The 72089-nt window shown below is 35.0% G+C and overlaps 5 protein-coding genes and 1 long non-coding RNA gene across 6 annotated transcripts; 1 reads left to right on the forward strand and 5 right to left on the reverse strand.

Moving 5' to 3' along the window:
- Positions 1–5570: 5570 nt before the first annotated feature.
- Positions 5571–7982, reverse strand: LOC144998933 (Homeodomain-like/winged-helix DNA-binding family protein). The gene is made up of 6 exons (XM_078958666.1): positions 7757–7982; positions 6991–7214; positions 6815–6899; positions 6622–6705; positions 6198–6471; positions 5571–5801 (listed from the first exon to the last, which is right to left on the reverse strand). The coding sequence occupies exons 1-6, from the start codon at positions 7904–7906 to the stop codon at positions 5770–5772; spliced, it is 849 nt and encodes a 282-aa protein (XP_078814792.1). The 5' UTR covers positions 7907–7982; the 3' UTR covers positions 5571–5769.
- A 3062-nt stretch (positions 7983–11044) lies between these two features.
- On the reverse strand, positions 11045–12132 carry LOC144998934 (uncharacterized). Its single transcript, XR_013660475.1, has 3 exons — positions 12064–12132; positions 11793–11861; positions 11045–11110 (listed from the first exon to the last, which is right to left on the reverse strand). It is a non-coding gene; the product is annotated as an uncharacterized LOC144998934 (long non-coding RNA).
- A 20287-nt stretch (positions 12133–32419) lies between these two features.
- Positions 32420–33217, reverse strand: LOC145046251 (uncharacterized). The gene has a single exon (XM_078994546.1). It carries the CDS (start codon positions 33215–33217, stop codon positions 32420–32422), a length of 798 nt encoding a protein of 265 aa, XP_078850672.1.
- Positions 33218–33337: 120 nt separating this feature from the next.
- On the reverse strand, positions 33338–37180 carry LOC145046252 (uncharacterized). The gene is made up of 5 exons (XM_078994547.1): positions 36997–37180; positions 36474–36909; positions 35445–36385; positions 34127–35344; positions 33338–33996 (listed from the first exon to the last, which is right to left on the reverse strand). Exons 1-5 carry the CDS (start codon positions 37178–37180, stop codon positions 33338–33340), a joined length of 3438 nt encoding a protein of 1145 aa, XP_078850673.1.
- Positions 37181–57796: 20616 nt separating this feature from the next.
- Positions 57797–62097, forward strand: LOC144998935 (U-box domain-containing protein kinase family protein). Its single transcript, XM_078958667.1, has 9 exons — positions 57797–58124; positions 59106–59227; positions 59361–59476; positions 59697–59794; positions 59859–60097; positions 60177–60278; positions 60357–60788; positions 60869–61624; positions 61755–62097. The coding sequence occupies exons 1-9, from the start codon at positions 57917–57919 to the stop codon at positions 61959–61961; spliced, it is 2280 nt and encodes a 759-aa protein (XP_078814793.1). The 5' UTR covers positions 57797–57916; the 3' UTR covers positions 61962–62097.
- LOC144998936 (Lactoylglutathione lyase / glyoxalase I family protein) lies at positions 62069–63931 on the reverse strand. Its single transcript, XM_078958669.1, has 5 exons — positions 63777–63931; positions 63093–63255; positions 62805–62888; positions 62500–62703; positions 62069–62334 (listed from the first exon to the last, which is right to left on the reverse strand). Exons 1-5 carry the CDS (start codon positions 63837–63839, stop codon positions 62237–62239), a joined length of 612 nt encoding a protein of 203 aa, XP_078814795.1. The 5' UTR covers positions 63840–63931; the 3' UTR covers positions 62069–62236.
- Positions 63932–72089: the final 8158 nt, after the last annotated feature.

Below are 72089 nucleotides of genomic sequence, written 5' to 3' on the forward strand. Positions count from 1 at the left end.
CAAAAGGGACGGTCCGAGTTAATTTTCAAAAAATAGGGATTGAACGTGCAATTTGGCACTTGGACCAGGGATGATTCGTGTAGTTTACTCAAAAAAACAAACAGTTGAGACCAAACGCTTAACAAAAACAAACAGCAGGGACCTTCCGAGTTAACAAAAATAAGTTAGAGACCAAACGCACGAATTACCCCTAACAATAGGGACCATTCATGTAATTTACTCTTTGATATATTGATAGGTCAACGATTTTTTTTTTTTTCTGTTTTAGTCCTTGGACCGTTAAATCTAACAACTTAGTTGTTAGTTTTTAGAAATAAACATTTTATCCTTGGTATAAAATAAATAAAAGGGTAAATCATATGGATCAACTTAGTAACCCACACTAAGGGACCAAATCATTAAAGCTAATATCTTATGCTCTCATAACTGGCTCACTGATCCCGCACAACTTATCCATGAAACTTTCACCAACCCTGCAGCACTCGTGTATGCTAATCATACATAACGTTGGACCCTATAGACTTTTGAATATATGATCCTACCCTAATCCCTTCATCAAACAAGAATAGGAAATAAGGTCAAACCAAACATTCTCAGGTTATAAGATCATAACTATGTACAAGTATAGTACATACACTAAGCAACTACAGTAATGATGTCAATTTCATATAAAGAAAACCCTATGTTATCAGACATCATATAATCAGACAATTCTATCGTGTATTTCCTGAAGATCTCTAGCCTATCACTAGCATGTTGATCTAATATATCATAATATCAAATATCTACATGGTATTTTGGGGTATACTTACTGGCTCCGACTGATCGTACACTCTACATCCTCCTTTAGTATTTTGAAAATCTTTTTAATATATATATATATATATATATATATATATATATATATATATATATATATATATATGTTTTTTCCTTGGTTTGAGACTGGATTCACATGAGTGTTCCTCCAATTCACTCAAACCAAGGCTCTGATACTACCTTGTAATATCCATAAAATTCATGAAAATTTAAAACTTTTTCAATCATTCAAAAACCATTATTTATTACAAAATGTTTTCAAAATAGTTTCATACCAGAGTATCATAGAAACGAAGTCATAAAAATGTGAGGAGGTGCACGATTTACGCCTTCGCGTTCCCGCGATCATCCAAAGTACCTGAAACAAAATCCAAAACTGTAAGTCCGAAGCTTAGTGAGTTCTCCCAAAATACCAACGTCATACAATCATAGCCATATCATAGCAATAACCATATAATAAATTAATATATCATTTTCTCTCTCTAAAAGCTATCATATTCAATTGCTAGGTTTGAGGGCAACCCAAAAGGATGGTGCTACTATCAATTCAAGTTTATATCAATTATAGTTATGGACTTAAACACTTAATCCAATACTCCACCACCCACAACCACTTCCCCATCTCTTCCACTCAAGACACTAGCATCATCTAATCGACGTTGCCACCAACTCATGCGCCATCAAACATGGTAGATTTGGTAACCATGAGGACCAACCTCATCAATTTTTAAATACTTGGACCCAAACTGTAGATTGGTGTCAACCACTCAAGTAAATTATCTTTTAAAATTTTGTTAAGAACTCATATTTAGTAAGGTAATTTGCTATAAAAAGAAGTATTTTATATGTAACAATCGTAAAAAGTTGTTTATACATATGTTTATGTAAGTGTGACACTTATGTGCATGTAATTCAAATAAAAAATGGTCCTAATTTGCGTGCAAGTCAAGAAATTATCTATTATAAAATATAAATTAAGGTAAGGCTAAATTTTTAGTTTTCGTTATTTTTTTCCAACGCGTGAGTATCTTATAATGGGAGCCAATATAGAAGAAGAGAGTCGGTCATTTTGGTGATAAGCTCTCGAACAACACAACAACAACAATAACAACGGACCTTGGAATCCCATTGAAATGGATTAGGGGAGGTAGATGTCGACACTCCATAATCTTGCCTCCAAAAAATGTAGAGCAACTATGTTACTTGGATGACCCACGACATGTGTCGCATGTACTTGCAACAAAGGTACACTAAGAAAGTAAATCATAGTTCACAACAATACATGAAATTGAGAAGGTAAAATATAATGCCTAAGGATCTGAGAACCTGCAAAAAGAGACAATCAAAGGGAGTAAGTCAGTGTGAACAATTAAAACCATAAATCAGGAAACAAACATATGTTCAAGAAATATATGTTAATAATACTAAACAAGAAATAAAACAATACTAGGGGCAAAGCTACTCATACGTGTTGTCTCCACACTCTCTTATCGAAGGTCATGTCCTCAAAAAAACCAAGCTTCTCTATGTCTAGCCTCATATTCTCCTTCCATTTTCTTCTAGGTCGTCCTTTTCTCTTTTTACCCTCAGTCAATATAGACTCTACCATCCCCATCATTGATGATGGAAGCCTCTTTAGGACATGTACATACCACCTTAGGCGTCCTTTTAATTTGTCGATGATCTGTGGTACTCCTAACAATTTTTTTATCTAATAAAGGTTATACCACAAGTCCACCTTAAACATCCTCATTTCTGCAACTTTCATTTTTCTCTCATAGTCTTTCTTGGTCAGCTGATGTACAATTTATATACTACCAGTTTTAAATGTATAAACCTAACTTACTTAATTAACTAATTGCAATTAGGTAATGTACCTAGTCAGTTTATATGATAGTTTAGGTAAGTCGGGTGTCGAAAACAAGGAACAATATTTAGCTAATAAAATAACTACCAATAATTAATCTAAATACAATAACTAAATTGGGGGTTTTATCTGATTTTGCAAGTTCAGATTAACATAACTACTTAATTAACTCAAAACTAAGCAAACAATTAACTAAAGAAGATTGTAATTAAGATTATGAAGGCACTTTCGTTTAGCTTTGAATCCCTCTTTTTCCTATGGTTAGTTTCAAAACATGGATTTATACAATTGATTACCAATATAGACATTATTAAGAATCTTGATGCGATCTCCTAATATTTTCACCAATTCATTAACTACTATGAAGTGAACACATAATTGATTATTTAAGATTATTGGGCTATGTAAGATATATCGAAGATAATTATCTATGATCAAGACAAATTACCAAACACTATTATGATCAAATTATGTTCTCTAACACAGTTAAAGTTGTTACTTTTATTACCTAATCTCGATTTGGCCAATCCTAGCTCCAGTAATTTAATGATAAAAAAATAATTAGGTAAACAAGCTCATGCAATTAAATTGATCATTCATCTACACTTAACTTGAATCTAAGCAACAAAGATTAAAACTTTAGAATGTTAGGTATTGATAATTAAACACAAGTTAAACCAACTTCATAAAATCCATGAAAAGAGAAACTAACACATAGTATGAAGGTTCATTTACACTAAACAAAAGCCTAGTGATTTAGCTCCTCATTGCAGAAAATAAACACATAGAAACACATTAAACTAGACATGATTAATCCAATGCAAATCGAATGATTATAAGTTGTTTTCTTCTAATTATCTTCAAAGCTTGATCTCCAAACGAATTCAGAACTTTCAAGGGTTCTCCAGAGGGTTTTAGTCGCATCTCTTATATTAATTCCTAAGCCAACTCCCGAAATTAGACCTAAGGTTCGACATATATATATATATATATATATATATATATATATATATATATATATATATATATATATATATATATATATTCCAAAAATTAGTTGTCACGTCGCGCGAGTTAGGCTCCACGTCGTGGTCATCTCTTAAAACATGTATGCCCCAAGTCTCGAGAAGCTTCTATGTCAGGAAAGTGGTCACGTCGTGGCCTTTAGATTGCCACGTCGTGGCATGCATTCTTTTGCACGCTTCTTCTTTTTTCTTCTATATTGAATGGTAGTTTTAATCTCCAAGTTGTCAACAATCTTCAGTTTTGGTTCTTTTCTTCGAGATTATCCATTTTTTGCTGCAAAATAGAATTTAATTTAATAAGTGTCAAATATCTTTACAATTAACCAAAATATAACTTAAAATGTATTAAAATAATATCTAAAAGTATGTATAAATATGACAATATCATCCGCTAATATTCAAATCTGTATAACATGACAATTTATTGAACATGACTAAAAAAGGTTCAATATGAAAAGACACAATGCCATAATCTATGATTTAATCTTAAGTGTGTCCAATATAATTATGGTGACAAAATAAACAGGTTGAAAATAGTTTCTATTGCAAATAGTATTTAACATATATTTCTCAATATAATTATGGTGACATCATACAATCCTTCATAAATTGATCACTTATTCTAATTCATAAATTGTTCTTTATCTACTTCGTTGTTGAAAATGCATGCATCATAATAGAAGTTGCAACTGACAAAGATATACCACTGTTAGTTTCAAGAAAAGATATATAAATAGATACAAATATACTATATGTAATTATGTATATATGTTTGTTTGTTTAGTATATTGTATTTTGTTGTGTTATGGTTCATGTTTTGTTTATGAATATATTATGTACGTTTTGTTATATCTTAGTGTAACATAAAAACACGTATGTTTTTATCTTCAATCTTTAATTCCAAGGTGGTATTTTGATCAATATTATTGTAAATGGATCAATGATGCCCGTTTTGTAAGAAGATTTGAACAAATGGATGGTTTTTATGTAGACGGTAACTTATATTTGATGATATATAGGAATATTTGAATAAATGTGTGTAAGCATGACATAAAAACACGTATGTTTTTATCTTCAATCTTCAATTCCAAGGTGGTATTTTGATCAGTATTATTGTAAATGGATCAATGATGCCCGTTTTGTAAGAAGATTTGAACAAATGGATGGTTTTTATGTAGACGGTAACTTATATTTGATGATATATAGGAATATTTGAATAAATGTGTGTAAGCATGACATAAAAACACGTATGTTTTTATCTTCAATCTTCAATTCCAAGGTGGTATTTTGATCAGTATTATTGTAAATGGATCAATGATGCCCGTTTTGTAAGAAGACTTGAACAAATGGATGGTTTTTACGCAGACAGTAACTTATATGGGATGATATATAGGTAATATTTGAAGAAATACGTGTAAGATGTATGCTAATAACAATAGTATTTGATATTAATTTTCTTATTTTGGACTTCTATACGACATTGGATATTGCTTAAACCAAAAAGATTCACGACGTACTTTTGTTATGCTATAATATTACAAATTTCGAAACAACCCTCTAGTAAATTGCTACCAGTTGAAATAGCATCAACCACAACCAACTAGTTATACATAAAGCTATAAACTTGACATCGACATTTGCAATAAACAAATCTATATCTTTAATGGTATACTCAATTTTAATTATTCATTGAACTTTCATCATTGATACAATCTTAATATAACCTGTTACATTAAAAAAAAACATATGCAATGAATTCTATCTTTTTTAGGAGTGTTAAGATACATCATAAGATCATACGAGACCGGTATCAAAGTTCTTTAACAAATTTTTAATTTTTACTTTTCTTTCAAAATATGTTCTGAAAAAAGAAAAAAGAAAGATGAATAATTACTTAAGACATTCACAATTTATACCAAACGGTGTGTTAAAGTTTAAACCACTTCCCCAACACCACTAGACATTATAATAAACGAAATTGGATTTTATATAAAACTACTACCACCTTCATACCAAACTAACTAACAATAACCACCTCCACCAAATAATACAATAGCGCTACGCCACCATCACCACTTCACCACGTGAACCTGTCAAACAAGTCCAAAAACCAATCACTAATAAGCACACAGCACAATATGCTTGAGTTAAGTTATCATATGATATCAGATGAGTAACAATAATCTAAGTATCAGATGACTAACTCTTGGTCATCCGATATGAGATGACTGGAGCATAATATATGCTCCGGTCATCCTATATCTAAAATATCGGATGACCAATAATAGTCATCCGATATTAGATAACCGGAGCATAAAACATGCTCCAGTCATCCTATATCTAATATCGGATGACCAATTTATGGTCATCCTATATCTAATATCGGATGACCAATTATGGTCATCCGATATTAGATAACCGGAGCATAAAACATGCTCCGGTTACCTGACATGAGAATAATGAGAATGTAGAGCGTTGAATATTACATCTCTCGTAAATCTCTTTTGCGAGCTGTAAAAACGCTTCTGCTTCTTCGGCCATTTTGGAGACTCTTTCTGCCTCTTTAACAGCTTCTGCTGCAACAAACGATTTGTTTTCCGCTTCTGCGACTTGATACGCAGCAGCAACCGCTGCTTCTTCTAATGTCCCGCCAAGATAACTGTTGACTTGAGATATTCTCGGCCGAATCTCTTTTGGTTTTGAAATCGGACCCTTTGTTCCGTTCACTGACTCCCTTTTAAGTCGATAGCAGTTCTGGACCTAATCACTCACATAAACTGTTCCTTGTCAACAACCAAAATAGCAATCTACTTTCATTCATTCACTCTTCATTATTTTATAACATCTTACTTTCAATCTTTCCTAATGTTTTGCTACTAAGAATTTTACACAAATATAAAGCAAATTCACCTTTTCAAGTTTTTCTTGTGCAACAAGCCTTCTTAGCCTTGAACTTAATAACCTCCTAAAATTTTGTGGCACCTCGTGCCTTTTCTGCATATCACAGAGAATATGATACAATCAGTTAAAATTTTTGGAAATAGTAAAAGATATGAGCTATGAAGCAGTAGAATATAGTATGAAATATGAAGCCTGAAATTACCTCAATGAAACTAACAATTGCACTGGTGTCTGACCCATTTGGATCCTTTAGGGTTGACAATGCTTCATAGATCATTGTATTGTACCTTAATAATGAAGCAAGAATGTCAATTAGCATCATAAGATTTGAAAGACACGTTACATTTTGATAGAAATTGAATTATCAATGTTGCATACTTTGAAGCAGTCTTTCCATCTAACAGACATTTTGAAGAATCATCCATTTGAACATCTGTAGATGCTGGATCAACTACAGCTGCAGCTGAGGAACCAGGAGTCCATGTAATGGCTAAGGGAGCAGCAGTGGCAGGTGAATCTGTGATAGCTTTTGGTTTTGGTGTTCTTGATTTTTCCCTTGGACCTTGCCCATTTGCACTAACACTCATATTCCGCCATTTATCCTGCAAGAAGAAAATGTCATGTAATTGACAGGGATAATCGTATCATAATGAAGAATACACTAATGTCTAAGCTGTAATTGGCTATGAAACAAACTTTTAAGTAGTAATCTATGAATTAACTTGTATACCCACTTCAAATATTCATCAAAGATTTCCTCACAATTTCAAGAATGCATGTCATGTTTGATACCAGCATCCATCAATCAGGTACCAATAGAAGAATTTCAATTGCGGAGATGAAACAGCGGAAGTCGCAAGTTCAAGTTGTCAAGTAGACTTTTGTTGCAAGTTTAACATAATGTTTATGTTTCATATAGCTATGCAAATTTTCTCAAAACTTCAAGAACGGGTGTCAATTTTGAATCCCGAACTTAGTACGTTCAACACTATGTCCAAAATCGAATGTCAAAAGGGGGGAAATTCGTACACAGTCACAAAACTACACAGAACCAAACCAATTGCTACAAGATATTGCCATTTCATTGGAAACAAAGTCATGTGTCGGAATGGCTGTAAATATATAAAGCGATAGACAGTCTGACCTTGAGATCGATATTGGAGCGAGAATATAGGAAGTGGTTGAACTCGGGATCTTTCTGGATGTTCTTCCATTTACCGGTTCCGTGTTTTGCAACGCCGGCGCGTAGAGCTTCTTCCTCCTCCGCCGTCCACTTCTGCTTTGGATTCCCCATCGCCGGCTGTAATTATTTTTAGCGGTCTAAAACCCTAAACGTTGATATGATAGAGACTTAGAGAGAACCCAAGGGATAAACCGACTTTTGACTCCAGAAATATTTCATTTAAATAACCTTTGTACACTTTTTTTTTTTTTTTTTTATAATTTTTTTTTTTTATATCGATAACCAAATATATCCAACATATTAACTTGTTACTACTGTTTTAAACGTATGTTATATTAGTTTTAAGTCGATTTTATAAACTAATCATGTCAGTTTTACCAATATGCGCATGACTCTTAATTCCTTAAAACTATTGTTGATTAAAATGTATTATTTTTATTTTTGGATTTAAAATGGCACTTTTGTGGTTGGTTAAAAATACATCACATTTTATAATTTAGACATTCTATATGGTTTTTAATGTATTTTTATTTGTTGAAATTTAATTGTATTTTGAAAAAAAAAAAAAAAAGAACAATTATAAGTAGTGACCTTGAAGCTATAGCTCACTTTTGTTGTATCCTCCCGATGATGATACCAAATTTGATATCAATTATATCAGGTACAAAAGAATGTTCAAGAATTAATGGTAAGCACCGGAAGCTAATACGTGTTTTTGGAACTAGAATCTGTTTGGAGCTATCGATTATAGAATCATAATCAATGTCACCGGTTCCTAAAAAATGGAACTGTCAATGATCAGTCTGCTTTTGGCTCTTATTTCTTTAGAATCGTTATCCGCTAGATACTCGTTGTAGCCGTTTCCTAGATATTATTTTCAAATTTTAATTATATTAATATTACATTCTTGTTATCCATTAGTTTCTGCATAACAGCATTTTCTCTACACTTCATTTTCTACATATTTTTACTTTTTTAGGATAAGTTTTAATGATGGAATTGGAGAGAGGAGATAAAATCGTAGTTCATGCTGATGAAAATCTGAATGATGTTGATGGATAAAGTAGAGAAATCATATTTGCTGGTGTTAAACATCAAGATTTTGGTTTGTTACTTGAAACTTGCAGAAATTGAAGATGATAATCATAAAACCTAGTTTGGGTAATTTGTTACATATTTGAAATAGAATATATATATATATATATATATATATATATATATATATATATATATATATATCTTGTTATAATGAAACATATGAACAAATTATCTAATGGTGTACCCGGATTGGGTCCACATCCGGATAAGACTAAACCTAACACCCCGAAATGGTTACACGGTACGGATAACATTACAATACACGATAGACAAAAACCATGACTAAACATATCCCAAAAAACACACTCTATAAAAGCAAAGTACATATATGGGGAATAAACTAATCATTTGATGTACAAAAGTAAAACTCATCTATGACATGGTTCAAATGAGAGACCGAGTAAAAGGACGATCCTGGCCTACCAAAGGAACTCTGTAAAAGAATAATAAAATCATGATGTAAGGGGTACCCACACTTTCCTATAATCATTAACTTTGTACTCTAGACATGTGTAACACCCGCAGATTCGGGCTAGTAAATTTAGAGATAATAAACGTTAAAAATGATTATTTTAATAGAATATTATTTATGACAAATAATCTTAACAAAAGTTATAGTATATGTGACAAGGATTCTTTACATATAAAAAATATTGAAATCCGACCTCGTATGAAGAAGTTATGTTTTTTCGAAGTTTCGCGATTATAATATATGTGACAAGGATTATGTACATATAAAATGTAACGCCCGGTTCCCGATATATATTTTTAATATAAGTTTTTGCATTTCTACACTGGGACCTGACGAGTTGGAGGCCAACTCATCGACTAGATGCGATTTTTGGACGCAGGTGGAAGAGTCCACTCGTCGATTCGGAAGCCCCGACTCGACGAGTAGACATGTCTGGATGAAACCCTAAATTTGAAGGTTTGTACCCTATTTAAACAACTTAAAGGGTCTTCACTATAGCCTCCATCACCCTCAGACTCTCTTTACTAAACCCTAATCAAATATTGAGTGTCTTTGAAGCTTGAGAAGAAAGAGGAAGCTTAGCAGATCAAGAGAAAGAAAGTAGAAACAGAGGTTTTGACACATTCCCAATTCATTTGACGTATAAATTTGATACCTTGAATATTCATTTCTTAGATCTCTATTTAGGGCTATTTTTCTACATGTTCTATGTCTTAGCAAAGCCATATTCAGGATTGTGTGTATCAATGTGTCACACCCCCAAACCAGAACGACAGAATCGTTCGAGGGTGGATGACTTCATGTAGTATCATAACAATTGAATACATAGTAAAGAAAGCAATACAACCATCACATATATAATTTAAAAGTTTACATTGTTGAAAGGTACTTGTTTCAAAAGAAATTACAATATGATGTTTAAAATGAAATTAAACTAACATCGTAGCGTTCCTTCTTCAAAAGTTGCAGTTTACCTGTATTACTGAATCCCTGAGAAATACAAGTGGTTTTGAAAGAGTAGATCAACATTTAAGTTGGTGAGTTCATAAGTATTTAGTGATAATGTATATATGAAAAAGAATGAAAATGGTTTGTTCACGTTAAACGTTCCAAGATAATCTCATATTTTCTACATAGTAGATGGTAGTTTGATTTGTTCCAAAATTGTAATGAAATAATGCTTTTCAGACCTAAAATAGTAGTTTTATGTGTAAATCGTTAAGACATTTGAAAAACCCCGTAAATCAATGTGTTTTTAATACTCCATGTGAGTCTTATAACCATGCTATTTGACCAGGATGCCTATATCAACGTTCTTCAGGCGTTGGAAAGTTATGGTGTTTGTCACCTCAGGCCTGCCGGCCTAACTGTAGCTAACAGCTTAGGTGTGGGATTGTCAATCCCATATAGATCTATACACAATTATCATGCTCCCCTACGAGGGATTATGGTATATAATACAGTGTGACATCCCCAAAATCACGGCCAAAAAAGACCGATTTTGTTTATGCTTTATAAAAATCAGAGTACTTCATTTTATAAAAAGGTTGCGGAATTTGTTCCCAGAAAAACATGGTAAATATGTTATTAAAACATTTTCGAAGAAACGTATTTATTTCATTTTAAAACGTTTGGGATGTCATCGTTAATACAAGAACATAAGCATAAACAGAACTTACAATTATTCACACTAGTGGTCTACATCTCTTTAAATCTCTCAGTGTAATGTCACTTCACATCAACACCTGTGATATAAATAAACTGAGTGGGTCAGGTTGGGAAACCTGGTGAGCACATAGGGATTTCAATCCCACAATGTTATACCATATATATAGTTTAAAATTCACAAAATATACAATTTCACCATACATATGTATAAACAACTCTTATCCCACCCCATCGATCCTCGCAACGAGACTATCCATACTCTCGGACCTAAGATTAGTCGTTTTACGTACTCCATACTCTCGGATCAGAAATGAACGAATTTACCAAATCCATACTCTCGGACTAGGGACGAATGACTCATCCATACTCTCGGATTAAAGATGAATGATTATGCCTAATCCATACTCTCGGACTAGGGACAATAGCTAATCCATACTCTCGGATTAACGAATGATTATGCCTAATCCATATTCTTGGACTAGGGACAATGACTATGTCTAATCCATACTCCCGGATAAGTGACATATACTAACTTCTATTCTCTGAGTTTAACTCACTTGTACTCGTAAGAATATACTACCCAATATTCCTCATATTTAATTTAGGTCTACTCTTTATCCTAAATTATCAAATATAATCAGGTATGTTCTTTAACACGAATTTCAAGCAACATCAATTAACTCGCACATAAACATATAATTAATATTTCAATCAATACTTGTATTAAAATCATGTTCATGAAAGGGACTATGCACTCACCTGAGAAGGTGGTGACTCGGTACTCGGACAGCGCTTCGTTTACTTTAAAATAATTTCCTTCGACGAAACCTAGTATTATCACCAATAGATTTTAGTCTATTATTTGCTGAGACTAATTAATAGTCTAGCTATTATTACTATTATATAAGCGTTAAAAAAAATACTTATATAACCCATAATAATAGCCCAAGTATTTATTATATGTTCTTAATAACGTTAATATAATTAAATAAAAACTATATTAAAAATAGTGTAGGCGTAGCTCACTTACAGCGGGTTTTATAGAAAACCAGGCTTTGCTTGGAGCAGCGTTTCCAAGCCGAAAAGCTCTTCTTATCGGAGCCGTCGAGCACTCCGGGGCTTCCGCCTCGTGCTAGGGAGGTTCCCTAGGCTTTTCGAGGGATTTCGGGGCTAGAGAGAGGTTCTAGAGAGAGAGTAAAGAGAAGAAAGAATGGGAAAGGTGTGAAGAAAATGAGGGTGGGAGAGGTGGTATTTATAGGGTGAAAATGGCTGAACTTGGTGCCACATGTCACCATCTAGTGGCAAGACTTGGGGAGAAAGCAATGGCCAAGATTGTGCCACATCACCCATTTTCGCACAACACACTTCCGACTTCTAAAATCCGTAACTTTCACATACGACCTCCGTTTTTGACGTTCTTTATATCCACGCGTAGGTAAAAATAATTTCTACAACTTTCATTTTGACTCCGTCGGCTAATTCTCGACCGATCTTAAATTTAACAGTACGAGGCGTTTAGACTGTTAAATGACCGCGAAGAATTCGTAACTCCTTCATACGGACTCCGTTTTCGTCTGTCTTTTTAACGTTGAGTTCCTATTAATGAGATCTTCAACTCTCATTTATTTCACGTAAGCCAAAAACCGCTCGAACTAAAATTCGAGTTTCGGGTTGTACACTGCTAAGCCGAATCTTAGAAAAATCATAACTTCCTCATACGAAGTCAGATTTGGGCGTTCTTTTTATCGATGCTCTTAGTTTAACATATTCTACAACTTTTGTTTAGATTGCTAAGGCTAAAAAGTCTTCTATCGTAAATTCACTATTTACGTCTTCCGGTGCCGTGCCGGTTTTGCCGTAAAACTTCGGCGGGCCATAACTTCTTCGTTATAACTCGGATTTTGGCGTTCTTTATATGTACGGAAACCTTGTGACATATTCTAAAACTTGGTTAAGACTATTCATTCTAAATAATCTTTTGTTGAAAAGTCATTTTTGACCCCTATTGCCTCTAAATTGACTAGCCCGGATCTGCGGGCGTTACATACAGGACTTAAAATGCATACTCGAAAGTACGTGAAATGTCTCACAAAATTTAGTATAAAATGAATTACGTATGAAAAAGTCCATTTGTTCTTGTATATGAAAATATCTTCTTTGATGTAGTGTACCTAGTACGTAAATGTTCATGATTTCTTCGTAAACTATACCTATTATAGTTTTTCGAAGTGTGTTTTGTTCATATAGTAAACCCTAGTGTAATGCTCACTCCTTATGTAAAGTATAACACGTAAAGTGATTTATCTGTTCACATATACCTAATGTAAAATGGAGCATTTGATTTGTATATATATATATATATATATATATATATATATATAAACACGTTTTATTTCCACAAGACAAGGTGTTATTGAAAATATATATTTCATACGAGAATACTCATGTAGTAGTTTATGAATCACATATGATTACTTAGATAAAAAGTTTATATAGTGAATCGTTAAGTTATACACAATAATAACCGCGTGTTTTACTTGCATTTCCCCCCTTAATATTGTATAAAAGCATTTGTAAAACATTTAGAAGCGTAGTTTATAGGGGTATGAACTCACTTGAAAGATCGAAGAAAGCGAGATGAAAATCGAGCAGAACTTTAACTCGAGAAAGCGGATTTTCTCGGGAATCTTGGGAATCTCAGGAGCAAAAATGACATTCGGGGCTTGAGTATGGACACCGGGGCTTCAGGATATCACGTTCACGGAAAACAAGGCAAAAACGCAAAAAATGATGAGAGAAAATGAGTAATTTCCCCGGAACCCTCGCATCCCTTTTATAGGGGTTAGGAACCGCTTCGGTACGCTGGGCGTATGCATGCGTCATGCGTGACTGCATCCTCGACTGCCTCGGAGCTCGGATGGGACGGGGCATAGCCCACGCTTTACCAAAATCAATTACACAAGCTCTTAGCATATCTTCCAAGGTTTGTATGGTCCTCTCACTTTGACCATCGGTTTATGGATGGTAGGCAGTACTCATGTCGAGCCTCGTTCCTAGAGATTTTTGTAACGATTGCCAAAATTGCGAGGTGAACCTACTATCTCTGTCGGAGATAATGGATATTGGTACACCATGTAATCGCACAATCTCTCGGACGTTGGTTCGAGCTAGCTTCTCCATCTTGTCGGTGTCTCTTATTGACAGGAAGTGTGCGGATTTTGTTAACCTATCAACGATTACCCAAATGGTGTCTAGTCCACCTGCTGTCTTGGGTAATTTGGTTATGAAGTCCATCGTTATCCGTTCCTACTTCCACTCGGGTATTTCAGGTTGTTGCAGTAATCCCGATGGCTTCTGGTACTCTACCTTGACCTAAGCGCAGGTCAGACACTTGCTCACATAGGTAGCGATCTCTGTTTTCATGTTCGGCCACCAATATAATTTCTTGAGGTCTAGATACATCTTGTCTGAACCTGGATGCACGGAGTATCGAGTCTTATGAGCCTCGTCCATGACTACGTCTCTGAAACCACCAAACTTCGGTGTCCAGATCCGATCCATGAAGTAATGGGCTCTGTCACCCTTGACTTCAAGATTTTTGTCTATTCCTCTTAGGGCTTCACCTGCCATGTTCTCTATTTTCAAGGATTTCCTCTGAGCTTCCTTGATTTGTGTGGACAGATGTGAATGGATTGTCATGGTTAAAGATTTCACTCGGCGACATGAGTATTCTTTATGACTAAGGGCATCAGCTACTACATTCGCTTTTCCTGGATGATAGCGAATCTCGCATTCGTAGTCATTCAGTAGTTCAACCCATCGTCTCTGCCTCATGTTGAGTTCTTTTTGGTTAAGGATGTGATGAAGGCTCTTGTGATCGGTGAAGATCGTGCATTTCGTGCCATAAAGATAGTGTCTCCAGATTTTTAGCGCGAAAACAACTGCTCCTAGTTCAAGATCGTAGGTAGTGTAGTTGACTTTGTGCGTCTTGAGTTGTCTTGAAGCGTAAGCGATGACCTTACCTCGTTGCATTAGTACGCATCCAAGACCTTGGTTAGATTCATCACAGTAGACTACGAAGTCTTCTGTTCCTTTTGGCAAGGACAATATAGGTGCGCTGCATAGTGCTTGCTTAAATGTTTGAAATGCAGCGTCTTGTTTTCCTTCCCAAATGAAAGTTACACCCTTCTGTGTCAAGGTGGTGAGTGGTTTAGCAATCTTCAAGAAGTTTTGTATAAATCTACGGTAATAGCCAGTAAGGCCCAAGAATTGTCGAATTTCCGTTGGGGTTCTTGGAGCTGACCAGTTCTCGATTGCTTTGATTTTGGAAGGTTCCACTTGTATTCCGTCTTTGCTAACCACGTGACCTAGGATATCTACCTTCCGAATCCAAAATTCGCACTTGGAGAATTTCGCATATAGCTTCTCTTTTCTTAGCGTTTCCAAAACTTGTCAGAGGTGTTGACTATGATCCTCTTTATTCTTTGAATAAATGAGTATATCGTCTATGAACACGATCACAAATTTGTCCAAGAATGAATGACACACTCTGTTCATTAAGTCCATGAACACCGCCGATGCGTTTGTTAATCCAAAGGGCATCACTACAAATTCGTAGTGATCGTAACGAGTTCAAAAAGTTGTTTTGGGAACATCTCCTTCCAAGACTCGTAGCTGGTGATACCCGGATCTTAAGTCGATCTTTGAGAAATAACTCGCTCCTTGGAGTTGGTCGAACAAGTCGTCAATGCGGGGTAGTGAGTATCGTTTCTTGATAGTAAGCTTGTTAAGTTCCCGGTAATCATTGCACAGGCGGAAAGATCCATCCTTCTTCTTTATGAACAAGATCGGTGCTCCCCAAGGTGATAAGCTTGGCCTAATGAACCCTTTGTTGAGTTGTTCGTTTAATTGGTTGGATAATTCTTGCATCTCAACGGCCGCCAGACGATACGGCGACTTAGCTTCTGGGGTAGCTCCAGGAATTAAATCAATTCTGAACTCGACTTGTCGTTCTAGTGGGACTCCTGGGAGATCTTCAGGGAAGATATCGGGAAAATCGTAGACATCTTGAATGTCTTTGATTCTCTTCGTTTCTTTTTCCTTATCTACTACGTGGGCTAAGAAGGCATAGTACTCCTTATGTAGGTATTTCTGGGCTTTGATGCAAGAGATGATTGGTAAGTTGGTACCGGGTTTGTCCCCATAAATGACAAGAGTTTCGCCGCTTGGCAGGTTAAGGCGAACAACCCTTTTCGTGACAAAGAATATCGGCATGGTGTAGGCTTAACCAATCCATACCGATGATGACATCAAAGGTATTTATAGTAATCGACATTAGATCGATTTGAAATGAATGTTCGTTTAGAGTTAGTGTGCAACCTATGTACATATCATTCATGCTTTCTGTTCTACTGTTTTCCATTTCTACTGTGAATATCTTATTGAGTGTTTTAGGGTTCTGTTTTAGTATATGCTTGAATTTATGACTCACAAAACTCCTTTCCGCACCACAATCAAAGAGTATGCATGCAAAAGCGTTATTGAGGAGAAACGTACCCGTAACCACCGTGGGATCAAATATTGCTTCGTTCTGCCCTATTTCCAGCACTCTTCCTATGCCGCCAACATTCCTTGCCTTAGGGCTGTCTCTTTTGTAGTGTCCAGCCTCACCGCATCCATAACATGCTTGGCCTACACCGGCTCCTTGGACTTGGGTGATCGGTTGTGCTGGTGCTCTACAGAAACGGGCAGTGTGCCCCTTCTTGTTGCAGTTGTTGCAATGCATCTCCCAACAATTTCCGTTGTGATGGAAATTGCATTTGCTGCATTTCGGCAGGTTTCCAGCATATGGCTTTGCTGGTGTAGTGGTAGTTGGTGCAACAGTGGGGGCAGTAGCGGCATGGACTGCCACGATCTGTTGTTTCTTGGAAGGTTCCTATGAAGGTTGACCCTTCCTTATGTTCCAGAACCTCTTCTTGTTGTTGTTGGTATTGTCGTTGTTGTTGTTACTTCCTATGGGTTGCTCCGGTGCGGTAGTTGCGAAGTTTTGGCAGACCCCATGGTCTACGAGAGCTTGTGCCAACTATTTGGCGCTATCGAAGGTGATTGGCTTGGAAGCCAGAACACTCCATCGAATCTGGGGTGACAATCCCCAGATGTACCTTTCGATCTTCTTGCTCTCTATAGCAACTATTCCTAGGCAAGGATTGCCAAATCACTGAACCTGTTGGTATAGGTTGTGATATCTGAGCCTATCATGGTAAGGCCCTAAAGTTCCTGTTCGAGTTTTTGCAATTCGCCCTGTGGATAGTACTCTTGCAGTAAGATTTGTTTTAGGTTCTCCCAGCCCATAGAGTTAGCCACTACTAGCTTTAGTGACTTGACATGGCCATTCCACCATGTCAGAGCTCTTTCAGAGAAAGTACAGGCAGAGAACTTCACTTTGTTCCCTTCCGGACAAGAACATATTTCAAAAACCGCTTCAGTTTTATCTATCCACTAGGATAGAGCCATTATTCCTCCGGCCCCATTAAAAGTAATGGGTTTGCTATTCATGAAATCTTTGTATGTACAATCCCCTGGGCGACCTTGACGTTGGCCATTTGTAGAACTATTTACTCCCCCACCAGAACCATTGTTGCTTATTTGTATCATTGTCGCTATTACTGCAGCCGTTACAGCAACTATTAATGCGCCATTTTCCGTTGTGGGAGGGGGTGATGGTGGAGGTGGTACGTTGTTGACACGGCGTGTAGATCTACGGGGCGGCATTGTGCTGATAAAGAAATAGTATGAAGAAACATAAGTTTTTAGTGTGTTAATAAATTTGTCATTTTTATCAATTTATAAATTCGATTGAACTACCCATGGTTTAGATTTTGACTCATAATAAAAGTTTGCACAATGTTAGATAACTTATGAATCTGAGTGGTAGTCAGAGAATTTATACACAACGGAATTTCTTCATATATATTAAACACATGCCGAGTTACATTTGGAGTTAGGAAAATTTTCGACCCTTCTAAGGATCTCCGATACAGAAGTTAAAGAAAAGTAAGACTTTTAGCCGAGTTCCTATTCTATAACAAAATTTTGGGATTTAGCAAGCACTACTTGCGACGTAGGTTGCGCTTGGAGCTTGACTCCGCATCTGATTGCTTTGCTTCCATAAGACGCCTATCGAAGGCTGCTTGCTGTTCCCTCATCTCTGCGAGGGCTGCAATCATTTGTGCCTGGAATGCGTCGGCGCGGAGATGGGTGTCATCCTGCAACCTATCCAGTCGACGGATGTCGGAAGTGTGAACTTGTACTTCCACATTGACTTTGCGAAGTCGATTTGCTTGGACCCCGGATTGATAGGACTGGTTGGCCAGTTTTCCCACCATGATCGGGAGTGCTCGGTCGGCTGAACCTCCGTCCCTGATGTCGTAGAAGTTCCGACACATACCGTAGGGAGGACGTATTCCTTGTTGTTGGCTCCAATGGTGGAGGTGACTTCCCTAAACGGGAGTCGGTCCCTGAAATTTCCTCCTAATAGCGGGAGGTTGAGCGGCTAGAGGGTCGACTACTTCTAGTTCTGAGTTCGTACCAGAGTTATCCCCTTCATCCAACTTGATAGTTTCTTCATCGTCTTTGAGATCCTCCTCTACCCATCCTCCATTGCCCTGGTTCAGGTAGTAGGGGTCCCCTGGTGGGTGGAAGCCAGCCATTTGACTATACGAGAATAGGGTTATAAGAATTGAACAAAATTTGAAAACATGTAACACTAAACATGTCGATTAAACTATTGCATACACCAAATACTCATATAGTATTTAAATTTGTATGTTTGATACTAGTGTTTATTTTGGTAAGTTTTGACTTGTTGCTCACTACGACCATTCCTCGACATACGTTAGTCAAATCTCGAATAAATATAGTTGATCAGGCTATATTCGTCCCAAATTCAATTACATATATCGAGAACTAATCGTAGTGTCCAACTCGTCTTAATACTTCTTGTATAGTTCTAACCATGAAAATATATCGTTGTATGCATGTATTTTGTACTTTTACGACAAAAAATAATCTATTTAAATAAAACGAGGTTTTAGGTGTAAAAACGTCTTGTCAGAGACCATGAGTCCCTATGGATTTATAGTTTGTATATCCTATGTGGTTCGATATATACTTAGTTCACTATAAAAAATGCTCTGATACCAATCTGTCACACCCCCAAACCAGAACGGCGGAATCGTTCGAGGGTGGATGACTTCATGTAGTATCGTAACAATTGAATACATAGTAAAGAAAGCAATACAACCATCACATATATAATTTAAAAGTTTACATTGTTGAAAGGTACTTGTTTCAAAAGAAATTACAATATGATGTTTAAAATGAAATTAAACTAACGTCGTAGCATCCCTTCTTCAAAAGTTGCAGTTTACCTGTATTACTGAATCCCTGAGAAATACAAGTGGTTTTGAAAGAGTAGATCAGCATTTAAGTTGGTGAGTTCATAAGTATTTAGTGACAATGTATATATGAAAAAGAATGAAAATGGTTTGTTCACGTTAAATGTTCCAAGATAATCTCATATTTTCTACATAGTAGATGGTAGTTTGATTTGTTCCAAAATTGTAATGCAATAATGCTTTTCATACCTAAAATAGTAGTTTTATGTGTAAATCGTTAAGACATTTGAAAAACCCCGTAAATCAATGTGTTTTTAATACTCCATGTGAGTCTTATAACCATGCTATTTGACCAGGATGTCTATATCAACGTTCTTCAGGCGTTGGAAAGTTATGATGTTTGTCACCTCAGGCCTGCCGGCCTAACTATAGCTAACAACTTAGGTGTGGGATTGTCAATCCCATATAGATCTATACACAATTATCATGCTCCCCTACGAGGGATTATGGTATATAATACAGGACTTAAAATGCATACTCGAAAGTACGTGAAATGTCTCACAAAATTTAGTATAAAATGATTTACGTATGAAAATGTCCATTTGTTCTTGTATATGAAAATATCTTCTTTGATGTAGTGTACCTAGTACGTAAATGTTCATGATTTCCTCGTAAACTATACCTATTATAGTTTTTCGAAGTGTGTTTTGTTCATATAGTAAAGCCTAGTGTAATACTCACTCCTTATGTAAAGTATAACATGTAAAGTGATTTATCTGTTCACATATACCTAATGTAAAATGGAGCATTTGATTTGTGTATATATATATATATATATATATATATATATATATATATATAAAATTTCCACAAGACAAGGTGTTATTGAAAATATATATTTCATACGAGAATACTCATGTAGTAGTTTATGAATCACATATGATTACTTAGATAAAAAGTTTATATAATGAATCGTTAAGTTACACACGATAATAACCGCGTGTTTACTTGAATTTCCCCGCTTAATATTGTATAAAAGCATTTATAAAACATTTAGAAGCGTAGTTTATAGGGGTATAAACTCACTTGAAAGATCGAAGAAAGCGAGATGAAAACCGAGCAGAACTTTAACTCGAGAAAGCGGATTTTCTCGGGAATCTCGGGAGCACAAACGACCTTCGGGGCTTGAGTATGGACACCTGGGCTTCGGGATATCACGTGCACGGGAAATGAGGAAAAAACGCAAGAAAGATAAAAGAAAATGAGTAATTTCCCCGGAACCCTCGCATCCTTTTTATAGGGGCTGGGAACCGCCTCAGTACGCTGGGCATACGCGGTTACGCTGGGCGTACGCATGCATCATGCGTGACCACATCCTCGACTGCCTCGGAGCTCGGATGGGATGGGGCATAGACTCGCATAGGGGGCGACGTGGACCAATGTTTTAAAACCCGGGTTGACCCGGGCGGTTAAACCAGTTGGACCGTGACCCGGGATAGAAGACGGGTCAATTGAGACCGGGTTTTTGTAAAAATACCGACCGGATCGAACCGGACGGGTTTAACCTAAACCGTGGTTGAACCGGGTATTTTGAACCGGTAAAAACCGGATTGGCCTATTTATTTGGGCTTGGATAATTAAGTCAGTATCACTCCATTCCGCAAAACAAACTCAGTTGTTCTCTTCTCTAGGAAACGAAAGCAACGACTGAAGAAAGAAAGCAGCAGCGACCTCAGCAACGAGCCAGCTACTTCCGTTCTTCTCCAGCAACTTCCGTTCTTCTCCAGGTGAGTTTTTTTCCTGCAAAACAGCGACTTCCTTTCTTCTTCTTTTTTCCTACTACAATGACTGATGTTCCTGTTGGCTGTTCCTTCTCCACCGAAGCCCCAATTCCCCCTCTATTACTAATTCACTTACAACTTGCGTCCAATCATCCAATTTTGATTAGTTGTTGTTATGAAATAAGTTTTCTTTTGAATCAGGTGATAGATTTGTTTTATTTTCTTTCCTAATTTTCTTTTTATCTATAGTTGACTTTTAAATCAGGTTATTTTCTTCTATGGCTTCTGATTAGCTTTTCTTATGAAACATGTTTTCTTTTGCAACATGTGATAGATTTTGTTAGTTTACAATTCATTTATTGTTAATTATCATTGTTTCAAGGTTTTGATTGTGACAGATTTGGTTAGTTTACAGTTAAATTATTGTTAATTGATCATTGCTTCAAGGTTTTGATTGTGTAGATTATGTAATTAGGATCCAATTGACATATGTTTATTGATTATAACATTATTTTTCAATGCAGTTAGATATGGAATCAAAGGAAGAAGAACCATTGCAAGCACAATCTCAAGCTCAATCCCATAAATCGGGTTGACCCGGCGGTTCAACCGGTTGAACCAGTTGACCCATGAACCAGTCATCACACCGGGTCAACTAAAAACCCGTGTTTTAAAACATTGACATGGACGATCCGAGGCCTGGTCCCCGTGTACGCTGGGCGTACGCTGTTACGCCGGGCGTAACTTAGATTGGGGTGGTGACTCCCCCTTCGGATAATACCAAATTTTGTTTTAAATTTATATTTTTATTATTTAGTAAACTTTCAAAAATTCATATCTTCTTCATATGAACTCCGTTTTCTATATTCTTTATATCCACGCGTAGGTGAGATTACGCTCTACAACTTTCGTTTAGACTCTGTTTGCAAATTTTGAAATTATTTTTATTATTTATTTTTAAAATGTCGGGGTAAGAAAAGTTCGTTAGAAATCCATAACTTCTTTGTCCGATGTCTGTTTTTGCTAGACTTTTTACCGTTGATATACCCCTATTGAGCCCTTCGATTCTCATTTAGGTCATTCCGACCAAAAGTCGTTCGATTTCTGTTTCGAGTTTTTGGCTGTCTACCGTTATACTGAACTTGGAAAATCATAACTTCCTCATATGAAGTCAGATTTGGACGATCTTTTTATGTACGCTCACGGTTTAATGATATTTAACATAGTAGGTAACCAAAATAGAGGCTTTTGTATATTTTATTTTCAAAGTTAATTTCATTATTTTCAAAAGTGGTTACAATACTTGACTTTTTAAGTCATTACATAGAACCGAAATATCGGGTTGTCACACAATGGGGTTGTACTTCAGATCTTGAACCTTTAAGGGTTCCCATGGTATAAAGGTGCCAACTTTATGGCCATAGGATATGGGCGTGTTACTAGGGTTTCGGGGAAGAAACCTAGGGATCAGACATTAGGTCGAAGGGCCAACAGGGCCAGGGCCACTGCGAGAAGTGAGGAAAGACCCATGAGGGAATTTGTACATTGGGATCATCGGCTGCTACAAGTGTGGCAAGACTGGGAACTTTAGCAAGGATTATACTACCCTACCCCACATTCCAAACATCAGACCTGATTTGCTTCCATTGCAATTAGAAGGCCATAAAAAGGTCGAGTGCATGAGATTGACAGCAGCAACATCGCCAATGGCGGTGCCAGATCCAGTGACCCTGCGGCTTACGGATGGACGATAGGGCAACATAGATACTCCGGTGGTGAAAAGTCGAGCCTTCCAGTTGACAGTTGAGGAGGCGTGTGGAGCACCCGATGTGGTGACAGGATTGTTCCATGTGAACGGTATCCCAGTCCAGGTGTTATTCGATTCGGGAGCTACCTGATCATATGTCTCTCTTGCACTTACCAAGAGGTTCCCTGAGTCTTCGGGCATGTTAGATTGCCCTTTAGAGGTCGAGATTGCTGACGACCGATCAGTACGGGCATCAGAGGTTTTCAGAGATTGTGTTTTGAGACTATATGAGGAGCCCTACCTAGTAGACTTGGTTCCTATTCTGTTGCGTGGAAACAAGGTTATCATAGGTATGGACTAGTTGAGCCCTAATATGGTAGTGTTCGACTGTGCGCAACACTTGGTATGGGTCAGGACCCCAAGTAGGGGAGAGTTGGTGATTCAGGGCGAGAGACCACATCATGGACCAGTTTTATGCTCAGCAGCAAGGGCTAGGCGCTACCTTCAGCAGGGTTGCACAGGGTATGCCACTTTCATGATGGATACCTGAGGATTGATGACCCATTTGACCAGCTACAAGGGGCATCTTGGTTTTCCAAGATAGATTTACACTCAAGCTACCATCAGATGAGGGTCAGAGATGAAGATGTACAGAAGACTACGTTCGGACTCGCTATAGCCAGTACGAGTTCGTGGTGATGCCCTTCAGGATCACCAATGCTCCTGTCGAGTTCGTGGACCTCATGAACCGCGTATGTAGATTGATGCTTGATCGGTCTGTGATAGTTTTCATTTATGACATCTTGGTTTATTCCAAGACGCGGGAGTAACACGAAGAGCACTTGCGAGAGGTGTTAGATACCTTGAGAAGGGAGAGCTTGTACGCCAAGTTCTCCACGTGCGAGTTCTGGTTGCGCGAGGTGCAATTTATGGGTCACCTTGTCAACCAGAATGAGATTTTGGTCGACCCGGTCAAAGTGGAGGCTGTGATGAGATGGGAGGTTCCGAAGTCTTCATCCGAGATTCGGAGTTTCCTGGGATTGACAGGCTATTATCGGAGATTCATTCAAGACTTCTCCAAAATGGTCGTACCCTTGACCCGATTGATGAAGAAAGCCGTGGTTTTTTGTTGGGGGCCTGAGCAGCAAGCAACATTGAGATGGATGCTATACGAGGCGCCGATTCTAGCCTTGCCAGAGGGTGTGGAGGATTTTGTAGTATACTGCGATGCGTCTATTTCAGGTTTGGGTTTGGTATTGATGCAGAGGGGACATGTTATCGCCTATGCCTCGAGGCAGTTGAAGCCTCATGAGGAGAACTACTCGACGCACGATATGGAGTTGGGGGTGGTTGTCTTTGCCCTCAAGATTTGGCGACACTACCTCTATGGGGGCCGATGTACCATATACACGGACCAAAAGAGTTTAAGGTACCTCATGGATCAGCCGAATCTAAACATGAGGCAGCGTCGGTGACTAGATGTGGTGAAGGATTATGATTGTGAGATACTACCACCAATCAAATATATTTACTTGAGGATGACAGTGGTAACTCCACTTTTGGAGCAGATCCGAGAGGCACAAGTTGAGGGTATGAAGGGGGAGCGCCAGAAGTGCGAGTGGATCATAGGCCAGGCGGCCTCGTTTGACTATGACAATCGTAGGCTGCTGACCCTGCACGGGAGGATCTGGGTTTTGTACTAAGGAGGAGTACGACATATTTTGATGGATGAGGCCCACAAATCCAGGTTTTCTATGCATCCCAAGGCGACAAACATGTACAAAGATATTCGTCCTGATTACTGGTGGCCCTGCATGAAGCGGGATGTAGCCCAGTATGTCGAGAGATGCCTGACCTGCAGGTAGGTCAAGGCCAAGCACCAGAGGCCTCACAACAAGACACAACCGTTGGATATCCCTATATGGAAATGGGAAGATATTACTATGGATTTCATCATGAAGCTTCCCACGACCGCACAAGGAGTGGCTTCGATTTTGGTTCATCGTGGATCGGTTGACCAAGAGTGCCCATTTCATACCGATCCAGGAGAGCATCTCGGCCGAGAATCTGGCCGACATCTACATTCGAGAGGTAATAACATGACACGGAGTGCCAGTTTCAGTGATTTCCGACCTAGACGTGCAGTTCACTTCCAGATTATGGAAGAAGTTTCACGACGAGTTAGGTACTCGTCCGCACTTCAATACCTCTTTTCACCCGCATATGGATGGTCAGAGCGAGCGGACCATCCAAACTTTGAAGGATATGCTGTCAGCATGCGTTTTAGACTTTGGTGGTAGCTGGGATACCTACATTCCCTTGGCAGAGTTTTCCTACAATAATAGCTACCACGCGAGTATTGACAGTCCTCCCATCGAGATGCTATACGAGAGGAAGTACGATACCCCGATATGCTGGGGTGAGGTTGGGCAGAGGGTCATGGGGAGTACCGAAGTGGTACTCAAGACGACGGAGAAGATCCAACACGTCTGGAGCAGGCTTCATACTGCTCAGAGTCGGCAGGAAAGTTACGCAGACAAGCGCCGTTCGGACCTGGAGTTCCAGTTCAGGGATATGGTTCTCCTGAAGGTGTCACCTTGGAAAGGTGTCACCCGGTTCACGAAGCGGGGCAAGTTGGGCACTGATCTTGTTCGTGAAGAAGAATGATGGATCATTCCGAATGTGCATAGACTACCACGAGCTAAACAAACTCACTATTAAGAATCGCTACCCACTACCCAGAATAGATGACCTCTTCGACCAACTCCAATGATCGAGCTACTTCTCAAAGATAAACCTGAGATCAGGGTACTATCAATTACGAGTTCAGGAGAGTGATGTTCCTAAGGCAATATTTTACTATGTTGACATTTAATCTTATTTTTTGTTTATATAATTAAAATTTTGAATATATTTACCGAGGTTTTCAAGGATTATAACATAGTATAATATATATACATAATGTTAGAGTTTAATAATCTTTTAATAATAAAAAACGTCTCTCAACAACTATCAAGATGCTCCGAGTGACATTCAACTAGTATTTCGTACGAATTTGATTGTGTTTATTAAGGGATTGTTTATTTAACTTTAAAAGTGCCATTTTATTTTATTCAAAAAATAGATATTTCCCTTACCATTTTTTTAAGAAGTCAAATTAAAAAGCAATTTTATCCTATTCAAACATTTTTTTTTAAAAAAAAAAAATTTAACTTAAAAAAACAATAAATCAATAAACAATTTTAAAAAATCAATCACAAACACCTTCCAGTATTTTCTAAACATTTAAAAGGGAATAGTAATTTATCAATAAACTACTTAATTTTGACCATTGACTACTTTTCAAAGGAATAGTAATTTATCAATAAGCATCGATAATAACCCGAATATGTCAAAAAGTAACTTTATAATTTCGAAATTATCATATTTTTCAAGTGGTTGATGATGTCTGTTTCCCCCGCATATAAGCATTACACACTTTATCAGTTGGAAAAAATCATCAAATTAAATAATTCAAGAATATATACCAATGCCTCTTGTTACCCAAGATTCAAGTTTAGTCGTACCACTTTTTATTTGGTTGCCGATGCACTATTGGTTAAGCTTTCTTCATGCGTTATTGCATTAGAAAATTCTTCATTTTTTTATTGTCGGAGAAGTGATATGATGGAATATATATTTGAGGTTGGTGTGTTTAATCGCTTTATTGTGTTTAGGACAATCTAATATGATGTTAAGATGCAATCATAGGTTTTTAGATGGGTTATATATATATATATATATATATATATATATATATATATATATATATATATATATATATATATATATATATATATATATATATATATATATACACACACACACACACACACACACACACACACACACACACACACACACACACGAACCGTTTGCCCGTGCAAAACGGCGGTGACGAATAGTTTCTTTCAAGCAATTAGTTCCATTCGGAGACATGTTATATTTTTAAGAACACTTGCACCATTATCGATCGGTTTCACAAAAATAAAAAGTGCAATGCCAAAACCAAAAAATATTGTGGTGGTGGATTCAATGGAGGAAAATGAGATGAAGATTTGAATTAATCTTCAGTCAATTATATTTTATGCAAAAAATTAGGGAAATCCAATTTGAATGAGCTTTTAAATTTCAAACGATTTGTCGAAAAGAAGTGTTTCAGATTCCGAATGCATCAGATACCAGAGAAGAGATATTTTAGGAGTACAAGTTGGGTCAAAATTGATAAAAATACTAATTCAAACCCTAAAAATAAGGAAATACTAATTTAAATGTGTTTTTAATACCTGTATCCCTAACATTATCATTTGTAAGATATATATTATAATATTATTATATTAAAAGTTGGTTGTACTTTAAGTTTAAAGACTTGAACATCTTAAAAAAATTATTATTATATTGATTTCATTTATAGAAATAGTAAGATTTCTTTTATAAGGTAGTATATATATATATATATATATATATATATATATATATATATATATATATATATATATATATATATATTAGTTGTGAGATCCATATATTATATGAATTTATTTAAAAAAAATAAACAAATATTAAAATTTAACAATTTAGAAATTTTAAATTTATAAGAAAAAAATAAAATATTTAATTATTAAAATTGAAATGTTTATTTATCTTTTAAATTTAAACTAATAATTTAAATAAATAAACAATTAAAATAATTGATTTCAATTTAAAAATCTAGAAATTATAATAAAAGTTGCATTAATGAATTGAATATATATTTATTATTATATGAAATTTAATAAAATAACACATTGGTATAATTTAACCTAAAAATTACCACAAAATGATATGTAGCATAATACATAAAAGGATGACAAGTGGTAAAATTATTTTCATTTATTATATATATATATAATTAGTTTTTTAATGAAACAACCATTTCATTTCATTTTAAAATCAAAATATGTAACATTTTTTCTTTATTAATTAAGGTTGAATGAAATCTTGTGGTAAAGAGCTAGGTATGCCACGGTGGCCGTGTCAAACACCACTTTGGGTTAGTGGCTTGAGTCGAGCTAAGCATCTCTCTCTCTCTCTCTCTCTCTCCTTTTAATATTGTAAATGTTTTTTTTTCAATTTTTTTCTACATTATAAATAATACCATTTATTATCCAATTTTATCACAACAAAACTTACCTTTTCAATCTCTCTACACAAACTTAGATGAAATATTAGACAAATGATTACATTATAAATAATACTCTTCATCATCAAATTTTACAAAAAATTCTTACACTATAAATAATACTCTTCGACATCAAATTTTACTACATCCACAACAAAACTTACATCTTCAAACTTAAGTTTTTGATGGTTTTAATTTCATGTTAAGTATTTTTAATTTCAATTAATGAAACTTTAAGTTTTTATTTATATTAATTGTTTAAGTATATTAAAAAATAAATTAGTATGACATGTCCATAATTCCTTGTATGTGACACAAAATAATGAAAACATAGTAAAATTGAAGTGACATGATATGGATAAAAGAGAGTGATAACCATGACAGGACTAACTCTGGATAATATCAACAAGTACAATGAAATATAGGTGCAAACATATTTAACACATGTCATTACTTAAGGTAACCACTTTTTAATCATAATGTCACATATTTTGGGCTAAGATGAAATTCATATAAAATGTGAAAAAATATTGTTATATAAACAAACATATTTAAATAAAAAAGATTTATAAGATTTATCAAACTTATTATAAACAAGTTTTTAGTTTATCTAATAAATATAATATGGTGAGTGGTGGTCTTTGAAAAGCTTCTTCGAAATGCTTTTAATGTGAATAGTCGACGATAATTAAGTTGGTCAAATAGGAATAAACCAATCATCAAGAAACATGAGAATATTCCATATTTTAAAAATATCATACCGCTTTATGAAAGTATTGTCTATAAATCAACCTTGAAATGTATCCATAAACCAAACATTTTTTTTTTCTTTGTGTGTGACCTTGATATATCAACACTATCAAGAAACAATTATTCTTGATTATATGTGTATTCAATGACACATATGAGGAGATTTGGAGAAAGTTTATGTGATATCTCATCCCATATTGGCTATGCGTAAGAGTTTGCAAGTCTTTTATAAGTTTTAAGTTTTGAAATAATATTAATACCCTATATTTATGGTTTTAAGTTGATTCATCAGTTTTTTTTTAATGCATGTCTTCCATTTGACTCACATACTATCTAAACCTTTTCATTTGTCCCAAAAAACACAGTTGAATCCTTAACCAATGGGTCGCAAGCACCTTAGTAAAAACTCAAAACAATAGGCCTTTTACATGTTGATTTGGACGTTTTGTGCAACAAATACTATCAAGGGGCATTCATTTGAGATTTGATGTGTGTGATATTCATGATAGATTTGAGTTTTAGTGTAACCCAAGTCAAAAAGTCAAAATTAGGTGGAAGGTAAGGCTCATTAATAATTGTATGTTGATTTCAAATTTAGTACACATGATGTGACATATGATGTTTCAAATTAGATCCATAGATAAGCTAACAGAAGAGAGTGAAGTTAGGTTCATAGATAAGCTGACAGAAGAGAGTGAGCATACATAGTTCTTGCATGAAAGATATCATGTTATTATGTATGCTCTCTCTCTATCTGTCAGCTTTTTTTTTCTTACACACTCGTTAATTGGAAAATATATTATTTTCCTTCTATGAGATTTTCTATATTGTTTATTTTCAAAGATTTCATGGAAATTAAAAGGTGTTTTAGAAGAAAACTTAAGTTATGATTAGTTATTTGTCTATTAATGCAAGTTGTTACCAATTATGCTGGATGTGTTAAATAAATTATCTTTAATTATATACAAATCTGTATGCATTTTATATTATAGACTAACTTGCAAAATTGGTCATCGTGGTTTCGTAAAAACTATGGAGAGGACTTGTATGAAACGTCCAAACAAAGTCAAGAATTTTCAGTGGTTTTGGTCCATTATATACTTGAAATGTCAATTTTTCATTTTTAAGTTTTTGATTTTATTTTCTTTTTTAATATTAGTATTTAAATATTTAGGAAAAAATAAAAAATAAAATCCCACCCCATCATACCCCTCTCCACTGGTAACCCCCTCTTTTTTCTCTTCTTCTTCTCTTTATATATCTTTGTCAGTAGGGGTATTCTTTTGGATGGATCGGTTCGATCCAATCCAATTAAGTAAATCCAAATCGATTTCGGTTTTTTAAAATATAGATCCGAATAGTTCAAACTAGATTCAAATCCGATCTTATCCAATCCAATTACAACTCGATTGGATTAGTTTTTATAATTTGGTTTTCAAAAACCAAAACATTTTAAAATGACATATAATTATAATATTATTCAATTTTACAAAAGAAGCAAAAAAATTATTTAGTTGCGATTTAAAATTTATGAACAAATATTAAGAATGTATATTATAGTTTAATATTTAATAGTTAAAAAACTTTTAAGAAAAAAAATACATATTAATGTTTTTTATTGGATGAAAATTAATAAATAGTTAGATTTATATTAAAAATAAATAAATAATAAATTGTTATTCAGTTTTTTTGTACTGTTCGGTTCATATTTTATAAATCAAAACTAATCCGAAATCCAAAATAGCAATTCATTTTTGTTGAAAACCAATACAAAAATCCGAATATTCGAACTAAATAGCCAAATTCAAATCGTCCAAACAATTCAGTTTTATCCGACTCAACCTGTCTGTCACTAACACACATACACCCTAGTTAACTTATTATATAACAGATGGGTTCAAGAATGAAACCAACCATTTTCAGCGAGGACGTATGAAAAGCCCTGAAAACGTGGCACCATACAGCCAAAAAGAACATCAAGCATGACCATTCAACATCAAACTCACCGTTCTAAAGCAGACTTGGAACTCCACTCCATGGAAGTACATCTCCAATGCATCTTTTGCATAGGTACCTTGATACATAACGAACAAAACAAAAGCATTGCCATCCTCATCATCGGCCCCAAATCTCGAATACATATCAAACAGATGTCGTTGTCACACTTGATGTTCACTGATAACTGGTGACAAAGCCCCAAATCTGTTGGGGTACAAACCCGATGCGGGTGTCCCTTCCTCAATTTGATTTGAACTTTAGCGTATGTTGTAAATCCGCAATCTTCATATTGTTTTAAATGCAGTGCTTGTTTTTATATACCAAAAAACCATTAAAAGGGGTTTACAAGTAAGATTGAATTGGGAATGGAGTTGATTTTTTGGGGGTTTATTAGGATTGTTTTGGTTTGGATTCGTTGATGAGCCAAAAGGATATGAGGAAGAGAAGAAGGATTTATATAAATAGGGATAAGATTCGATTGATGCAATTTTGGGGAAGAAAGTAGGTATATGGAGTACCTCAACTTCAAAAATCTTCTAGATCTTATTTCCAACAATATTTCCAGAACTGAGTGGGAGGTGTTAAAGGGAAGGGAGGTGATTCGTAAACAACAATTTTTTTCTCCACACAACAAACTGTGCTTTAAAATGTTGTATTCTACAACATTATAAAACACAAATTGTTGTATATAGAAAAAAATTGTTGTGTGCAAATCACCTCCCTAAAGAAATGATTCTTGAAGTGCAGGAACTGACGAACTTAAATATCAAGATGAAAAGGAACAAAGTTTGGTAGAATTATGGCTCCAGTCATTACAACATTTAACCCGCTTGTGAAATTTGGTGCCATCAATTTCGTATATAGGCTTAAATAACCCAACTTCATATGTTCACGTGTTCAAAAGATGAAGAAGAGCCTAAAGATTAAAGAAAGCAGGAGAGATAGAGAGAGGGGAGGTGAGTCCATTTTTAATTAATAAATGATTAAAAGTAAATATAAAAAATACAAAGGGAAAACGGTCCTTTCAATTTTTTTAGGATTAAAACTACAATTTTTTTTTTAATTTTAAAACAAGTCAAAATTTTTGGATCTTATCTACAAATTTTACAAAACCGCATGGATCAATTTTACAATTTTCTTTTTAATTATAATATAATATTGAAGTACTAGGTTATAACCCGTGGAAACCACGGGTAAGAAATTTCAAAATAATATCAATTAAATTATAACTCAATTATTTAGCAATGTTTTGTATGTAATTGGAGAATGATATAATGATTGTTGAAATTAAGAAATGGTAATCGTTTGAATATGAAATAAACAATTTGTATTTGTAGATATGTAAAAAAATAATGATTTTGTATAATGCAAAAAATTAAACAAACAAAAAAATAAATTGATATAAATAATAAAGTTGTACAAAGTTTTTATAAATTTTTAAAAACTTCTTTATACACGACATTGGATGTTTTATTTGATAGTTTACCATGGTTATCTAAAATTAACAATTTTAATCATTCTCTACTTTGAACCCTAGATAAAGCAACATATAATTGGCCATGTGTAAAAACAGGATCCTTGAGAAACAATCCAACCTTTGATAAAGACTGTCCTTGGCTCTTGTTAATTGTCATTGCAAAACATACAGCCAATGGGAATTGTCTTCTTTGGAATTTGAACGGGATCTTGTTTTCAGTAGGAGTTAAAGACATTCTTGGAATAAAAGTCCGCTTTCCAATATTACTTCCAAATATGATAACTGCCTCGATAACACGTTTGCCCAAAGTTTTGACCTGTAGTCTAGTGCCATTGCATAAGCCATTTTTCTGATCAATGTTTCTCAATAACATAAGTGGAACACCGACTTTTAAAATGAGATTATGGTTTGGCATACCTGAAATTTTAAGACCATTTAAAACATCAGGTGAGTATAAATTTGCATCAAACTGATCATGGACAAACTCAGATTGGCAGAGGCTATCTGAACTTAAATATTCTTTTTCCTCTCCTGGAATCAATTTTAGCAACCGATCATTTATTTCTTGAACAACTTCATTTTTGGGAGCAAGTATTGCTCTTTCTTGAAAATAACCCGCGATGTTGAAGTTTTCAAGAATGGAAGGATATACAAAATTGATTAATGAACCAATAGGATCACATGGATCATTAATGAGAATATCTTCTGGAATATCAACAATTGCTTCACCATCATTCGGACCACCAAGATTACCTTCTCCTATGTCCAAAAGCCAGTTTAAAAAACCCTTTATTCGATCAACAGCAGATGAATCGCTTCCAATAGTTAACCTCATGTTTTTTGTTAATTTATGGACTTTGCATTGTTGCCATAAATACGAAGAGCTTAAAGAAGCGTTAACAATGTTTTGTCTACTGCCACCCGGAACAATGGGTAGAATTTGTCTGAAATCACCTCAAAAAACAACCACTTTTCCCCCGAATGGAATATTTGAGTTTGTAGGATTGACAACTCTTAATATATCCTTCAACGTTCGATCTAAAGCTTCAAATGCATGCTTGTGTACCATCGGTGCTTCATCCCAAATGATCAATGAGGCTTTTCTTACTAAACTTGCAAGATCACTCTTTGGATTTATTCTACAGTAAGAATCCTCGGTAAGATTTATGGGAATTATAAACCGAGAGTGTGTTGTCCTGCCTCCAGTCAACAATAAAGAAGCGATCCCACTTGAAGCAACGTTTAAAACAATCTCTCCTTTGCATCTAATTGCTGCAGAAATTGTCTTCCAGAGAAATGTCTTACCCGTTCCACCGTAACCATAAATAAAGAATACACCTCCCTTATTATTTTTAACCTTAGCCATGATATCTTGAAAAATGTTGCGTTGCTCATCGGTTAATGAAACAAAGAGCCGATCAAAGTCATTCTTTAAATTTGGTATGTCATAATCTAGCTCTTCGGCTATCAAACGATTGTTTGAAGATGAAACCGAATCAAGATCAGGGTAAGGCATCCTTCTATAGTGCTTGAGACTGGAATTGTTTCGAAGTAAAATTTGTTCTATCTCAAACAAAGTCAAGTTTTTAATTTGATCTTCGTTTAGTGATAAACCTGTACGAATAACTCAATATTACTTACATCATATTAAAAAAGAGATTAAGTGGGACGTAAAATGTAATTGACTGCATATTGGAAATTTATATGATACAATTTTAATAATAATGTAATAAACATATAATACCTGGAGAGTTCAATCTCTTTTGTTGAGTATAAAGAATTCCATCTGAGAGGTATTCCCACGTGTTTTCCCACACAATCTCTGGCTTACACAAACTGGTGGACAATAACATCGTAGCAAATAAGAAACGTAAATAAAAACCAGATCCAGAAAGACTTGCTTCTTTAATTGCTTCGATGTATTCTTTGTCATCATCCAAAAGGCCTAAATTATAGCATGCATCTTTAAAAGAAGAACATATTTCACCATTAACCGTGCGAATTTCTTCAAATGATTTTGGACCTTTCACTTTATTTAAAAGAATTCTTAAAAAATATGCTTCGCTAAGTTTAGGAGAAACCGAGTGAATTCTACCAATAGAATATCCAACTTCCCTTGGCTTCCAAGTTTGAAGGTTAGGTTTCCAAACAAACTTTGTAGGAAATTCAGCATATGTAAGTTTCCGTGCTTCTTTATTGGTTTCATTACACTTCATCCAACATATAAACATTGAAGAAGCATTTGAAGGACGGTCAAGAACATCTTCAATATCATCGTTTGCCTCATATATGACTTGTTGTTGACCAGGCAAATGAAAAGGCAGTCTAATCACAGCAGGATACCTATAATGAACATCATATTTAAAAATACGCCATGATGCTTCACATGCAGATATATATCTACAATCATAGTATTCTTTGATTTCATCGACTGCATCGTTGTTATCAGAATCATTATTGTTGTGCACCATAGCAATAGTCGCTCTATCAGGACCCTTGTTTATATATTTAAATAAATATTTTATAGAAGATCCTTGATTGCACCATTCAACATTAATGTGTGCTTGATATCTTTTCAACAGATATTTGTTGTATGGAACAACATTTCTATTATCTAAATGAACACCAGATTTTTCAACAGAATTTCCATCATTTCTTCTCCTATATAAAGGAAAACCATCTGAATCAAGTGAAGTATGATTACAGAATTGCTTTGGAAAGTTTTTAGAACACTTTCTGTCCACCATGCATGGGCAATTCAAATTTTCAGCTCCACATGGTCCGTGAATCATGAACTCCCTGACAAGTGAATATAATTCTCGATCTTCATCAATATTTGGAATCTCAGCAGAAATAATCGGATCGATATATTCAACTGTAGGAAGCTTGTAATCAGAATGCATAAATAGACATATATGACTATGCGGCAGACCTCTTTTTTGAAATTCAATTGTGTAAACCACTACATGAAAAAATATACAAACAGGATAGAAGTTAGCAACTAAAGAAGGTATACACACACACACACACACACAAATATATTAAAGTATAATTTTAAATACCTGCTTGAACTTTGCCAAAAATTTCATTTTGCCTTAAATCTTTAATAAATGCATCCAACTTAATCTTAAATAACCTACACAATATATCGGGTCTATCTTCTGGATGAAGTGGAGTGTCTTTAAGAAACCTTTGAACTTCTGACCATTTTGGATTACACGTAAAGGTTATGAAAAAATCAGGATATCCAAACCACTTACATAGTGACATGGCATCCAAATAGTTTTGCATCATATAACGTGCACCACCGGTAAACGAAGAAGGTAAGATCACACGTTGCCCAACGTTTGAGATATCTGTACTCCCACATGCTTTGTGATTACGCAGATTCTCATAAGACTCGCATCTAAGAATTTTTTGTTGCTTACGTATGAAATATAATCGCTCACTTTCAATCATTGTATAACCATCAACTAAAAATTGTTGGAACAACCTTTTAGCATTAAGAATTAGTGAGAACGATTGATCTTTATCTTGAATTCTGTAAGCGAAAAATTCTCTCATTGTACATGTCGGGTGTTTGCTGTTACTTGAAGCTGTTATACCTCTATGAAGGATGTCAACTCTATAACCATCATCTCCATATGGAAATAGTAATGGATACTGAAGAGCAAGGTAAGAAGGATGTAATTCACTGATACGTTTTAGTAATCCAGATGCGGTTTCAACAATGATGTCCCTTTTTTCAATTGAATCACAAATGTCACCAACAATTAAAGCTGCTACCTCAGAAGAAGTTGGTAAGTTATATGTCCTTCCATCTTGTTCTCTTTTTCCGATTAATCTTAACTTCAAATTAGCACCTGGATTTTCATGAAGACTGTCTCTTACCATCCTATAAGATTTGACCAACACATTGTTCGAATCTAACATAACCTTCAAAAATTCTATAATCTGGAGATCATATGATATTGAACTTGATGTAGAAGCGCTCTTTGGTCCACTGAAAATATTATAAAAAATTATTTATTGTTAGTAAATAAATTAAAATGAATTGAATTGATTTACTAAAGTTAATTGTAAAAATTTACCCAATACTTGTTGATCTATTTGAAATCTCGTTCTCCGTATCATATATGTATAACTGACAGAATTTTGGTTTAGATCCACCTGTCGGTAGAAGACTTCCCATACTATGATAATTTTGACCACTAAGTCTAAATATGTATGGTGCGTTGCCCGTGTTGATGGATGAATCAACTTTTCCTCCCATGGATGTAAATGAAAACATTGAATTGTAACGTCGAATGTTCTTCATGAAGTGTTTGCTTTTAGAATCTACGGAACGGTAAAGATTTTTGTAAGATGATGGTGCTTCTTTTAAAGGTGGTAGTTCAACTTTGCCGTAACCACAACATAACGAATAAGATGTATTCCCATTTTTTTTGCCTCTAAGCGATTCATCTTTCCATAGTTTTGCATGACAAATTTGACATATGACAATCTGGTCTCCATGATCCAAGTAATCTATTGAATCCCATAAATAAATTAAAAATAATGAATATAATTTAAAAGATTAAATAAAAATATTAAATTTTCTATATTTATGATCACCTTGTGAAGTACCGCGAAAAACATCTTGAATAATATGGTCATTATTAATTTCTTTATCTAATGTCAAGTCAATCATAGGTATAGTAGATATCTGTGTAGTCTTCCTTTTTAATTGATGTTTTCCTTTTGGTAACTTGATTGATGAAGATTTTTGAGTGATGATTGAACGACCGGTAGCTGTCATGCCAATACCAAACAATGGATTATCATTGTTAATAGATAGCGGTGTTTGAATGTTATTATGAAAAATATAATTTCCTAAAAAAATCAAAATACAAATTATAATGTTAGGAATTTGTATAAATTATATAACTTGTAAACATATATTTTAGAGTCTGTCTATAAAGAAATGCATACTATTTGAAATGTTAGATAAAGGAGTTCTAACATTTACATCTGCAGACTGAGAATGAATAGTTGTATGTTGATATACAAATGGTTTGACTGAGTTTAGATTTTCCTTATGTGATGTAACGTTTTTGTAGTTATCTAAAGATACTAAATGACTACGACGATTGTAGACATCTGTTATGTAATGAAAAAAAAAGAAATATTGTTAATAATAAAACTAATAAAATTAATTATAAAAAAACAATTAAACTTTAGAATTTAGCAATTTGATATAATTTATATAGTTCAAAAAGAATTATAAAATAAAAGAATAACAATACCGTTATTTGATATGAAAGAAACATGTGTAATAGGTGATTTTTGATGGGTAGATGTGTTAGAATTTACTTTGGATTTTTTATTATCCAGATATAACTTTCTAATTTTTCTCCTATCTTTAGCGTTTGTAGAAGCTGTAGTATTAATTGAACCTGTAAAATGATAGTAAATAATTTAAGAACATTTTTTATATAAAATTAAATATGTTATATTTTATAAAAAATTAATTATTTTTAAAATAATAATGAACAGTAGATTAAAAATAATTAAATAAAATATATTAAATATTTAAAACAAAGTAAGAAAATTACCGTATTGGCTAAAATGAGTAGCATGTGCAACAGATATACGTTGAGACGATTCTGTGGTATAGTTATTCTTAGATTTTTTATTTTCCAAGTATAACTTTCTTTTTCTTCTTCTTTCTCTAGCATATGTAGCATCCATATTCTTCTTTGATATATAATAAAATCAGTAAAGTTAACTTATAAAAATTAATAATTTTAAAATAACTATTACAAATGATTGGTAACTTATGCAATCCAAATAAACTTCAATTAAGAAATTGAATAATATTAACAAACTAAAGATAGTTATAAATCATAAGGCGAAACTTATGTTATATGGCAATACAATTGGAGAAACATAATATATTTATCGATCATAAAAGTGTTTTTTTTTTATGTTAGAGAAAGTGATAACGTATTTTTATCATTGTCCATGCTCGATTTTGAAAGGTTATATATATATATATATATATATATATATATATATATATATATATATATATATATATATATATATTGAAAATTCCAATACAGCTAATGTATTCAAATGTTTAACATATAACGGTTGACATTTAAAACCGTATTTATGCATAAAGTAAATAAAAAACATGAGAAATTAAATAAATTTAATTTTAACTATTTTAAAGATTATTCATAATTTTTGATTTATAATAAAACCCACCTAACATTTATCACCATTCCCCAAACTTTCCCCTTTCCCTTTTGTCTGTAACACACATGATGAAACAAAAAACCACAGCCCTAGAATTTTGATTACATACACATTTCCACAGCCACCGTTCGATTTGTTAAAGGTTATGAACGTTTATCCATGTATTGATAAAGGAAGATACTAATATACCACCGATTAGAAATGTGAAGTGAAGAAAAGCTTACGTCGAGTAATCCCGTTGTCGAACTCAGAGACTGGTTGAACGCAACATTGGGGTTTGAAGAAAGCAAGATACAAGGTAAGAGATGATCAACTGATGATTAATCTTAGTTTTTTTTAACAGAAAATAGATTATGTCGAAGAAAATTTACCTATTTTTCTTTGTTCCAGAATTGTTGTGACTGAAGATATAAGCGAAAAGTGAAGTCGTTCAAAAGAATAAACTCACATTCGTTAATAGGGGAAACACAATAAGGTAGAAATGGTTTTCGTTCGTTTTTTGAAATTTGAGTGTTTGTTTAAACATTTGAATTTTGAAATTGCTAAATTTTAGACAAAATCTCGTTAATGATTATTTACGGGATCATATGAGTAAATAAAACAATTAATTTATTTGATATACCTTCTAAATTATATGAGTTTCGTATCATTGTATAGTAAGGTTTTCAATTTTATGTATAATACAGATAATCTATATCTGATCCATATTTCAGTTGTGATAAAGAATCGATGTTTTGGTGGGTCACTGTGTTTCAAGATACTTATGTTAGTTTAAATCATTGTTCATTTTTATCAAACTTTATCTTTTTGCATACCCTTAATCCCTATTTCAATCAAAATCAGTTAGTTTTTACTACTGATTTATTATCTTGCGGGCCAATAAAAATGGTATGTGACAAATTACAAAAATCCATATAGTTTATTAAAACTCTTATTACTTGATGTATAAGTGCATGCATAGATGTTTATTTAGGATTTTATGCACAAGGGTTAAAATGAAAAATAACAATTTTCTTGGTATTAAAGGTAACTCAATTGTCTAAAACTGCAATACAAACTATTTTGTCCAAAGTTTTCTTAGATTATTTTCTTGATTTATCCTTAAATAACTCATTCATAATCCTTGATATTTCTTGTAGGGTAGTGGAATGAATTTTTGTGCTGATGGCGATGGATTACTATCCTTGAAATGGTGAATATGATAAAAAGGTATAAAATGAAACCAATTGTGTTGGTAATGAATTAGAATTAACACATCCTCTGTTTATTTGATTTACTTAATAATTTTAGGTTCATTAATCTCGGTTTCTATAATGTACATCTCTCTATCCAATAGAATTGATAAACCTTCGGTTTGCTTGCTATGGTGGGACACACTCTGTAACGACCCGTTCCCGGTATGTTAATTTATTAGTAATTGTTTTAAAGATTTGCAAGAGGGACTCGGCAAGTTCATAGCCTGACTCGCCGAGTAGGGTCGCGACTTCGAGCACGTGTTAGCTGGAGACTCGGCGAGTCCATATCCCGGACTCGGCGAGTCCATCCGTCTGGGTGAAACCCTAAATCCCCGAGTTGCCCACTATTTAAGTCACCTTATAGCCCCATTCTTGCCTCCTTCACCCTGAGAACACTGTGAGAAAAACCCTAGTTCATCCTTGAGAGTTTATAAGTGATTTTGTGTGATTTGTGAAGGCTTGAAGAAGGAGAAGAAGAAAGGAGCAAGGAGAAGAAGAGTTGTGCAAGATCCAAGGGCAAATCTGAGTTATTTGGAGGTATTTTCGGATTCCCCTCTTGTTTTATGCTTTAAACCTCCATTTGAACTCTTCTAAGAACTAGTTGATGCTTGTTCCAAGCCTTAAGTATAGACATTCTTGTGCCTTCCATAGTGTTCTAGAATGTTCCATAGCCTTCCAGGGTCTTCCATCTCATTCTAGAGTATTCTAGAATCTTCTGGCATCTTCTAGAATTCTCCATAGTATTCCATAATGTTCTAGAATCTTCCAAATCATTCTAGAACATGCTAATTTATTCTAGACAATAACATGATTCTATCGGGCTAGTGATGACCTTCAACACTCCCCCTCAACACTAGCCCTTATTCGTTGTACCATGTTGAGCTGATAATTAAAGCCCTCATATTTTTCAGTACTTAACCCTTTATGAACTCCATTTGCTACTTAGTCATTAGTCTTGATATGTTTCATATTGACTTCTTCCTTAAGAACTTTTTCTCTTCCACATGTTTTGTTTTTCCTTAGTTGTTGCAGTCGTTGCTTCGTATATTGTTTCCATAGTTGACAACGACATTCGTGGTTGCCTTTTGTTGCACCATAATATTGTCCGTGACCCCGTTGAACTCTCTTATATAGTTTCTTATGCCTCCCGTTGGAGAACTTGTAAGCATGTGGGGTGTCCCTTTTACAAGCCCTGGAAAATTCCTGTAATATTAACATGTTATGACGTGATCCCTTATTGATCTGATCATCTCGTTTAGATGTTGCTTGGTTGAGAGATTTTACTTTGCTCTTACGAATTAATGTGTTTTTCTTCTTATTCGCCTTATTAGGTTTCTCCATCACATGTTCCACTTTTCGTCTAAGATGCGAGTTTTTATGTAACCCTAGTGACATTATGTTCTTCTTCTCCTTCGGAATGTCCATCTTTGAGGGAACAATTTCCTCCTTCAAGGCTGTCATAAACTTTGCCTCACTCTTCTTGAGACCTTTGTCGAGTTGCATAGTTGATAGGATTTGGGATCCAATCCTATTTCTCTTCAAGGGTACAATGTGAATTATTGAACCCTTAGTGATACGCATGGTATCATCTCTCTCAAATGACCAGGGTCGTACGTTGTCTAGGAAATCCATTCCTAATACCATACGATAGTCATCCATATGCACCACTGTCAAGTCTATGGTGCCTTCCCATTCTGCTATCTTAAGAGGTACTCCATATGCAACACCAATGATAGGCTTGGATAAAGAGTTGATGACTTTCAACCGGCCTGGATTTTTGGTGTATTTGATGCCCAACTTTTTAGCTTCATCTTTAGCAAGGAAATTATAGGATGCACCTGTATCTACCAATGCCTTGGTGTATCCTCCATTTACCCTGGCATCCACGAACATTAGCCTTCCTCTTTTAGTCTTATTCTCTTCTATAGTGCATAGTGCCTCAGCATCCCATTCATCATCTACTTCCTTTTTGGAAGTTACTACATTACTTTCCACAGACTTTTTCTTTGACCAACAATCCTTGGACATGTGGCCCCACTTTCCACAGTTGTTGCAGTTGCCTTCGAACCTCCTCCCCCAAGTACTCTTATTGTCGGTCTTTTGAGATCTCCATGGTTGTGAGGTTCCTGGTTGACTCTTCCCTTTGTCAGCATTTTTGTATCCTTCTTTAGAAGGTGGCTTGAAATTCCTCCGACTTTTACTTGTGTAGAGTGCTTCTTCTTCACTCTTCAGCGTGATGCCTCTCATTTGCTTAGCCATAGATTCTTGGTTGGCCAACAAATTTTCAAACTCTACAAGTGATGGTTGAACGGGCCATCCTTGTACAGCAGTAACAAAGCTTCTATATTCCGGCCTTAGTCCATGGATAATGATCCTCTTCATTCGAGCTTCTGCAATGACGGATTGCGGATCTAGTTCAGTAATCTCCCGACATATCGACTTGACCTTGTCGAAATATTGAGCAATCGTCATGTCACGTTGTGAGGTTGATAATAGCTCGTTCTCCAAAAGTTGTAGTCTCGTATCTTTCTTCTTTGAGAAAAGCATCACAAACGTGTCCCAAGCTTCTTTCGGGGTGTTCTCATCCCGAATATGCTCCAACATCTCTTCTTCGATTGTGGTCTTCAAGGCAAACATTGCTTTGCCTGCTTTGATTTTCCATCTGCGCAAAGCACCATTAACGTTTTCCTCTGGTGGCGTAGTTTCGCTTCCACCAACAACCTCCCATAGATCTTGTCCATGTAAGTAGGACTTCATACATGTTTCCCACGTTTTGTAGTTATTGTTGTTGAGTTTCTTGATTCCTCCGACGACTTGGAGATCACCCATCGTGTTGGCAGTACCTCGGTAATACCAAACAAGCTAGTTTCGACACTAAACTTGCAGAGTCACAAACTACTCACGATACAACGAGAATCACTCGTTCTCACTATCAAGAAACCTTGCTCTGATACCAGATTGTTGAACACGACTCTTTTATATGGGAAACAACAAGACTTTTATTAAGACACTTAAGGAGAACTTACACTTTGTGAGACTACTACACACTTTGCTTTCTTGGATACTTAGATGTTGGATTATTTTTGGAGCAAATGAGCTCCACACCTATTTATAGGTGTTTCCACCTCCTTATAGGAAGTTTCTAGATCTACATACATTCATGACTATTCTAGAATTATCTACCATATTCTATATCAATTACAAGCTTTTATATGTTTCTAGAATGTTCTATAATGTCCTAGATAAGTATAGACATTCTTGTGCCTTCCATAGTGTTCTAGAATGTTCCATAGCCTTCCAGGGTCTTCCATCTCATTCTAGAGTATTCTAGAATCTTCTGGCATCTTCTAGACTTCTCCATAGTATTCCATAATGTTCTAGAATCTTCTAAATCATTCTAGAACATGCTAATTTATTCTAGACAATAACATGATTCTATCGGGCTAGTGATGACTTTCAACAACTTATTGTTAGAAACAGAAAGATGAAAGGTAGAAACTAGGCGTCTAAGAATGGCTTCGTGAGGGTGTGCAAGTTGGTTGTGCCAGCCTATCATGGATGTACGCATGTCATGGATGTACGCACACTGGATAGAGCCATGATAGATGCAGGTTTATTCTGGGGAAGCTCCAGGCAATATAAGCCATTATCAACGTGGCCCTTAAGGATGGGAGTTCCCTGAAATGTCTTCACAATACAATGAGTAGGCCAAAATTCTAAGAAGACATTGTTATCTTTTGTAAGCTGGGAAACACTTAAAAGATTTTTAGTGAGGCGAGGGACAACAAAAACTTTAGGTAAATGCAATGAAGATAAAGAATAAGAGCCAAAATGAGTAATAAAAAGTTGATTACCATTACCAACTTGTAACTTATCATCCCCTGTATAATGTTCAATGAAATGAAGTTTGTTCAAGTCAGGAGTGACATGGTCCGTTGCACCCGTGTCAAAGTACCACGAAGGATCAACAATGGTGGATGGACTGTGGTAGTTGGTGACATGAGCTTGATGGGATGCAGTGGACGTGGGTGAGTGCGAGGAGGTGGACGCCGGTGAGTGCGAGGAGGTGGACGCCGGGAAGGATAATCAGTTTGATTACCCCCTTTGCCAGCAATTAATAGCCTCGTGTCCTGGCTTGTTGCACAGCTGACAATGAAGACGACGATGGCAATTATCTGAACTTCGGTGAGGGGAATAGTCACCTGTAGATTGTGAGGAGTAGCGATTTGTGGAGGAATTTCGGGACACCTGGTGAGCAGTGGGAGAGAGCATAGGTGTAGGTGCAGCTGGGGATGGTAGTTGAATAGCAGCTTGTTTGGCGAGGTCGTGATTAAGTCGGGCTTCTTCTTGGAGGAGCAAACTCACGAGAGTATCCACGGTATTGTGTTCAGCGTGCATAAGGAAGGCAGATGCAAATGAGCTTTAGGAGGAATCATGTCCATGGAGAATATACCCTATGAGATCTTTGTCGGAAACCGGTGTGAGATTTTCAGCCAATCGATCAGCAATTTGCTGTTTTCTGTCAATATGATCAATCATAGAGAGAGATCCTTTGGATAACGTCTGCAATTGAGTGCGTAGGGCCATGCGATGAGCACGAGTGTGTGCTTGGAACATGTGCTCAAGGATACGCCATGCTTGGTGGGAAGAAGTCGATCGGGAACAGAGGCAAGCGTACAATCTGATAAGGTTGATTTTAACCAAAGAAGGACAAATTTCTCCCTCTTTTTACAGGTCGTGAACTCAGGGTTAGCAATAGGAGCAGCATCATTCACTAGGGCACCATCATTAGCATCATCAGGAACGACAATGGGTGGGATTGTTTCAGGTGGAGGAGTGGGGTTGAGAACGAAGGAGTCTAATTCAAAGCACTCAAGGGCAAAGAGAATGTTTGTACGCCACAATGAGTAGTTGTCCCTGTCCAATTTGATGCTGATGGGAGGAATTTGAAAGTTAAGAGTCGAGGACGCAAGGTGGGCCGCAACAAGAAGTTGTTGATTGATAGCAGCCATGGCGGAAACTGCACGCAAGGAAAGAGAGGTAAAAAATCTCACAGCTCTGTACCATAAAAGCTTGTGAGGAATAGATGGAAAAAGTGTATCTCTATATTTTACAAAAGGAACTTGTACAATAATTTATATATAGGAGAAACAGAAGTGGTGCCTAACTTAACTGCTTACAATTAGGAACAAACATACATGTGAGTAAATATCCTAATGACCAGGTGTAGCTTGACTTATTCTATTTGTAGCCGTTATTAGCATTTAAGAATTATGTGCGAACTCTTTACTCTTGTTTCTAGATCACTTAATATGAATATTTCAATTAAAAATAATTTTAATTTTTACTTTTACTGATATTATTCATTATGTTTTGATAAGTTACATATGAGAAACGAGTTACCACAAATACTTTAAGATAAGAAACGAACCGAAGGCAATGAAGATGATGTGTTTTTGTTGATTTTTTTATAGGTCGATCTATCTTAAACGGGAGAATAGAAGTAATAAAGATTTAAAGTCTTGACTTTATACTTGGGATTTGCGATGCGATTTGTTTGTTTGATTGGATAGGGAAACCACATTGCAGGTTGAACAATTGCATAAAATATTCATGCTTTGTGAAATCCACATGATGAGTTCTGAAAAAATCCGCCAATTACTCTTACAATAATGTTTAAACCACATGCTTATGAAAGTTCTCTTAGGGAAAGGTGTAAAGAACTCCTGGAATCTGCTGACAACCTAATCATGTCTTTCCTTGTTGGTTAATTTTTATAACCAAAACATAAAACGTGGAAGCATAACTATAGATCTTTAATCTCGAATCTATCAAAAGAAAACTTTAAACGTGAAAGAATGATTACATACCTGATTTCATTATGATATTCGGATCTGAAGAACTAGGGTTTGGTTTTCCAGTTGATCTCAAGAACCCTCTCTAAATCCCACAGCAAACCCTAAAACAATTTCTTGTATGTATTTTCGTATATCGTAAATCTGCTTCTCATCACATATTTATATAGATGGAGATATAACCGAATGTGAGAGATATTAGGGATTCAGGAGATCTTGAGTCAAACCGGGAACTCAACCCACAAGATAAACATGGTAAGTGTATATCTTTATTTATTAATAAAATCGGTCCATCAACAATTTTATATAATTTCCATAATAATATAAAATTAATGATAACATTATTTATATACATTTATTAGTGGTCCCAAAATATCCAACAATCTCCCACTGGACCACGAATGCATAAATGTATATATAACTGTATAAGCGCTTTAATGAATGTTATCATAGTATTGGTACCCTTAACCAATCCCGTCCACTAATCATACATGTATAGGATCAAAGCGGTCTTCGTTACAATTTACGTAACTAAATCTATCAATGGTCACATATACATATATAACTAACGACATAGATTAAACATGATGTGTGGTTTTAAAATCTTAATAGATTTCCAACGAGTTCCTCTTTAGATTGAAGTGAGATCAAACTTCAAATAAGTGCAACTAATAATGGAGTTAACTGAATTCTTAATTCTGTACAGAAAAACATAACTGTTGTTAAACAAAACATAAAGCACCATAAAACTCCCACTAAAACCAAATATCACACCAATGTGTGTAGTATGCTCATGAAAGACCTAGGGAGGTAATCCCTTTATGAGCGGATCCGCTTTTATGGAGTTTGTTCATATGTGCTATATATATTTCCATTTTGCATTATTGTATTAACAGAAGGAAACTTGATGTCAATATGCTTTGACTTAATAGAACTTCTGTTATTGGAATATAACATGGCTGACTTATTATCACAACTTTAGTGGTCTTTCAATACCAATAATGTGTAGCCTCATGATAAATTTCCGCAACCATATTCCATGCTACAAATTATGCTGCCATTATGGAAGAAGCTACCTAAGTCTATTCCATGAAATTGCTCATCATGCTAAAATGTAAAAGTATCATGATATGGATCAGTAACCATTTTGGCATCTAATAAATCATAGTCTTAATAAAAATGATCTCCAAAACATCTGAATTTCCTATAGTTGAGCACATGGCCTTTTGTTATATATAGATATATCAAAATCCATTTGGTTGCTTTTTTGTGATCCAAACTTAAGTTGCGTAGATATCTGCCTAAGACCAGAAAGATAAATTTACTCCCACTTAATTTGTGATACACAAAATCATCTATTGTATTTACCTCAAAACCAAAAGAGATAATTGATGAAAAATGTGGTACCACGTATAGGATATCCAAAGTTGAGGTTGTTGAGTTTGTATATTACGAATAGGAGATTGAATAACATTGTTGATCACTGATTCATAATCTGCATACTACCGAAAGCATTAATAGGATTCAAGATTGATTCATCCTTAAGGCTAATGTTTTAACCTTGTTTCTCCCCCAAACTCAACATCCTCAAAGAATGTTGCTCTATCCAAAATGAATGGTCAATATCCATGCAATTGAGAACTAACATAATGTCCTCATTGCATTCCTTAGAGTTAATCTCATTGAGTAACAATCATAAATGTGATTAATGTTAACAGGTATAATACCATAATTCAAATTTTTGTTTTGAGAATATAGGCAAATCTACTTTTATGCTCATTAATCCATAAACCGTAATCAATAATTTCGATTTATGACATCTTTACAAGGTATCAACACAACATTAATATCAAGTCTTTGGACAGTAATACTAACTTGCAAGAGACATCCTTATTTTAGAGATAAACATTGATAATAAATCATGTAAATTAACAAGCCCCTCTTTGGATTGACTTATTAATCACATGAAACCAAAAAATCATCACATATTTATCACCACATATGTGTTTATTCAACCGTTTATTCGACCAAATATTAGTCTACCTTTGGGTCGACTAATACCCGCATTAATAAACACATTAACTATAAAATCTTGATAATAAGAATTGACAATATATCATGTCAATTAATAAGCCCCTCTTTGGATTGACTTGTTAATGACATGTAACCTAAAAATTGTCACATATTTAATATCAAACATGTGTTTATCCGACCAAATATTAACCTACCTTTGGGTCGATTAATATCCGCATTAATAAACACAAACCATAAGATTTAAGTTCTCTGTAATTAATTTTCACAAAAGAGACCACTTTGGTGATATATTGTGTAAATTAATTTACTTTGAAAATAAATAAACATGTCATAATTGTAGTTTATTGACAATTAACCTGAAATATATTGAATGTGTCTACCTTTAGGTCGAACACAGTTCAGATAAACAATATCATTAAATCTTTAATGTAATTACAACCAAATTGATTAAAATAATAGAGATTATTTTGGTAAAATTATCGTGATTGTTAATATATTAGGTAGCCCAAAACCAAAGCATATAATGCATAAAGATAATTCTACTCCAAAAATATTTTACTATAATAAAGTCTAAAAAGCTTAATTTGTAACCATAATTACGCTATTAATGAAACGGCAAAGCAATAACATATTGCTTGACACATGGAGCAGAAACGTTAGCATTACTTAATCACGTACAAAATCTCAAAAGCATTGTAAAATGCACAAACTTATAAGAAAATTAATCTAATCCAGAATATGAAGCAGGTGTGATACTAAAACACCCATTATGTTATTTGATTAGTTTTCTAGAGCCCAAAATTTGATATAATCTCTTGTTTTAAATTGAAGTCATATGTGATATAACATATTCACGTGAGTGGTTGTATAGTCCCAAAAAAAAATTCCGACATCCAAACATTAACTTCATAGGGTCTAAAGAAAGTTATTGACGCTTAAAATTAAAAGTCCTTAAAAATGAGTTGTGTCATCTTTCACCCAAATTATACATAACACATGTAAAACTTAAACTTATAATAATGCAATACAATAATAATACATGCATATCCATAGGTCCCCAAAATAAAATAGACTGGTCGGAAAGCACAAGCACAAATACATGTACCAAAATTTCAAAATCAAAGCACATACATTCTTTATCAAATTGGATCGAACAAATAAAATGTAAATAACCAATATGGTAAATTTATAGTATGATTTGTGAATCAAATCCTAGAACTAGTTAACATAAGCAGGTAAATATATTTTAAATATAAATGTAATTTAAACATATATTTAACCAAAGTTGCCATAGTCTAAAGAAAAGACATAATTTCATGAAACCATTAAAATAAAACTTCCATTAAACTCTTTCTCCAAATCCGAATTAATTAGAATGGATCTTAGAGATATAAAATAAAAGTTGTACCGTTTTATGAGTTTAAACCAAATCAAAAGCTAATGAACATTCGGTCATTAAATTAAAGCACAATGAAATTATGAAAGTCCCAAATGTACAATGTTATGCAAACATATATTTTGATTAAATCACATATTGCAATCGTCGGGTTAAGGAAGAAAACGCCGGCAAGATCACGATGATTAAACTAGCATATATCATACATGTATATTTTAGTTTGAAGATTAAAAGAACTAAAACCAATCCAAGTTTCTCATAATAGATTCGAATCAGTCTCTGATACCAATTGTTGGTTAATTTTTATAACCAAAACATAAAACGTGGAAGCATAACTATAGATCTTTAATCTCGAATCTATCAAAAGAAAACTTTAAACGTGAAAGAATGATTACATACCTGATTTCATTATGATATTCGGATCTGAAGAACTAGGGTTTGGTTTTCCAGTTGATCTCAAGAACCCTCTCTAAATCCCACAGCAAACCCTAAAACAATTTCTTGTATGTATTTTCGTATATCGTAAATCTGCTTCTCATCACGTATTTATATAGATGGAGATATAACCGAATGTGAGAGATATTAGGGATTCAGGAGATCTTGAGTCAAACCGGGAACTCAACCCACAAGATAAACATGGTAAGTGTATATCTTTATTTATTAATAAAATCGGTCCATCAACAATTTTATATAATTTCCATTATAATATAAAATTAATGATAACATTATTTATATACATTTATTAGTGGTCCCAAAATATCCAGAAAAATGTATGACTGCTACAATCCATTTTCAATATGAGGCAACAGTTTTCGTAATCACATGCATTTGTCTTCTTTAGTTAATTTTATACCTAAAATCTAATATTTGACTCTTGGCTTTTTATGTAGCCAATAATATTTTATTCTACAATTTGTTTATAAATGATATTGTTGTATCTTTGCAGATAATCAGTACACGTATAATTATTTGGATTTTGTTTCATAAAACATACATACATAATATATATATATATATATATATATATATATATATATATATATATATATATATATATATATATATATATATATATATATTCTCCACATGTATGAAGTAACAAATGCAAATCATAGGCTTAACGACCATATAGCGGTTATATATATATATATATATATATATATATATATATATATATATATATATATATATATATATATATATATATATATATATATATATCTCCGCATGTATGAAGTAACAAATGCAAATCATAGGCTTAACGACCATATAGCGGTAGAAAGTTCAAAGATCAGGAAACATGGTGGTGGTTAAGGTAAAATTTATAGTCACTTAAATCATATTTTAGGCATAAGCATTTACTTAGTATTTATTTTTATTTTTTTTAAAAAATTTGTGTATTAAGAATTTTTGACAGATTATACCACATGTATATTTGGCTAAAACAACTGATAAGAATATCATTGCCGGCCATTCAGATATAAAGAGTTGATATTTTGTTGGAGTTTTTTTTTATTGTCATGTTAATTACTAAATAATTATATAAATTGACCAAAACCTAGACCTGAGTTTTAGGACGACGATGAGATTTTTGTCTTTTGTAATTACTAATCACATTCCCCTAATAACATATTGATTGATATGAAACGTGGGAATTACAAATATATATGTAACATCCTAAAAATACATATGATTTTTTTTTTAAAAAATTCATTCAATTCATGAGAAACTGACGAAAGAGTATAATTGTAACATGTTATCAGAGTACAAATTCTCAAAATCACTAAGTGCGGAAAAACATAGAGTGATGCGGTGCGATCAGATCGGGCTCTTCCCCTTCAAACTAGAAGTATCTGAAATATCAACTGAAAACTATAAGCATAAAGCTTAATGAGTTCCCCTAAAATATCACATACTAAACAAACATATCGGTGCTTGCCTACCCCTTCGGTTTATTTCAATCAGATACTGCCTACCATATCTGGGTGCTTGCCTACCCATGCGGTCTATTTCAACCGGATATTCTCAAGCATACCTTATTACTATCGAGTCTATTTCAACCGGATATCCAACCAGATATTCTCAAGCATACATGGATGCTTGCAATATCTTTCGATCTATTTCAACCGGATACCGAGTCTATTTCACCCCTTACTACTATCACATAATATCATAACAGAATTCACAGAGTCATCAAGCATATATGCATAACTGATAATTGTCACAAGGACAATCATCACACTACAAAATAAACTAATGGCCCGACCTTAGTGCATTCTGATAGGTTTTTGAGGTTACAACTACAATACATGAAGCGGAAATTTATTCAAACAATTCTAATAATTAGGACACATGCAACCTAGATCTATGTCTTTCACATATAAAAACATACTATGAACACTAGCATACAAAAAAATTTCCTATGAACAAACTAATTCGTAAGATAGGAAAACTTACTTTTAAGATTGTTATTATAAACAATCTTAGATTCCTTCTTAAAAAACTCTTGGAAGAAAGCACCACAAGTCGCGCCTCTAATTGTTCATAGAAGACCAACAAGGTTAAGGGAGCTAAATACAAATCTTAGAAACCTTAAACACTCCATAAAACAGATCCATAAGCTTTTTAAAAAGCAGTTGAACATATTTTCGCAAAAAACTCGAAATATAATTGTGTTTATCAGATTTTGTAAGCATTTGAGACTATAATCATCATTCTAGCTGGCCACACTAGGATTTAATCGTTAGGAAGGTAAAAGACTTCATTATAGATGATTAATAAAGCTTGTGGTCCATTAAAACCGACAACAACAACAAAAACACAACAATATTGGAAAAAAAAAAGAAGGATTCTGACGACAATGGGTTGTCGGAGGCAGCTCCGTTCGCCACACAACGAAGATAGCTTATGGGGCGGAGAAGGGTGGGTTATAAAGGTCGGAGTGGGGAAGAATTATATCTAATAGAAGGACTGATTCGAGTTCCACAATAGATACTAACTCAAACCCTAGATATGGCGGGAATTGTAAGAAAACCTCAACAAACTCGGGATTTTTTAGCCAAAGATTGAAAGGGTTCGATCTATATATAAGTCAAACGGAAGGGTATTTATGGGATTAGGATAAAGAACTTTAGGATATTCGAGTGGTTGCAAGTTCTAAAACGGTAGAAAGAATGGTACAACTTTCTGGAGTTTTTGACTAAATAGGTGTTTTTGAAAAAAATATTTACCAAATAGGTGAAATTTCAAACATATTTACCAAATAAGTGTATTTTCAAATATATTTACTAAAACATATTTACCAATATTTTAGATAAAAAGTTTCTGATTTTTTAATATAACTTTTAACCTTTTTTTTTAACTCTTTGTTATTAATTATTGTCAAAAAAAAAATTACATACATCTTATATCTCATTTCATCATCACATCATTTTATCATTGAATGCAATATTTAAGTTTTTTCTAACAAAAGCAATCACAAAATGCAATAAACGGTTGAAAACATGGAAACAACAGTTTTCCAACATATATCTTAAGAATTCCATAAAGAACTTGAAATTCTCATAAACTAATCCACCAAGGCACCAACTTTACATTACAGATAAGTAAGAACATATTCATCTTCTGCTTCTCAAATAAAGCAATTGGAGAATGTAAGTAGATTCACATCAAGTTCTTCACGGTTTTTGGGTTCAAAGGCTGCAGTTGAAATATTAGAACATTAGAGGCTATTTCCATTCAAAATAACATGCTTCGTTCTAGAATTTTGATTTTTATGTAGCAGTGTTGTGATAAAAAAAAAGTTGAACAAAGACATTTGTAACAAACGAAATTTCATCATTTGTTGATGAACAAACACGTTACTATAATTGCAATTTATGGTTGATGAGATGAAGCTGTTTAAAATGCATAAAGTTGCTTCCAAAATCTGAATGTTGAAGCAAATAACAGTTGTTGCAGTGGAAAATCAAATTAGGAATCATACTTACAATAGGAATCGGACTTACATGAATGTAATGCTTGTCGGGAGTCTGCTGTGATGGAGGCGGACTGGCTAGCTGCTTCTGTAGCCGAAAACGGACTCACCGGCGTCGCCTGTGGCTGGCATCGAAAAACAGTTAGAAGAAATTAGGACTCGTCGGCGTCTGCAATGGTGGAGGCAGATTCGTCGGCATCTTCTGTGGTAGAGGCGGACTCATCAGCGTCTTCTGTGGCTAGAACCAGACTCGCCACAATCGGTTATGACCGGAGTCGAAGAAGGTGATTGGGGTGTCGCGGGAGCCTTGGTGTGGCCATTCCATTCTGTTTGCTTTGTTAGTCGGTAACTTTAACCCTAAAAGGTAAATATGTTTAAAACTACACTTGTTTGGTAATTATGTTTTTAAAAAACACCACATTGGTAAAAAAAAAACTCAGCTTTCTGCGATCGCTGCACCTAATCAAGATAGAATCTTCTAGTTTTTGGCACAATCAGCTCTTCGGAAATGACATATAAACAGAATTCACCCTATATAAACTTTTCCTTCAAATCAACTTTTCAAAAATGACCCAACACCCCTTAGAAAGATAAATCATTAACTAACTTAATAAATTGATTTATTTCAACTATTTATTATTATTATTATTATTATTATTATTATTATTATTATTTTAATTTAAACTTTTATTTAATGAATTAACTTGTCAGACTTATAAAATTTAGTTTTTAATTATATAATTACTCGTTGTTATTTATCTACCCCTGTTTGAAAATCATTAAATGGAGATGGGCATTACAGTGTGTGTGTGTGTGTGTGTATATATATATATATATATATATATATATATATATATATATATATATATATATATAGATAGATAGAGAGAGAGAGAGAATATTGCACATTATGAACTTTCAACCTGCATTTACATTAAGATGGGGATATGAACAATGCCATGGGAAACACTTGCTTTTGTAAATGTACCCATCAAATGGCACAACTGATTCATGATCACATATTGGCATTTAGTTTCTTGTAAAATTATTAACCACCATGAGGTAGTTTTAACGAAATCTTTATGAGGCATACCAATTCACTTTAAAATCCTGAATGATCAGGTTGATACTTAACCATTCACTATCTTCTTCTTCTCATCATCTGTATCACGCTCCCGAAGGAGTACATGATTGATACAAATAGGTGAAATCCATAGGTGTGACTTTGATTGGAAGCTCCATTATTTACATCATGGACTCCTTTGAACCCTTAGTAGAATGTTTTAGGGATACCCTAATTTCAAGGTTTGTGTTCAAAATATCTAAGCATGAAGTGTAATGGACTTAAATTTTTTTCCAGATACTTTTAATGTGATATCTTTACTGGATAAGAGAAAAGACTATATATATTTTAGATGGATGGGCGAGAAACTATCTTAAAAAGCTAAACAAATTTGTTTCTTGACATGCACACCAAGTTAAGGATATACATCAGAATCAAAAGAGATGCAATTAGAGTAGAAGAATAAAAACATAAATGGTGGTTTGAAGTTGAAAAAACGGGAGCTAGAACTAAAGGTTCTGAGAGAAATGTAGTTGAAGTTGAAGAAGAACCAAAACGGTAGTTTAAAGTTGGAAGAACAAATGCTTACAAATGTTATATTACTTAGGCCTTATTTGTTTACTTCTTAATTGAAAAATTAAGAGGTAACCTCCTATAAATTCAGATATAGACCGTTTGGTAGCCTCTTAATTTTTTTAAAACCTCTTAATATTTCAAATATAGTTAGAGGTCTGAAAAAAATAAGAGACCTTGTTCCTTTTTTACCCACAGTTCCTTTTATTAACGTATAGACCTCCACCTCGACCTTCTTCTCTCGACGTGCACACCTTCCGCCTCCACCATCTGCCCTCCGTTCAGTTCACTGCTGCCAACCCCTTTTGCCTCCAGCTTCCTCAAAACTCAGAGACAACAACATCAAGTAAGATTTTTTCTCAAATCGATTTTATGTAATCGATTTAAGAACCCTATATGTCATGGGTTTTGAGCAAAAGAACATTTCTATGTCCACATGCAAAAACCCTAAAGCTTTGGATCAAGGTTTATTTATTGTACATGCAAATTTATCCAAAGCTTGTAAACCCTAATCTAGCATACTATAAGAATTGAAATCTACAACTAATACGAGTTTAGATGATTACATTTTGATAGTAGCAAGAATCTTCAACTTCAAGAGCTTAGTATCACAATTGTAATACCTCTAATGGCTTACAAACACCAATGCAAGAAGATGATCAATAAGAGAGGGAATGGAGGCACAATTTCGGCTCTTAGAATTTTAGGGTTTCTAGGGTAGCCAAAATATGAAGCCCTAGGGGTCCTTAAATAGCTGAGTTGTTAGGGTTTCAGTCAAAACCCTAATTGGATAGCTTAGGACCTAAGCAGCTCCAAAAACCTTCTGGAATAGGGCCCTTGGACGATTTCAAGGTGGGTTTCCACCCTAATTTCGTCCACTCCCTTAATCCACAAGATCCATAGCCCAAAGTCAATTATCTTATAATTGACAATTTCAGTCATATTTATTTAATTAATCTCTTTCAGCCATAAAACTAATTCTTATTTAATTCTTGACTAATATTAATTAAACAATATGATTTATCTTTTAATATATTATTCATATAATATATTAAAAAACCATAATATCCTCTCTCTCTCTCTCTCTCCATAAATCATCCTGTCCAGTTGCTTTGGTGAAGGCAACCCAAAAGGACCATGCAACAATCGGGTCAAGTACATACCAAATATATTTATGGACTTAGGCACTAATCCAACAGTATCTTCCTCCATTCGTCGGCGACACCACACCTATAACCCCCTCCCATAGTTGTTGCCTCTTCACTATAGCTATCGTCGCTTACGTCTTCCCCCACAGCCATCGCCCTGGAGCAATCGATTTCGAGGTTTGGCAATTGATTTCAAGGTTTGACATCCGATTCTCTATATATCGGATGCTTTGATTCAAATTTGATATCTCGCATTACTGATTATGTGAATAACATCATGATTTTGATTTTAGATTGGAAGTTTCTGATTTTTTTTTTCGTGTTTTCTTTGACATAATTGATTATGTGAAATGTGAAATCTGATGTTATGATGCTTGATAAATCTGATGCTATGAAATCTAAAATCTGATATGGAATCCAGTTTGATGAATTATTTGTCTACATTACCAAATATTTTTATATGTTCAAATGTTTTACTTTTTAAAAATTTGTTATTGTCAATCATATCATCTATTCATTGACTCAAGGGGATCTAGAGGCCAAACAATAAGTAGAAGAAAGAGATAAATAGGAGGGGACAAAATCAAGAACTTTAAATAGCCCCTAATTATACATTACAACTGATTACACGAATATACAGTTGATATGAGTCATATGGCATGCCAAACAACTCTTTCAAAAAGAGCAGGCCTTTGGAAAGCAGAAAGCTTAACGAAAACTTATAGAATGCAGGACTTTTGTGAGGTGAAACAACTCGTGTAATAGATTTTTGTTGATTTCTTTATTATATCATCATACTTTCACCTTTTCCTATTAGAGCATTGTATTTCAAAATTTTTGTTTAGTTTAAGCAATGTCGTCCAAAACAATGATTGCTATAGTTGGATAGATTTGTCAAATATTTATGTTTGCTTTGGTTTTTTGTTTAATTTTGATTTATGTTTAATTTGGATTTTGTATGGTGTTTAAATATATATTTTTATAATTATTCAAGAATTTTTTTGATTATTTTATAAACAGAAACATCGAATTTGACAAAAAAATAATACATATGGGTAAAATGGTAATCTTTATAATTAAGCACATTAATTCACAGGTTCCAACCAAACAACATGTTAAAATTCAGATCTTAAAAATTCAAACCCTCTTAGAAATCCAGACATCTTAAAAATTCAGATCCTATCGAACAGCCCATTACACCCCGTTCCCGAGGTCAACTTAACGAGAGAAAGGAAAGAAAATGAGTGGAAATGAGAAGAAAATAAAAGAAGTTGGTGTTTCCGAGTTTAATTAAATGAGAGAAGTGGAAGGAAGTGGAATGAAATGAGAGAGTCACTTTCCCTCCTAACTTTCCTTCCGATTTGGGAGGATTTGGAAAGAAAGAACAAAATTGTTCATTTTCCTTTCACTTCTTTCAATTCGGAACACAAAAGAAAATTTTATTTTTCTTTTCTTTCTTTTCTTTTCTCTCATGACTTTCTTTTCTCTTCTCTTCTTTTCTTTTGTTAAACTCGGGTACGAAGCGTTAGAGTTGTTTTTATCATGACAATCGTTATGTGTATTGTAAATTTTATGTTGTTTGCTGAAATACCTTTAATATAATTGTTATAATCTTTTAATTATTGGAAAATTTATGATGCGTTTAGTTTCGAAAAAATAAGTTGTTTTCCGAAAAATTTAAGAAAAATAAGAATTTGAAAACGGTTTTAGTTCAACAAATTTTCTAAAATGATCACAGAAAATAAAATATTTTCAAAATTACAAATTTTCTCGTAATTCATATTTTTCTAATTAAAAAAAATCTAAAACATAAACACACGGGTTCACACTTCACACCTCCCCTCCCACCCCAAAAACAGAGATATAGGCAAACACAAAGGGAGTAAAGCGTATATTCTGTTTTTCAGAAAAAGGTTGTTGGAAGTCGTCGTTTTTTTCCGCAGAATACTGAGATGGAAGTCAAACTATATTTCTCTTGGATATTCTGAAATTCTCTTTCATTTGAGAGGATATGGAGTCAACAAGTACTGTAGACGGTGCTGGTGCTCCGTCGTCGGTGGCGGTGGCTGTGGCCGTGAAGGCTGGTGGTAATCCCGGAGGAATTGGCGGCAAAGGCAGTAGAAGAGCTGTACGATGGGCAGTGGATAATCTGTTTCAGAAAGCCGATCGTTTCATCCTAATTCACGTTATTCCGAACCTCACTTCGATCCCTACTCCATGTACTCTCTCTCTTTCTCTCTAACAGATTCGACGAATTTTACTGATCAAATGTTTTTTCCCTATAATTCCGCATAACGCCTTGAGTTTATTAACTTCTTGCTAATTGTGCAAATTTTAGGTTTTGTTGTTGAATTAATTTGCTACAAACTAGGGTTACATGTCGTCAAAACTCTCTGATAAGTTAACACTGATGAAAATATGAGTGATCGTTTAATTGACATATATTATTCGGAAAATGATGTAGTCATTCTAGCATTCCTCTTAAAAAATTACTCAAAAAAGTAAGAGTCCTATGACGATTTCATGAATTGAGGTATCTGCTATGTTCTATATGATTATATATGAATTGGTCTATTTGCACTGATCCCGTAATTTTGGAATGGGTGATCTAAGTTAGGCCTATAGATCGATTAAATTTTCTGATAGTTGTAAGTAAGCGTTGTTATGAACAACCAATATCTCTGTAGAATTTTGAAAAAAAAAAGTTTCATTTTATAGAAAGGTAAAGCAATATTTTAACTCCAATTAAAGTGATTTTTGTTTTTTCTGCAACGTCAAGTGTTATTGTTGGGCATATTCGCATGTATTTGTTTAGAAAAAAGGCAACATTTTGATATTAACATCACTCATCACTCACTTAGTAATAAACTACTTAAAGTTGTATAAAACAGTTGACTTTTACGAATCAAAATTATCTTGATTCTATCAATATTTTACCAAAAGTAGGAATCGTATTCTTATGAAATTGTAATGCTTTACCAATGAAGGGAAGTATTTACTTATCTATCAAATAGCTTATATATATATATCATATGATGAAGAAATTAAACAAAATGTTTGGGTGCCCAAAATAGTGTATTCTCTCTATCTATAATGATAACAATAGACAAACAGGTAACTAGAACAAAATATTACATTCATATTGGAACAAAATGTAGATTAAAACTAACTACAAATCTGGCATTTGAATTGATGAGCAGCAGGAAATCAAATCCCCATTGAGGAACTGGATGCTAATGTAGTAGCCATGTATGTAGAAGACATGAAATCACAGATCGAAGAACTATTTATACCATTCAAGAAGCTATGCAAAGGCAAAAAGGTTCAATATTCTTTTCTCAAAAAGTTTCGATTTTGTCACGATAATCTAGTGGTTTTTACAATAATTGACCTATGATCTTACGTTTTTACAAAGAATTAAACCAATCTTTTTAACATAAACCTGTAATTTCCAGATAGAAACAATGGTGGTGGAAGGGGATAATCCTGCATCAGGGCTTGTAGACTATGCATCCATGTCAGGAATCAATAGTTTGGTTCTTGGCTCTTGCTCATCCAATTGGCTCACCAGGTTTACAGTTTACTAACAATATTTTATTCCACTTTTAATGCCTTTTGTGTATTATATTCCTAAATGCCATATTTGCATTTATGTCAGCCACCTAGTGGGCCACTGTGTATGCTCATGGGGCGGGCCCACATGGGCCAGCTCAGGGATTTGCTAAAAGAATAATTCTTCTTTTGCAAAAATTATATTCTTAAAAGTTTGAACTTCTAACATTCCATTTTAGGAAACTATATGGAGAAGTACCCTTGGATGTTCTAAAACAAGCTCCAAAAACATGTAATATATACATTGTATCTAAACATGGACTCATTTCCAATTCAGGTAACCTCAGTTCACCTAATTAAAAACTCAACCGATTTCATTTCTAATACATTATGAATTACAGACAGCAGTACTTCCAGCCACCAGCTGTCTTGTGGCATGAGTCAACTATGGTGTGGCCTTTGTTCTTCTTCTAATGAATTCAAAATCAAAAGCAATACACTTGAAACATCATCTGTGGCATCAAACCATGAGAAAGCTTCAATAATTTCTAGTACTGATGATAGGGGGAGTTCCCGAATCGCATTTGGTGATGTGATTTTGCAAAATGGAACTTCCGTGTCTTCAACATGTTCAGATAAGGTTTTTGTTGTTACATAAAGACATTACTTTACATTGTTTTTTTAGTTATAATTTAACTGTTTGTGTTCTTATTTTGTAGTCAAACTTGCATGCTGAAGTTGAAAAACTCCGACTCGAGTTAAGACATGCTGTAAACATGTACAATCAGGCTTGTGATGAACTGGTTCACACCCAAAACAAGGTTAGTATTGTAATTTGTAAAGGAATTGGAAAATGATTTCATTTAATGATTACTGTTTGAGGTTGTTACTATATACAGGTTCAAATGCTTTCATTTGATAGCAAAGAAGATGCCAAAAGAATTCATTCTTCAGTACAAAGTGAAGAGAAATTCCGGAAAATTGCAGCCGAAGAGAAAGAAAAACATCTGGAAGCAATTAAAGAAGTTGAAATGGCAAGAAACATGTTAGCAATAGAGGCTTACGAAAGAGAAATAGCCGAAATAAAAGCCATGAAGGAATCCTCCGAGAAACAACAAATTGTCGAAGCATTATTTAACAACAATGACAAACGTTACAGAAGATACACAATCAACGAGATTGAATTCGCAACAGATTCCTTCTCAAAATCAAAAGTTGTAGGTGAAGGAGCTTATGGTAAAGTCTACAAATGTAATATAGACCATACCACTGTAGCCATTAAAGTTCTTTGGTCCGATACATCCGAAAAGAAACGCGAGTTCCTAAAAGAGGTTTTTCTTCAAGAATCTTATATCATATGCTTTGTATTTTGTAAGCAAAACTCATTTCTCACACCATTTTTTTTACGCAGATCGAGGTTCTAAGTCAACTAAGCCATCCACATATACTACAACTTCTTGGAGCATGTCCCGAAAGAGGCTGCTTAATATACGAATACATGGAAAACGGAAGCCTCGAAGACCACATCTCCCAAAAAACCACCAAACACAATCTTCCATGGTCCACGCGTTTTCGTGTACTATTTGAAGTTGCATGTGCGCTAGCGTTTTTACATAGCTCAAAACCCGACCCTATAGTACACCGTGATTTAAAACCGGGAAACATTTTACTTGACGGAAATTTCGTGAGCAAAATTGGTGATGTGGGAATGGCAAAACTTATTACGGATATGGTTCCCGATAATATCACGGAGTATAAAGATTCGATTCTTGCGGGGACCATGTATTATATTGATCCGGAGTATCATAGAACGGGTACGGTTCGACCCAAATCGGATTTATATGCTTTTGGGATTATAATCTTGCAGTTGTTGACTTTGCTTAAACCCAAGGGGATTATTGAGAAAGTTGAGTTGGCTGTTTCTCGTGGGAATTTGGTTGATGTGTTGGATGATTCGATAAGTGATTGGCTGTTAATGGAAGCGGAAGAATTGGCTTTGTTAGGTCTGAAGTGTTGTAGTCCTAGATGTAGGGATAGACCGGATCTTGATACGGAGATACTCCCGGTTTTGAAGAAGCTTTGTGAAGTTGGTGATACGGGTAGGAAGGTCGGGGGAAACAGCAATAATAATGATGTTCCTAGTCATTTCTATTGTCCAATTGTCCAGGTATCATGGTGTTTGTTTGCTTTCTCTCTTACTTGTTGTCAAAGATTTACAAGCCTTTATGTAATATCAATTCGATTATGTTCCTCACTCGAATTTTCTATATCCCATATTTTGGAATTTGCGAGTCCAGGAAGTGATGGATGATCCTCACATTGCTGCTGATGGGTTTACATATGAACATAGAGCTATAAAGATATGGCTTGAAAGACAAAACGAATCACCAGTCACAAAGCGTCGCCTAAAACACAAAACCTTAACTCCCAACCACACATTGCGCTCAGCCATACAAGATTGGAGATTACTTTCAACATCCTCAAACTCAAAGAACTCAGTATGAAATCAAACATTTCTCAACTTTTGATTTAAATTTTATTGCATAATTTGTTATAAAATTCAGTTGTAATTATGATGTGTTTTGTACATACATATTTTCGGAAATATGAATAACCAAATCATCGACTACTTTATATCAATTATTAGATTCATAGAATTCATAAAAATACATATATGTTCTTTTATGGAGATTTCATTAACCTAATATTCACATTAATCTTTGAAGAGAGTATATGATAAAATGTTTGTACTTCATATCTACATATATGATAAAATTGTTCAGGGTGAATCAATTTGTGTGAATTCCAATGCATTGGTATCCGGGTCTCTTGTAAAGATTGCTGGTCTTCCAGATCGGCTAAGAGTGTACGGAATACCTGAGATAAATTCTCCAAGATGTTAACAAATAGCAACATATTTTCATTACTTTGTGTTTTCTATCACAACATTCTACTTCTATTTTGAAAACTCTGCCTATTTGCAATATTCCACTTTCAATTTTTTCTTTTAACACTTAAGAAGAATGGAGATAGAAAAATTACCAGCTTTATCGAGAATAGCTTTTAGTTTTAAGACATCGCGAATGGCAATGCAAGTGTGACGATCTCGTCCCCCATGCTCAGGGCGACCTGTGTAAGGGTCGGGATTTGGAAGTTCCATCAAATGAATCATCTCAGAACCAACCCAAAGCCATGCACCTCTGTATGGAAGCTTATCATGAGGTCTTGCTTCATTTATCTTCAAACCTAATCATATTAATAAATAAAAAAGTTTGGTTTTTCTTTTTTTAACTAGAAAAATAATCCATAGAATTCAACTTGAGCAGAGGAATATAAAAACATAATACCCAAAATGTTCTGGTAAAAATCAAGTGATCGCTCGAGGTTTTCGCATAATATTCCAACATGGTGAAGATTTACAACTCCAAAATCTGCACAGATCCAACTTTTGTAAAAGTGGCCAAGGGGTAAAAGCAATTGCCTAAATTTTTACTATTTGAAAAGGCTTTTCTTTAACATAATAATGTACTGGAAATCTGATGTTGGAAAACTAAAAAGCTTTTAGAAAGATGTGATAGCAAGTTTTTATCAAATAAAGTAAAAATTATGGAATTAAAGACAGAAGGAAAGATTACCATTCTGGTCATCGACAGATTCAGCAGTAACTGCCTCTAAAGACGTTTGAGCTTTTGTCATCACACGATGCCTGAGAGTGTTGCCATTTTCAAAGACTTTTTTGATGATGTTTTTCCTTACTTGTATATTTGAAACCCTTGGGCTAATACAAACATGGCTCACCTAAAAATCAAATAAAACAGCCATAGATCTGATTAAACATGGTTGAGAAAACAGAGCATAAGATCACAAACGACATAATAAGAGTCTATATACATTATACACCCTAAACCCTAATGTTATCATCCACAATCACATCACAAATCTGTGCGATTATCACCAGTCATAAATTAACGATTGCGATCAACAAAAAATCGTTATCAATTCAAATTCTTGGAAGCATGTGATTCGAGGTTTGCAATAACTTAGTTCAGACTTCGAATTGATTTCCTCTAACTTCGTTAGATTTGGAATTGAAATTCCAGATCTCGAAATCATTTGCGTCACGATTAGGCGCATACTCGTATTGCTTGATTTTATTCAAAATCGTGAATTAGTGTTCTGGTTTTGAGAAATCGAGTTACAAAATGTTGATTCTTAGCATTCTATAACAATCACAAAAGCGATAGATAGATGTAAAGACATGTAGAGTCGTAGAAGCACATATATATAATACGCGTACTGTGTGTGTTGAAGAAATTAACCTTGTGAGAAAGAAGAGCTGAAGTTGATGGAAGAAGGATAGCCATGGCGGAGGAGTCACTCATTTGTGAAGTGTGTGTTTGTTCTTTTCAATTCAGTTGATTGAGCACCATTTCTTTGTATCGAGTCAAATATGTCATTTCTTGTAAATTCAAGGGCTGTTTTATGATATTTTGTGATCCGTGGACTCTTATTATTAATGTCGTTCACAAATCAAATCGACTCAAATCGGTGATTTTTCCAGCCCACATATATGATGGTTTTAATAAATATTTATTTTGAGAAATTGCTTTAACAATGGAGCACAATCTTGATTTTTGACGTGAATTTACGAGTTATTGCCGTTCTAAGAAGAACAAAACACACTTAGGTTAAAGGGAAAGGGAGTGGTAACATTTTAGTATGTTACCATATCAATTTTTTTTTATGCCACACCATATTTTTTTGAAACCACATAGGTTGGGAGTGTGTTAGCATTCAAAATAAAAAAATCTTAAGGATTGCTAGTTTGTTAGTTTAATGAGTTTTATTTTAGAAAAACAAATTTAAAAAAAAAAAGTATATACATGGATGAGCCAATAAGAACACAGTATTCATCAATGTTTTGAAAACCGGACCAGAGACCGAACCGGTCGTCTTACTGGTTTGATGGTTCATGTGGTCCAACCGGTCGGATCGGTCTCAAAAACCGGATCACGTCATAATTATATTTAATTATATAAAAAATACAAAAAATGAAAAAAAATTGAAAATTTTCGGTTTTGACCGGTTCAACCGGACCGGTTTTCACCGATTAACATTAATACCGGTTTTTTGGCATTTAAGAACCGGATCCGGGATCGGTTCCCGATCGAACCGGCCGGTCCGACCGGTTTTCAAAACATGGGTATTCATCTTTCTCTCTCTCTTTTCTCCTGTCGTTAAGCCCATAGCGAGCCTTCATTTAGCATTTCCTTGACATTTTGAAGGGGGTGGTGTTTAGCACATTAAGGGCGTGTTTGATAAAAGTAGTTGTTAGCTGGAAGCAGGTAGCGGTTAGCTGGTAACTGGTAGCGGGAAGCTATAGTTTTTATTTGTTATATAAATGTTTGGCAAAAGTAGCTGGAAGCTTTTGAAATATATAAAATTACATAAAAGGACAATTGATTAAATATATATATATATATATATATATATATATATATATATATATATATATATATATATATATATAAGGGTAATTATGGAAATTGATTTCAAAAGCTCCGGAGCGTTTTGTTAAAAGCTACATGAAGTAGCTTTTAGAATCGGAGAGTTTTGTTAAAACTAAAAGCTAAACACTCGTACTGCCAAACGAAGCTTTTTGTTTAAACTAGGGCGTTTTGTCAAAAGCTAAAAGCTAGAAGCTCCCAAACGCTTCTAAAAGCTCCGTGCCAAACACGCCCTAAGCATTTCCTTGGCGAGAGTCTTAGCATGTCCACTCCCTTCAGCCTTATAAAGTTATAAAGCCTTATAAAGTTATAAATTCGCCTAGGTTTCATAAGTTTTTCTTCTTTCCTTGGTCGATTTGATTTAGGTTTCATATGTTTTTTCTTGTTTCCTTTGTTTGATTTGATGTTTTCCTTGATTGAAGCCAAATATATATATATATATATATATATATATATATATATATATATATATATATATATCTTTTTTGACAAAATTACAAAAATAGTTCCTGTGGTATGTATTTTTTGAGGGTTTTAATCAAAACCTCGATTTTTTTGGCTTCGTGATCTTTTTGAGTTAGTTTCATCGTGTTTTTGGTCCCTATGAATAGTGAAATGACTGTAATACCATTGGGTTATTTAGTTTTCATTTCTTTCATTTTTTAAATCTAAATACTTATTTATTTATTTAAATAATTCAAAAAAATAAAAGTCTCACTCTCTCTCTCTCACACACACACACACTCTCTCGTACACACAATAAACAATCACCCTTTTCATCTTATCAATCATCCTTCCCAAAAACTCAAAAGCTTACTGCAAGAATCAATTGTGTGTATGTAACTACATTGGGTTTGATTCCTTAGTCAAGCATTTCGGTGAACACATGGTGTGCACTAGTCAAACCTAACACATAAACACAAACATCTGCAACAAAAAACAAAAATCTTTAAAGCTAAAGTACATACAATAAAAATTCTCACCAGATCTTTAAGAGCAATGCTTCTTCCCGTCTTTTCTCTGGTATTTCTCCGACTCCAGATTAATAGGGTTAATAAAACTACAAGAACTTTGTCAGAGATTTTCCCTTGAATTTTGTTAGAACCATATTCCTCTTCATCTTCTTCCTTAGAAAACTTTTCTACACCTCTTGATCTTTAAAGCTTTTAGAACTATCTCTACATGCATCTCCCTCATCGGAAAAACGATCTACTGCTACATAGTGTGCTCAGATACCTTATCGAAAAAATGTGTTAAGTTCGAATCAAGGGGTGCTCAAACCCAAATTCAATCACCCACCGAAAATCATTTCTATATGGGTGGTCAATAGAGACGCCGATGGACTTTAAACCCAAACTGAATTACCTACCAGACATCGAGCCTTCGGTGGTGGGTTTTTGACAGCGACTTTAGATCCAGATGTGGGCCTTCCTGTCTTGTTCTCACTGTCATGTGTGTTCAGTGTTGAAGTGCCGATAGCGGGGGAGGACGACTGGTTTTTCAACGTGTCTTCTCTCAACTGTTCTAGCTTCATCGACGGCTGTGTGAGCTCGAACACAGGTAGCAACGAAGAGGTGACTGTTGGGGGTGATCAGTGATGTAGGATCAAGTGGGGTGAGGAGGTTATGGCAGCCTCTTGGCCTGTCGATTAGAGAGAGACCTATATTTTAATTTAATAAAACATTAAATTAAATAGAAAAAACATTAAAAATATCAGGAGGACATATTAGTTGTAGCACCTGGTTCCTGGTACGTAAGATATGTCTGAGTATTTTGTATTTTTGGCCATGGACTCGGCGAGTTGGCCATGGACTCGGCGAGGTGTAGAAAACTCTTCTACACCTCTTGATCTTTAAAGCTTTTAGAACTATCTCTACATGCATCTCCCGCGTCGGAAAAACAATCTACTGCTACATAGTGTGCTCAGATACCTTATCGGAAAAATGTGTTAAGTTCGAATCAAGGGGTGCTCAAACCCAAATTCAATCACCCACCTAAAATCATTTCTATATGGGTGGTCAATAGAGACGCCGATGGACTTTAAACCCAAACTGAATTACCTACCAAACATCGAGCCTTCGGTGGTGGGTTTTCGACAGCGACTTTAGATCCTGATGTAGGCCTTCCTGTCTTGTTCTCACTGTCATGTGTGTTCAGTGTTGAAGTGCCGATAGCGGGGGAGGACGACTGGTTTTTCAACGTGTCTTCTCTCAACTGTTCTAGCTTCATCGACGGCTGTGTGAGCTCGAACACAGGTAGCAACGAAGAGGTGACTGTTGGGGGTGATCAGTGATGTAGGATCAAGTGGGGTGAGGAGGTTATGGCAGCCTCTTGGCCTGTCGATTAGAGAGAGACCTATATTTTAATTTAATAAAACATTAAATTAAATAGAAAAAACATTAAAAATATCAGGAGGACATATTAGTTGTAGCACCTGGTTCCTGGTACGTAAGATATGTCTGAGTATTTTGTATTTTTGGCCATGGACTCGGCGAGTTGGCCATGGACTCGGCAAGGTGTAGAAAACTCTTCTACACCTCTTGATCTTTAAAGCTTTTAGAACTATATCTACATGCATCTTCCTCGTCGGAAAAACGATCTACTGCTACATAGTGTGCTCAGATACCTTATCGGAAAAATGTGTTAAGTTCGAATCAAGGGGTGCTCAAACCCAAATTCAATCACCCACCGAAAATCATTTCTATATGAGTGGTCAATAGAGATGCCGATGGACTTTAAACCCAAACTGAATTACCTAGCAGACATAGAGCCTTCGGTGGTGGGTTTTCGACAGCGACTTTAGATCCAGATGTGGGCCTTCCTGTCTTGTTCTCACTGTCATGTGTGTTCAATGTTGAAATGCCGATAGTGGGGGAGGACGACTGGTTTTTCAACGTGTCTTCTCTCAACTGTTCTAGCTTCATCGGCGGCTGTGTGAGCTCGAACACATGTAGCAACGAAGAGGTGACTGTTGGGGGTGATCAGTGATGTAGGATCAAGTGGGGTGAGGAGGTTATGGCAGCCTCTTGGCCTGTCGATTAGAGAGAGACCTATATTTTAATTTAATAAAACATTAAATTAAATAGAAAAAACATTAAAAATATCAGGAGGACATATTAGTTGTAGCACCTGGTTCCTGGTACGTAAGATATGTCTGAGTATTTTGTATTTTTGGCCATGGACTCGGCGAGTTGGCCATGAACTCGGCGAGGTGTAGAAAACTCTTCTACACCTCTTGATCTTTAAAGCTTTTAGAACTATCTCTACATGCATCTCCCTCGTCGGAAAAACGATCTACTGCTACATAGTGTGCTCAGATACCTTATCGGAAAAATGTGTTAAGTTCGAATCAAGGGGTGCTCAAACCCAAATTCAATCACCCACCGAAAATCATTTCTATATGGGTGGTCAATAGAGACGCCGATGGACTTTAAACCCAAACTGAATTACCTACCAGACATAGAGCCTTCGGTGGTGGGTTTTCGACAGCGACTTTAGATCCAGATGTGGGCCTTCCTGTCTTGTTCTCACTGTCATGTGTGTTCAGTGTTGAAGTGCCGATAGCGGGGGAGGACGACTGGTTTTTCAACGTGTCTTCTCTCAACTGTTCTAGCTTCATCGGCGGCTGTGTGAGCTCAAACACAGGTAGCAACGAAGAGGTGACTGTTGGGGGTGATCAGTGATGTAGGATCAAGTGGGGTGAGGAGGTTATGGTAGCCTCTTGGCCTGTCGATTAGAGAGAGACCTATATTTTAATTTAATAAAACATTAAATTAAATAGAAAAAACATTAAAAATATCAGGAGGACATATTAGTTGTAGCACCTGGTTCCTGGTACGTAAGATATGTCTGAGTATTTTGTATTTTTGGCCATGGACTCGGCGAGTTGGAGGTCCGACTCGCCGAGTAGAGACGAGACTTGGGGCACGGTTAAGTTGGCGACTCGGCGAGTCCGCGCTATCTGATGAAACACTAATTTCCAAGGGTTTGCACCCTATTTAAATGACCTTTTGCGCCCCAACTCCACCCCATTCACCCTCAGAAGCTCTCCATACGTTCTAGCTCTTGTTCTTGTGAGTTTGAGGCTTTTTAGTGTGTTTTCTTGAAGAATTTGAGAAGGAAGTGGAGTAGATCAAGAGGAAGGGAAGGAAGCCAAGCATCTTCGTGTTCTCTCAGTAGTCTCTTGGAGGTATAACTCATTTTCCCTCTGTTTCTATGTTTGTTACTCCATTAAATACCTCCTTGAACCATGTCCCAAGCTTGGTTGTGCATTGTTGGTTGATTCAAGTTGCTAGCCTTTAGATCTAGACCCTATTCAGTCCCTAGAGCTTGGATCTACTGCCTTTATGGAGTCATATTGCACACAAGCCCTAGATCTGCCCCTTTTGTTGCACTTTAAGGCTTAGAACCTTTATTGGTGGTGATCTACACGTAAAGTTGGAAACTTTACGTGTAAACCAGGCCCTAGGAGACCAGATCTGTGGATAGCATAAGCTGGATTCAAGAAAAATCGACCATTTAGAGACTGCATGGTAGCGACTCGACGAGTCGTTCATCTGACTCGGCGAGTCTGCTCGCGAGTCTCCGAGGTTGTCCCCTTTTAGTTGTGTCGAGTAGAGTAGTGAGTCATGGGGTGTGACTCAGTGAGTTGGAAGCCGAACTCATCCATGAAGGAACTCGGCGAGTTATTTCCCTGACTCGGCGAGTTCAAGGCAATCTCCTTAGATCAAGATCAGATTCGGCGAGTTGTTCATACAACTCGGCGAGTCGCAGCGTAAGTATTCATCGGATGAAGATGAACTCGTCGAGTTGTTCATACAACTCGGCGAGTAGGAAGAAGGACTTGAACATCAGTTTTGAAGGAGAACTCGTCGAGTCAACGCCTAACTCGACGAGTAGAAACAGAATCCAGGTCAGTCGATTGGACAGGGACTCGGCGAGTTGGCGAGCCAACTCGGTGAGTCGGGTCAACTGAAAGTTGACTCTGACTTTGACTTAGGGCATGATCAGGGGTAAAATGGTCATTTTACCCAAAGCACAGTTAGCAGTGTTTGATTGAGTATGTTATGGGAATTACAGTCGGAGGATTTCCGGAGCAGCAACAACAACAGTAGACAGTCAGTTCCCGATCAGATCAGCAGCTACTCCGAGGTGAATTACCATCCAGTAGCGGTGGGTCTACGGCTACAATGTCGGCCCACCAATAGGAGTCGTATGATTAGATGATTGTTTTTGTGATATCATCTAGGTTGCTACTTCCTGATATGTTATATGCTAGCATGATATGTTATATAAATAGAGATCGGTTGTCAGGGCCGAAGGGTAGTGCAGACACCCCAGAAATGTCTGAGAGTACGTGATGATATGTTTGTATGCTGGCTTGTTATGTTATATGCGACAGAGGTAGTAGGAGGGGACCAGTCCCCGAGTTCGGTTGTTAGGACCGAAGGGTAGCCCAGATACCCCAGATATGTCTGATAATATGTTATGTATAATATATGTGTAAGTAGCAGTAGGGGTGAAATAGTCCCCGAGGATCGGTTGTTTAGACCAATGGGTAGTCAGCGCCCCAGAATAGCTTGACACGGGTAGTCAGCACCCCATAATGGCTTGACACGGGTAGGACGGCACCCCAGAATGGCCGCACGGGTAGTCGGCACCCCAGAATGGCCGTACCGGGTAGTCAGGTACCCCAGAATAGCTTGGCAGTATGTATGTTATGTGTTTGTATGGTATGTGGTACGATGCGGGAACTCACTAAGCTTTGTGCTTACAGTTTATAGTTTTGGTTTTAGGTACCTCTTCATCAAAGGGGAAGGAGGTGGCGCGGTAGCGGCACATCATGCACACACACTGGTTTCCGCATTTGTTAGATTTCTCTGGGATTTATACTTTGATATTTCGAGTGGTTGTATGATTTGGCTTTTAGACATGGTTTACGTTGTGATGTGGTTTGATCAAACATTGTTTTTAAATATTAACGTTTTCTAAAGTAATGTTTTAAAAACGAAATTTTTGGACGTGAAAATTGGGTCGTTACATTAGTCATTTCAGTTTAGCAAGGGACCAAAACCACAACCAAAATACCTCAAAAGGACCACCAATCCAAAAAAGTAGTGGTTTGGACTAAAACCCCAAAAAATTGCATACCGTAGGGGCTATTTTTGCAGTTTTCTCTTTTTTTTGGCAAATTTCATCATCTTTGAAAGCTATGATTTAGGTTTGTTAACTGACAAACTTAAAAGCAAAACTGTTATATCTTTTAAATATATACTTTTATACTTTTTAATGGTTCATTATTAATAAAAATATGAAAAGACCCATACCCACACCTCTTCCACAACTTCATCTTATTCCTCTGTCCACCCCCCACATACTTTCTATTAGGTTATGAGGATTATTTGGCCACAATGACCCAAACTCAAAGAAGCATAAACTAGTAAAATTGAGTAACTCATAACTGTACAACGAATAAATACAACAAAATAGATCAACAAAGAGAGAAATATAATCATACTTTCGAAAAAAATTATTTCTTGTTTCTTGTCCGTTGAATGAATCAAGCATAACTCAAAGTAGGATTCATCTTCTACGATTGCACCCAAGTATGTCAGATGATCAACTTGACACTTCTAGAACCAAAATCACAAAAACAAATATCTAATATGCTCTTGAGACGCGTCGCGGTTGTAGCAAGACGCACCACTTCCTTTGGGATGGATTTCAAGAAGAGAGAAGAGGGGGCATACTTTAGACTGATCTTTCACTTGGAATCATCATTGGAAATCGTCCAACAAACCCTCTATCTATAAGGTGAGATTAGGGCTCCCATTTAGATAATTATCCTATTATCTAGTATTTATATATGAGGTAAGTAATTATCCAAAAGATTTGACTTTCAAATCTTTTCACTTAAGCTCATGATAATCAATAAGTTTCCATTAATTAATTAACAAACCAGATCCTTGTAATTCTTTTGTGTGATAAATTGTTTTTTTGTCTTTATGTAACCTAAAAAGACACTACTATTAATAGTAATATTATCAAGTAGTTGTGATTGTGGACACTATCTTCCAACAACCCCCACTTGCAACACCAACAATAGTATGGTCCAATATCCACTAG

This window comes from Lactuca saligna, chromosome 5 (assembly GCF_052625555.1).
Source record: "Lactuca saligna cultivar CGN05327 chromosome 5, ASM5262555v1, whole genome shotgun sequence".
NCBI classification, from domain to species: Eukaryota; Viridiplantae; Streptophyta; class Magnoliopsida; order Asterales; family Asteraceae; genus Lactuca; species Lactuca saligna.

What these genes read in the sequence shown, in the direction of transcription:
- LOC144998933 (XM_078958666.1), bottom strand. Translation starts at nt 7,906, where the DNA reads ATGGGGAATCCAAAGCAGAAGTGGACGGCGGAGGAGGAAGAAGCTCTA. An exon ending in GATGGAAAGACTGCTTCAAA is followed by an intron (nt 6,900 to 6,990) that starts GTATGCAACATT and finishes TTCATTATTAAG; the next exon opens with GTACAATACAATGATCTATG. An exon ending in CACAAGAAAAACTTGAAAAG is followed by an intron (nt 6,472 to 6,621) that starts GTGAATTTGCTT and finishes GTGAGTGATTAG; the next exon opens with GTCCAGAACTGCTATCGACT.
- LOC145046251 (XM_078994546.1), bottom strand. Translation starts at nt 33,217, where the DNA reads ATGAGGTTAACTATTGGAAGCGATTCATCTGCTGTTGATCGAATAAAG.
- LOC145046252 (XM_078994547.1), bottom strand. Translation starts at nt 37,180, where the DNA reads ATGACAGCTACCGGTCGTTCAATCATCACTCAAAAATCTTCATCAATC. An exon ending in TTTTCGCGGTACTTCACAAG is followed by an intron (nt 36,910 to 36,996) that starts GTGATCATAAAT and finishes GGGATTCAATAG; the next exon opens with ATTACTTGGATCATGGAGAC. An exon ending in AAAGAGATTGAACTCTCCAG is followed by an intron (nt 33,997 to 34,126) that starts GTATTATATGTT and finishes TTATTCGTACAG; the next exon opens with GTTTATCACTAAACGAAGAT.
- LOC144998935 (XM_078958667.1), top strand. Translation starts at nt 57,917, where the DNA reads ATGGAGTCAACAAGTACTGTAGACGGTGCTGGTGCTCCGTCGTCGGTG. An exon ending in AGCTATGCAAAGGCAAAAAG is followed by an intron (nt 59,228 to 59,360) that starts GTTCAATATTCT and finishes TGTAATTTCCAG; the next exon opens with ATAGAAACAATGGTGGTGGA. An exon ending in TCATCCAATTGGCTCACCAG is followed by an intron (nt 59,477 to 59,696) that starts GTTTACAGTTTA and finishes ATTCCATTTTAG; the next exon opens with GAAACTATATGGAGAAGTAC.
- LOC144998936 (XM_078958669.1), bottom strand. Translation starts at nt 63,839, where the DNA reads ATGAGTGACTCCTCCGCCATGGCTATCCTTCTTCCATCAACTTCAGCT. An exon ending in ATCTGTCGATGACCAGAATG is followed by an intron (nt 62,889 to 63,092) that starts GTAATCTTTCCT and finishes GGATCTGTGCAG; the next exon opens with ATTTTGGAGTTGTAAATCTT. An exon ending in AGCTATTCTCGATAAAGCTG is followed by an intron (nt 62,335 to 62,499) that starts GTAATTTTTCTA and finishes AATTTATCTCAG; the next exon opens with GTATTCCGTACACTCTTAGC.